At 37.5% G+C, this 72,089-nt stretch overlaps 5 protein-coding genes and 1 long non-coding RNA gene across 10 annotated transcripts; 2 read left to right on the top strand and 4 right to left on the bottom strand.

Annotated features, from left to right (window-relative positions):
• LOC109948751 lies at positions 26,506-28,959 on the top strand. Its single transcript, XM_020562460.1, has one exon. It carries the CDS (start codon positions 26,506-26,508, stop codon positions 28,957-28,959), a length of 2,454 nt encoding a protein of 817 aa, XP_020418049.1.
• Positions 34,934-35,693, bottom strand: LOC109948934. 2 transcript variants are annotated; one of them, XR_002271386.1, is made up of 3 exons: positions 35,662-35,693; positions 35,437-35,579; positions 34,934-35,009 (listed from the first exon to the last, which is right to left on the bottom strand). It is a non-coding gene; the product is annotated as an uncharacterized LOC109948934 (long non-coding RNA). The 2 variants fall into 2 exon arrangements; XR_002271387.1 differs by lacking the exon at positions 34,934-35,009 and adding an exon at positions 35,184-35,241.
• LOC109948750 lies at positions 36,072-37,364 on the bottom strand. The gene is made up of 4 exons (XM_020562459.1): positions 36,682-37,364; positions 36,434-36,518; positions 36,231-36,326; positions 36,072-36,110 (listed from the first exon to the last, which is right to left on the bottom strand). Exons 1-4 carry the CDS (start codon positions 37,362-37,364, stop codon positions 36,072-36,074), a joined length of 903 nt encoding a protein of 300 aa, XP_020418048.1.
• LOC109948749 lies at positions 37,453-39,107 on the bottom strand. The gene is made up of 4 exons (XM_020562458.1): positions 38,343-39,107; positions 38,118-38,267; positions 37,847-38,035; positions 37,453-37,728 (listed from the first exon to the last, which is right to left on the bottom strand). The coding sequence occupies exons 1-4, from the start codon at positions 39,105-39,107 to the stop codon at positions 37,453-37,455; spliced, it is 1,380 nt and encodes a 459-aa protein (XP_020418047.1).
• LOC18778138 (protein HESO1) lies at positions 40,793-52,465 on the top strand. Of its 3 annotated transcripts, none has more exons than XM_007214395.2 (10): positions 40,793-41,077; positions 41,217-41,291; positions 41,462-41,650; positions 42,956-43,132; positions 44,894-45,078; positions 47,118-47,213; positions 49,678-49,723; positions 50,817-50,923; positions 51,082-51,177; positions 51,262-52,465. In XM_007214395.2, exons 2-10 carry the CDS (start codon positions 41,273-41,275, stop codon positions 51,667-51,669), a joined length of 1,323 nt encoding a protein of 440 aa, XP_007214457.2. In that variant the 5' UTR covers positions 40,793-41,077; positions 41,217-41,272; the 3' UTR covers positions 51,670-52,465. The 3 variants fall into 3 exon arrangements, with proteins under 3 accessions (XP_007214457.2, XP_020417748.1, XP_020417749.1); XM_020562159.1 differs by having other exon boundaries at positions 40,794-41,077; positions 42,956-43,051; XM_020562160.1 differs by lacking the exon at positions 42,956-43,132 and having other exon boundaries at positions 40,794-41,077.
• On the bottom strand, positions 54,498-62,109 carry LOC18779593 (probable magnesium transporter NIPA6). 2 transcript variants are annotated; one of them, XM_007211464.2, is made up of 9 exons: positions 61,576-62,109; positions 61,343-61,399; positions 60,942-61,032; positions 60,667-60,827; positions 60,458-60,585; positions 60,211-60,348; positions 58,873-58,965; positions 58,681-58,798; positions 54,498-55,114 (listed from the first exon to the last, which is right to left on the bottom strand). In XM_007211464.2, the coding sequence occupies exons 1-9, from the start codon at positions 61,694-61,696 to the stop codon at positions 54,987-54,989; spliced, it is 1,035 nt and encodes a 344-aa protein (XP_007211526.1). In that variant the 5' UTR covers positions 61,697-62,109; the 3' UTR covers positions 54,498-54,986. The 2 variants fall into 2 exon arrangements, with proteins under 2 accessions (XP_007211526.1, XP_020418317.1); XM_020562728.1 differs by lacking the exon at positions 61,576-62,109 and having other exon boundaries at positions 60,942-61,085.

Raw genomic sequence — 72,089 nt, 5'->3', positions numbered from 1 at the left:
AATTTGCATAATATCAGGCTCCATAGACTGAATCAGCCATCCCTTCACAATTGCGTTTTCAGCATAACACTTATTGTAATTGGAGTATGCTAGAGCTGGTGCAACAGAAGCGCCTGTCAGATACCCATATTTTCCCTTCCCAGCAACATGTAGCTCAAGCAATTGGGACCATACTGAATAATTTGTTCCATTCAATTTGACAATTGTAGGAGAAGCGGAAGAATCATGATGAACATTGACAATTGACATAGGCTGACTAGAACCCCTTGAGGTAATTTGTGGTACCTCATTGGATTGGCCATCTTCATTAAACAAATCATGCATATCCCCCATGGAGCCAAAGAACACCGCAAGGAATTAAAACAAAATAATAGGCAAAAAAAGAAAAAATCTGCAGCAGTAAGGGGGGTCGGCTATTTTAGGGCAAATATAACCCAGTGCTCTGATACCAAGTCAAATATAAGGATATATGGTAAATTTCATAGATATATTTCTTCTCTCAAAGGAGGTGTATATATAGTGTACAATGCCTTTTTACCCAAGGAAAAGATAAAAACTAATCCTGACAGAAGGGGTAATACAATATTTACAAGAATCCTTATATTAATTTCCTACCTAAAATAAGACTCACGCCAACAAAGAGTCACATGATTAGATTAGAATATGTGCAAAATACATCTCTTCAGTTATACATTCAGGCTTTTCTTTTTAATTTAAAAAATAATCCACCTCCTAGTATAAAAATTATTACAAAAAGTTGTTCTCATTATTTACTTCAGTCCCGATCTCTTGGACTACAAGGGTTCAAGAGATTTGTGGTCACTCACTGTTGGATGTAAATTCAATGGTTCACTCACTCTTGCACTCCTTTTTAAAAACTTTTTTGAACATCCAACGGTGGGTGACCACAGTCTCTTGGATCCCTGTGGTCCAAGAGATCGGGGTTGTTATTTACTTAGCTAGTATTAACATGGTTGAATATAAAGAACTGCATTTAGAGTATAACTAAAAAACTATCACAAATACTAGAGCATTTTTAGGAGAGTATGGTTATTTAGGTTAACTTTATATTGAAAATAGTGATAATTTATATTCATTTTCCTCAAAATTAAAAGAAGTTATAAGTTTTTATATTCCTATATGGAAGAGCATAAAATTAGATTTCACTAGTATACTCCCCAGAGTGGTTTAAGGATAGTATTTACCTAGATAAAGCATAACATATGACAGGACCCGCTCCGAATTCCTCGGAATCCGTGACGGATCCTGTGATTTTTCTGACACCCAACCAATGTCTGGCCCACTTACTAATTACAAACATCCTCTTCCTCTACAACAAAGGAAAAGATGGCCGAGACTCCTACCGAAATTTCCGCAGAGTTTCCCTGAAAAACAAAGTTTACCAAAATTTTCAACATGTCAAAAACACAATTTAAAAAAAAATCACCAAACTTCAGCATGCACAAAGTACGTTACACACAACAAACAAACAGGCCTCCGGCCTTATAACCAAACATTTTCTAAAATGTTCTTGCTTTTGAACTCCTTTGTAAATCCATACACCAGTACCAATTATCGTAACAGCAATCAGAAAATACCTTTCTTATTCCAAAATTCATTTTCACATTTAGAATAATACAAACACAGCTCAAACAGTTTATTTTGAGGCTGCATCTAGGTTAAACCCCAAGTTACCTACGTACCCTTTTGTGAGGGATCAAGCCACACGTAGTTCTTATAACAAAAAGGATCACAATTCATAAACATACAGATATTGTCTAAGTAAAACCAACAATTAAATTTAGATTCATTCTTAACTTCAATTTCCACAAGGCATATAACTAAATATTTTATAAACTCCTTTTTTCTCATGATTCAAACTCAAAACTATTTCCCTGTAGAAACTCACATGTACTATGCATAACTCTTTTAAAACTAACAGTTTACTCAGAACTCAAATTACATTTCCAAATTAATTTCTTTCCTGCAACCACACCCTATCCAAGGCGTATATTGCAAAACAACACTGTTCAAGCATCATAACTAAAGACTATCACAAGGATTCCTTGGTGGGCATGCTGAAGCGTATTTTGCATACACGGGAGGACTTCTATTCTATTACCTTGGAGGATTCTAAACGTCTTCTATTTTCTTTCAAGAGTGATCTCGATCATAAAAGGGTGATGAGGGGATCACCATGGGCTTTTGATAAGGCTTTATTGTTATTGTTGGCAACTAATGGTAGCGTTGATCCCCATACTGTTCTGTTGGACTTACAAAATTTCTGGGTTAGGGTTAGGGGTATCCCACCTCTTTTCCTTACTCCAGCAATGGGAGAAAAACTTGGGAATTTTCTAGGGACCTTTGCTATGGTAGATAAGGGACTTAATGGTGATTGTTTGGGGAGTTTCCCGCATATCTGAGTGGGTTTAAAGGTGATGAAACCTTTGAAACGTTGTGTTACTCTGAGACTTGTAGCGGATGAACTTGCCAAACCCTATGAAATAGAATATGAAAGAATTCATTTTTTCTGTTTATTTTGTGGTAGGTTGGATCACGTTGGGTCTGGGTGTGAATTCAAAAATTTAGGTGTTATTGACGAAGAGCAATATTGGAGCGTCAATATTGGAGGTGGAAGACATCGATAAAGGACGTCTTTTGTATTTGAGTTCTAAATAGTTTGATAGGAAGAAGCTTGCGTCTATGTGAGGAGTTGCATAGTCAGGAGGTGGCTTCAGGGAGTCATGTTTCACCTGTAGAGACTGTTTGTTCGCACCATGTGGCCTTCTCTTCTTAGAAGGATATCCCATTGGGTTCAGATGATACCTTCCATAGAGTCTCTGAGGGGTCCCTCTCCAAGAAGAGAAGGTTGGCATCTGATTCTGTTAGGGAAGTACCTCATTATGGAGAATCTGATGTTACTGATGTGCTTTGTGATGTTCCTGTGACGATAAGTCTGGGATTGAGCCAAGGGAAGGAGATTCTAGGGGCCCAGACTAAAGAGGTGGTGCCGGATAACATGCCAGATGAATGTACTGGTACTACGCACAATGTGAACTCCCTTCCCCCTAGTTGTCATGAAGGTTCTTCTTCATCTAGAAAAAAATGGTTCAAGAGGAAAGGGGGTACATCCTGGAGGTTGTTCAAAAATGAACGGTGGGGGGCAACGAGGTAATTCTATTATGGACGCTACAATAGCTAGTATGGCTAGCAAATCTGCGTGGGTCCCAGGGAATGGGCCCATCACGAGAAATGATGATCCTCTGTTGGAATGTGTGTGGTTAGGGCAATCAACGTACATTCCGCGCTCTAAAGTTCTTTCTTAGAGCTAAACAACCCTGCGTTACTTTTCTAATGGAAACTAAGAAAACGACGCGTCAAATGGAGGTAGTACAAAGACAGTTAGGAATGAAAGGGTATTTCATTGTGGATCGTGTTGAATTCTCCCGTTCCAAGAAAGTTTTTATGTCTCAGAGAAAATACGCACTCCCTTCGATCCTACTCAAAAGGTCCTATCACTACTACAAAAAGTGAAAAAGACGACCAGAAAACAACGACGGTCTAAGTGAAAACCGTCGTGGTTTATAAAAAGACGACGGTTCTAAAAACACCGTCGTGTAATACAACCTTAGACAACTAAAAAATGGAGTTTCAAATGGCTGTTCAAAAACAACGACGTACATAATTAAACAACCGACGTCTATTTGAAACAGATTTCCGCAGTGTAAAATCAATGCCAACAAAGAACGGCAGAAGTTATGAATCGACCGACGTAGAAAGTAAAGACGACGATTTCAATAAAAACTGCCGTTTTTACTCATAAAATAAGACGACGAGGTTTTCGTATAAGACGCCGTATAATTACAAACAAATCCACGGCTTTAAAATACAAAATATCGCCGTATTAAATTAATTTACAACGACGGAAAATATAAATATATCGACGTCATTCTCGTATAGTTCTACTACGTTATCTTTAAATCGTACAATAAAATTTATCGTCGTATTTATTCATTTTATACGTCGTACCTTTAATTTTAACGGTCGTCTTAATAAGAATTTTTGTTAACAATTTTTTTCTTTGATTTTCTTATCCTACGTCGGTAGATCTACTTAATGACAAGAATTGAAATAACCACGACGGTTTATATAGAACACCGCCGACATAATCAGTTTTGTCTGAGATCCCAAGGGTTACGAAATCTTACCAGATGGAACTCTGTTCCACATCATAATCTTAACAGATGACACAGATTTGGAAATATTGCGTCGTGTTAGTTTACAAATTCTAGAACATTAATTTCCCTCATTTTAAATTTCCTCGGGAAAGAAAAATCTATTTATCACGCTTTGGAATTGAAAACTAAAACTGAAAGAATACGGGAAAAAAAACTCCATTTATAATTTAAAATTAAAATCCACGTCGGTTGTAGTACACTTAACGACGTTTAACAAAATAATCTACGTCGGTAATTATAAATCTACCGCCATCGTAACTTAATATAGACGACGAGAAAAGACGACGGTAGAACAGAAAACCGCCGTTGTTTCAGTTTCTTTAACATATCTTTCTGCAGGACTTGTGTAGTTCAAAGCATTGACAATGTCTTCATCATATCTCCCAGAAACTACTGATTCAATTGCTCATGCTTTAGAGGCCATCTGAAGCCATTTCTATTCTTTATCGCATTCTTGAAACCCATCTTCTTCTTCTGAAGCTCTACGGATAAAGGAAGAGGCTATCACAATAAATCCGACGGATCTTCTTAGGCAAGAAAATCAAGCAGAGGATCAGGCACATCTGATCTTCAGATTTCCCTGAGAAGCGAACTTTCCTTCGACAGCGAGTGGAGGCCAGGCTTGCATCTCTTTTGATGGAAAGCAAGGAGTATTCAGAAGCACTAAGTGTCCTATCAGGCTTGATCAAGGAAGTGAGAAGGCTAGTTGACAAGCTTCTTCTTGTGGACATATATTTGATGCGAGTAAGCTCAATTTCTCTTTGAGAAAACATCCAAATTATTATCTTTGAGACATGAGAGACTGAGAGAGGAAGAACTTGGAACCTTAAATGTAAACCGAAAATGAATGAAAGCGACAAATTTATAGAATAAATTTTTAAAACCAACGGCGGTCCTTACAAAAAAACCGCCGTTTAAATTGTAAAATCAACGTCGGTATGATCGACGTATATTACAGAAATCCACGTCGGTAAATTAATAAAAACGACGTGTTAAATAATATACCATGACGCGAGTTATTACTTATGTACTTTAATTTTTGAGTTTACTACGACGGTACCTACAAACTACTGTCGTATTTATTTACCACGTCCGAAGTTAAATGTACCGTCGTATTTTGTAATTTATACGTCGTAGTTATATGTAACCGCCATATTATTTTTTTGAATGGTTTTATATGTAAGCAACTTTTCGTCTACTTGACTTACACATTTGTTGTTTTTATATTCTTATTTTATTTAAATCTGTCATCCAAAAAAGAAACTTTACATATTGCAGAATATTAATTTCCTTCGTTTTAAATTTCCTCCGGAAAAAAAACTCTATTTATAACGCACTGTAATTGAAAAATAAACTGAAAGGTCACGGGAAAAAAAATTCTATTCATAATTTAAAAATTAAAATCCACGTCGGTTATATTAAACCTAACGACGTTAAATGAAATGATTCCACGTCGAATGAAAAATATTGCGTCGTTTTAGTTAAAAACGACGTAGTTAAATGTAACCGCCGTATTATTTTTTTGAAATGGTTTTATATGTAAGCAACTTTTCGACTTACACATGCACTGTTTCCAAACCCGATTAAAAATTTCAATCTCCCAGAGAAACCTTTTCGTCTTTTTTCCTTGTCAGAGCATTGTCAGAGTTTCTCATCGTCTTCCTCTCGTCTTCTTCGTCGTCTCTGAACTTAAACATCGATCATCTTCCTCTTGCTTTCATTGCACGCAAAAGGTAAGCTTTCATTTTCACTATTTTGGTTACTGTTTTGCATGCTCATACGTTTTTTGTTTGAAAAATCTTTTTACCTTTTTTCTGGCCAAAATCATTTTACTTCTTTCCAAGTTTGATAAAATATACAGACAAAGAGAGAAAGTTTTCAACTTTGAAGACAACTACATCAACTAAATAAGACGACGGTAGACCACGACGGTTCGTCAGTTGTTCTAGCGTCGTCTGAAAATTGACAAAGTTGTTTTTAAAATAATAGTCTTTTTTTATATGCTTGTTTAATTGCAGGTTTGATTTCGCTGAACAATGGTTTTTGTTTTTCCCTTATTTGATAAAATATAAAGAAAAAGAAACTAGGGTTGGTATCTAATATAGACGACAAAATATCTTATTGTTTTACGTCGTGTGAATGTTAATACCACGACGGTGTATTACTATTGACGTCGTATGAACATAAATACCACGACGTTATATAAATAATAGTTTACCACGACGGTGTATTACTATTGACGTCGTGTGAACATATATACCACGACGTTATATAAATAATGGTTTTAAACATTTATTACGTCTGAGATTATTTCATTGCGTCGTCTAAAATCATATCATACGTCGTATTTTTTTAATACCGTCGTTTGTGTTCTTAATGTTTTCCTGAAATATTTTCACTTGCAGTTTTGTCTGTTAAAATGGTTTCTCAACAACAAACTAAGGATTCTGGCTCCAAGAAGCTTGGAATGGTAGCTCCTCAAGATAAGTCTTCGAAGGAGATGAAGTCTTCGAAGAAGATGAAGTTTGCTTCATCATCTGCTGAGACAGAACAAACCAGCCAGACAACAATCTCAGATGATTCAAAGACTGGTCGAGGTATGAGCACAATGCCTCGTGTTGTGAAGAGAAAGCTTCAGAAACTGAGGCCAATTGTTGAGTACAATAAAAGGGGGAAAGGTGTTGGCCAAGCACATATTGAGATGCAGTCGTATATTGGTGTCTTGGCACGCTCCAGGATCCCACTTGTGGACAAGAAATGGTCCCAAATCCCAAAGGATATAAAGGAGCAGATTTGGGAAGCAGTTGACATGGCTTTTGTCGTAGGCCAAGGGGGCAAGACCTCTGTTTTATCTTCTGCTGCCAAAAAATGGAAGGATTTCAAGTCTACACTAACGAGGCATTATATCCTTCCATACACCAATGACAGGGAGAAATTAAGCCAACCCCCTGAAACATATAAATTCATAGAGAAAGCACAATGGGATGCCTTTGTAGCTTCAAGGCTATCCAAAGATTTTGAGTCTGTGCATTCTCAACATGCACAGATTAGGGAGAAACTCGAGTACAATCATCGATTGTCTCGAAAAGGATATGCTGGATTGGAGGATCAATTGGAGGAAACCATGCCTGGGGTAGAAATTGATCGATCTACCTTATGGAAGAGAGCTAGACAGGACAAACATGGTAACATCCCTGATCCAAAGGTGGCAGAGAAAGCAAAATTAATTGTAAGCCTACTCACTCTGTTTTAAATTTTTATTAAACTGTGAATTATTCTTATTACGTCGTATGTTATATTTTTCGTCGTGTGAATGATATTACCACGTCGAAAAGTTTTTAAAAACGTCGTTAAAGGTCTAAATAGGAATCACTACTATGTTTTCTGTAATTACAGCATAAGACGTCGGTGGTTCATTTTCGCGTCGTGTGAATGATATTACCACGTCGAAAATTTTTTAAAAACGTCGTTAACGGTCTAAATAGGAATCACTACTCTGTTATCATTAATTATAGCATAAGACGTCGGTTGTTTATTCATTTCGTCGTTTTAAATAAATAACCACGTCGGTATAACTACCGTCGTGATAAGTTATAATAACGTCGGTTTATACGTTATTGCGTCGTGTGAAATTATATAATACGTCGTTTGTACATAAATAACCGTCGTGTGTTTTTTTGTTTATCTTTTTTTAGGATGAATTGCAGAAACAAGTCTCGGAAGGCAAAGTCAGAGTAGATGGCAGCAATGATGTGATGACCATGGCTTTGGGCCCCGAGCATCCAGGCAGACTGAGGGGAGTTGGTGCTGGTGTTTCCCCAAGGCAATATTTCAATTTGCCCAAACCACAGAGGGTGAGCTTTGACGACCGTTTGAAGGACAGTTTAAGAGTTCTCCTTCAAGAAGAGACTAAAAAGATGGAGGCTAAGGCAAGGGAAGAGGCCTTAAGGATGGAGGCTAGGACAAAACAATTGGTAGAGGCTGAGAGGGAGCATTTCCTGAGTCAGCTTTCCCAATTAATTCCCAATTTTGATCCAAGCATGCTTAAACCAAGAATTAGCCAAAGCCCCAAAAATCCAATGTCTGACAAAGCTAGCTGCTCTGGAGGTGATGTGAGATCCCTACATTTGGAGGATGATACTGCCAAAATGGGGAAACATCAGCCAGATGAAGAGAAGGAAGAAGAAAAAAGAGATGAAGAGAAGGAAGAAGAAAAGGAGAAAGAAGATGAAGAAAAGCATGACGACAAGGTATGTTCACATAACTTTGCCTTTTTTATTTGTTTTTCAAAATTTCAGACGTCGATATTTTTATTTAATCCGTCGTTTGTTTAAAACTTAGACGGCGGAATTTTTTTAAGACGTAATAAAATATTTAAACGACGGTTTTTTCACCGTCGTTTAAATGGTTTCAGACGACGCTTTATTCATAAAACCGTCGTCTTTATTGAATTACCACGACAGTTTTTTCACCGTCGTTTAAATACTTTTAAGACGACGTTTTATTACTTAAACCGTCGTCTTTATTGAATTACCACGTCATTTTTTTTATTTCTTTAAACAGGTTATTGAAGTTGGTGCTTATTCAAAAATGGAGGCGCCATCTTCTTTAAAAACCCTTTGTCGTTTTGTGGAAACGACACTCCTGCCTGAGGATAAGACAGTCCAATTTACAATTGATAAGGAGGTGTTTGGTGGTGAGCGCGATACCTTCCTCCTGCCTGAAGATATTACACAATTTGCAGGCATGGAAGAAATTGGAGCTACTGTATTGGCTGTATATATGAGGTTTGTACTTCTAAAATAATAACTCGTTGGTTTATATATTGCGTCGTCTTAACTAACTAACCACGTCGTCTTAACTAACAACCGTCGTGATAAATATATTATAACGTCCTCATCTATTTCAGTACGTCGTGTGAAATATTATAATACGTCGTTTTTTTATACATAACCGTCGTGTTTTGTGTGCTGACTTGTTTATATTATTTTATTTGTTTAGGTACTTACACGATGTTTTGAAAAAAGCCAATATGTGCAGTATGGTTGGCTTTATCGACCCTGCTACAGTTAGTGCCAACTCTGGCACAATAACTGAAAGATCACGACTCGTAGCAGCTCGACTTCAGAAGACAGACGGTGAACAGATTTTCATGATGCCTTACAATCCAAGGTTAGTCTCCTTAGGATTTTGTTTTTAAGATTTTCAATAAATGACAGCTTATAAACTAACCACGTCGGTGTTTTATTTTATTTAGTCGTTTGAAACTACTAACCACGTCGGTATTTATTTATCGTCGTGATAAATATATAATGTCGTCGTTAGCTACTTTACTTCGTCGTGTGAAATACTATAATACGTCGTTTTTGTAAATAACCGTCGTTTTTATATTAATTTTGTGCAGCCGTCATTGGATTTTGCTGATTGTAAGAGCAAAGAGAGAAACCGTCTATTTTCTGGATCCTCTGCCAGGAAATCGTGTGGTCGATGAAGAGGCCAAAAACATCGTGAACAGTGCTTTAAAAATATATAATACCCACATAGCCCGAGCAGGACGTAAAAATGTAATTTGGAAAACTCTCTCAGGCACACCAAAGCAACCCAGCAATGTCGAATGCGGGTATTATGTAATGCGCTTCATGAGGGACATCATCATGGATCCTTCCTTGGGGTTTGAGAATAAGGTAAGAAGAAATTACCTTCATACATTTCACGTCGTTTTTTGTATTATCAACGACGGTCGTGTAAAATTAACGTCGTTGAATGGATATACTACGTCGGTTATGAAAAATATCGTCGTCTGTGATTGAATTTCTTTTTATTTATAAACCCTAATAGTCATTGTTTATGCAGTATGCCAAGGGAAACCAGGAAGCTTCATACCCCCAAGAAGCCATTGATGAAGTCCGGAATGAATGGGCAGAGTTTGTTTTCCAAATTATTAAACAGGGCAATTATTGAACACTTGATATTTATGTATAATGTACCAATTTTCTCTATAATATGTAATGTAAAAATTTGTTGAGGTTTTCTTAAATTAAAAAAAAAACAAACATACAAATTGCTTAACCGACGTGTAATACTTTTCCAACGACCTAATAAAGTCAATAACCGTCGTATTTTGTTGTTGCGTGTTTTAAACAAATACGACGTAAAAAAATAGTTAGACGACGTTCTTTGAACAATTGAGTCGTTAATGGTTTACAATATCTTCAATTTCTTAAGGGTTCAGGGTATAATCGACGACGTTTATGTAACGACTGCGGTTAAGTCGTAAAATATATATTTTACGTCGTATAGTTAAATAGCCGCCATGGTTTCTCATTTTAACGACTTAGTAGTCTATTACAATTTACAACGTCTACAATTTATTTAACACCGACGTGGTTTGTTGTATGGTAAGAATATTTTATTATTTTTATATCAAAATATTCAAAATAAATATAAAATAAATCAGAAAATTGAAAAGTCAACTCCTATGAAGTCATTGATATATTTTCTTCCACATAAACCTTGAAAAAATTCATTTTGAATAACAAAAATTTAAAATGACCATCCAAAACAAAATTGTTTTGATGAGTCATAAAATCACTTCTAGTTTTATGGTTTAGGGTTTAGAGTCTAGGGTTTAGAGATTAGGGTTGTTATTTATTGGGGTTTATTTTTAAAGTATAATTTTTGGGTAGTCTAGGGTATATGTTAGGCTTTAAAACCATAAAACCTTTTATAAACTTAATTTTTTAAATTGTATAATTTAATTTTATGGGTTTAGGGTATTAATTTTTAACGACGGTGGTTGGGTCGTGGAATACATATTTTACGTCGTACAGTAAAACATACGACATGGTTTACGCTTTAAACGACGTCATTTTAATATGTAAGTCGGTTTATATAATTTACAACGTTTTTAATTTCTTAACACCGACGTGGTTTCTCATTTTAACGACGTCATTTTAACGACTTAGTAGTCTATTACAATTTACAACGTCTACAATTTATTTAACACCGACGTGGTTTGTTGTATGGTAAGAATATTTTATTATTTTTATATCAAAATATTCAAAATAAATATAAAATAAATCAGAAAATTGAAAAGTCAACTCCTATGAAGTCATTGATATATTTTCTTCCACATAAACCTTGAAAAAATTCATTTTGAATAACAAAAATTTAAAATGACCATCCAAAACAAAATTGTTTTGATGAGTCATAAAATCACTTCTATTTTTATGGTTTAGGGTTTAGAGTCTAGGGTTTAGAGATTAGTGTTGTTATTTATTGGGGTTTATTTTTAAAGTATAATTTTTGGGTAGTCTATGTTATATGTTAGGCTTTAAAACCATAAAACCTTTTATAAACTTAATTTTTTAAATTGTATAATTTAATTTTATGGGTTTAGTGTATTAATTTTTAACGACGGTGGTTGGGTCGTGGAATACATATTTTACGTCGTACAGTAAAACATACGACATGGTTTACGCTTTAAACGACGTTATTTTAATATGTAAGTCGGTTTATATAATTTACAACGTCTTTAATTTCTTAACACCGACGTGGTTTTTCAGTCGTCGTTATATAAAAAATTCAAAATAAATTTAAAATTAATCCGAAAAATGAACGGCCTTACGTTCTTAATCCGAAAAATGAAGTTTCCGTCGTGGAATATTAAATTTACGTCGGTACTTGTAGAACTTTCGCCTTGGTTTTTCTTTCGACGTTTTATAACGCGCGCGCTCTAAAAATTTTCGCGCGACCTAAATTTTTTTAGATTTGGCTCTTAGTCTTATACTTCGATCCCTGAAACCTAAAATTTCAGATTTCACGCGACATAACATTTCGCTCTCTCACTTCTGCTCTAATTAAAAGTTGCACTCTCCAGGCTCGTCGAATCTGTGAGCTCGTCCAACCTGTAAGTACAAACCCTATCTTCCCCTTGTAAATTCATTGAATGATATTAGGTTGTTTTGTTAAAGGGTTTTAGGTATATGCTTTGCGATCTGTTAATAATGTGCTTATAGGTATGGGTTCATGGATTTTCTGTTTAATGGGTTCATGACAAGATCAAATAAAGGTGTACTTTTGCTGGAAATCAACACAAAAAGACACATCACCAACTTCCAAATGATTTCCAGCAAAAGGACACCTTTATTTGATCTTGTCATTTTCCGCTCTGGAGAAGGTGCAAAGTGCACCAATGCTTATAGGTATGGGTTCATGGATTTTCTGTTTAATGGGTTCATGGATTACATTATCTGTTATGTTGAATTGGGAATGGATTTAATTTTGTCGTATCTTTTAATCACCCTATGTTATGTTGAATTGGGAATGGATTTATTGTTTTCATGCTTGGTTTCATGTATATGTTGGTTTCTTGCTTGGTTTCATATATATGTTGTGTTCTTAATGGGTTTTGTGTTCTTGAAAATAAACTGAGACACGACGAATTTTAAGGCGTACGACGACGATTACACGACGGTGTTTTTAAACTACCGTCGTTGTATTACTTATACACGACGGTTTTTTCATAAACCGTCGTTTGTATTACGTATAATAGACGACGTCTGTTGAAAATCCGTCGTCTATATATGCCAAATACGTCTGTTTTTGATTAAAACCCGTCGTCTCTGTTGTTTATTACTTGCGATTAGATCATTGTATAATCTGCTATAGTGATGGTCATTGCCTGTATTTTCACTTTATTATAGATAATAGGTTATAGTGTCGGAGATGGATAAGTCATGGATGCACTCGGATAGAAGATCGAAGGCATATGAGTTTGGGGTGGAAGCATTTTTGAACTTTGCTGTAGAAAATCTTCTAACTACAACACATATCCGTTGTCCATGTGTTAAATGTGTTAATTTGAAGTTGTTTGGGGTTGGAATTATAAGGGATCACTTATACTTTAATGGAATTGACCAAAGCTATAAGAATTGGACATTTCACGGAGAACCTTGGGAAGCAACTACTAATGCTAGTAGAAATGTTGAAGAAGATGATGGCCATAGTAGGTACAGTTTTGTGTCTGAAGAAATTGATATGGATGATAATGATTTTGGTGATTTTGGTTCGGATCCGTATGAGTTTGCCAATGTGATTGGGGATGGAGATCAACCAGTGTACCCTGGTTGTAGAAAGTACACGAAGTTATCGGCATTAGTGAAGTTGTATAATTTGAAGGCAAAACATGGGATGAGTGATGTCTGTTTTACAGAATTATTGATACTTCAAGGCGATTTGCTTCCAGAAGGAAATACAATACCAACCTCCATGTATGAGGCTAAAAAGACTTTGTGTGCATTGGGGCTGAGTTATGAGAAAATGCACGCATGCCCCAATGATTGCATCTTGTATAGGAAGGAGTATGAGGATTCAACTAATTGTCCTACTTGTGGTATCTCAAGGTGGAAGGAAGGCAAAGATGCAATCTTGAAAGAGGGTGTGCCAGCGAAGGTGGTGTGGTATTTTCCCCCAATTCCAAGGTTTAAAAGGATGTTTCAATCACATGAGACAGCTAAGAGTTTGACTTGGTGGCATGTTGCTAGAAAATCAATTGACGGTCAGATGTCTCATCCGGCGGATTCCCCGTCTTGGAAACTTCTTGATGATAAATGGCCTGAGTTTGGTAATGAGCCGAGAAACTTGAGATTGGCTCTTTCATCTGATGGATTCAATCCCCACAGTTCTCTAAGTAGCAGATATAGTTGTTGGCCGGTTATCTTAGTTACATATAATCTCCCTCCATGGCTGTGCATGAAACGAAAGTTCATGATGTTAACCTTATTGATTTCCGGTCCTAAACAACCCGGAAATGATATAGACGTCTACTTGGAGCCTTTGATTGATGATTTAAAATCCTTGTGGGTTGGGATTAGAGGAGTGTATGATGCACATAATGGAGAATACTTTACACTCAGAGCTGCATTAATGTGGACAATTAATGATTTCCCCGCCTATGGAAACTTATCTGGTTGTGTTGTTAAAGGATATAAAGCTTGTCCAATATGCGGCGATGATACACCTAGTCACAGGTTGAAAAATGGCCACAAAATTTGTTACATTGGGCATAGAAAATGGTTACCAATCAATCATCCATATAGGAGGCAACGTGCAGCTTTTAATGGGAAACCTGAATATGGCATACCTCCAGAGCCATTAACCGGAGAAGAAGTGCTGCATATGGTTGAAAATGGTGACAGAGTTTGTTGGAAGAAGAAATCAATATTCTTTGATCTCGAGTATTGGAAATACCTTCCTGTGAGGCATGCCCTAGATGTTATGCACATTGAGAAGAATGTTTGCGATAGTATCATTGGTACATTGCTGGAGATCCCTGGAAAAAATAAAGATGGGATTGCTGCTCGATTAGATTTATTGAACATGGGGGTCAAAACTGATTTGCAACCCGAGTATGGAGAAAGACGTACTCGTTTGCCTCCTGGGCCTTGGAATTTGTCAAGAGCAGAGAAGAGAGAGGTTTGCAATTCTTTCTATGGTATGAAGGTCCCTGAAGGTTATTCTTCAAATATTAAAAATCTTGTATCTGTACAAGATTCAAGACTTCTTGGCCTTAAATCACATGATTGTCATACCTTAATGCAACAATTGCTCCCTGTGGCAATTCGTTCTGTTTTGGAGAAGCCTGCAAGGTATGCAATAACTCGTTTGTGCTTCTTCTTCAATGCTATATGTGCAAAGACTGTTGATGTTTCCAAGCTAGATAAGTTGGAAGAAGATGTAGTAGTTACTCTGTGTTTGCTTGAGAAGTACTTTCCCCCTTCATTCTTTGATATCATGGTTCATCTAGTAGTACATCTTGTCAGAGAAGTTCGTCTATGTGGGCCAGTATATTTTAGGTGGATGTATCCGTTTGAAAGATATATGAAAGTGCTGAAGGGGTATGTTCAGAATCGTACTCGTCCCGAAGGTTGCATTGCTGAGCGGTATATAGCTGAAGAAGCGGTAGAGTTTTGTACTCAGCATTTATCAGATGTTAGTACAGTTGGAGTGCCTTCAAGCCAAAAGATGGGAGTTTCAAAGCCATTATCAGGTTGCACAGTGAGCGTAGTTGATCAGGACCTGTTGAATCAAGCACATCTATATGTCTTGGAGAATACGGAGGAAGTCCTACCTTATATCGAGTACGTATGAGTTTTATTCTTTAAGTTTCCATTTAAAATTATTTCTTATGTTTATCTTATATATTTGGGACCGTAATGCTTGAATTTTTCGTGTCATGTAGGCAACATATGATCCACATCAAGACTGCTTATCCAAAATTTAGAAAGAGAACAAAGTGGCTGCAGGATAAGCACAATAGCACTTTCATTCAATGGCTACGCTTCAAGGTATATGTTGTTGAATAACGTATTTCTCTTTTAATTTTCTTCTTATTTATATGTTAGGATGAATTAAGATATGATTAATTTGCAGGTTCAAAGTGAACTTGAGGAAGACAATCATGGCGTATCAGAAAATTTAAGGTGGCTAGCAGCTGGTCCAAACATGTCAGTGCCATTATATAGGAGCTATCTTATTAAAGGTATTAAATTCAATATCAAGGCACAAGATGATGTGCGGACAACTCAAAATAGTGGAGTTTATTTACTTGCACATACCATGCAAGTTGCTAGTGCCAAGGATAAAAACCCAATTCTCTCAAATATGGGTTTCTATGGTGTCATTCAAGAAATTTGGGACCTTGACTACCAAAAGTTTACAATCCCAGTCTTTAGGTGTGATTGGATAGATAGTTCTGGTCTTGTAGTCGACGAACTTGGATTTACCCTTGTAGATTTGAGTAAAATTGGACATAGGAATGACCAATTTGTTTTGGCTTCTCAAGTCAAACAAATATTTTTTGTTGACGACCCGATGCATCGTGGTTGGTCGGTAGTGTTATCAATGCCTAGTAGAGAATATAATGATGTTATTGGTGATGAAGTATTAGGTGATGTGATAATTGAGTGTGAGCCATTTACTAGAGGGATGCCAAATGTTGACACATTTGATGAACTGGTAGGTGAGTTAGGCGGTCAAAATATTCGAGATGGGTGTGAAGATATATGGATTGAATGATGCTTATGTAATTGGCAGTGTATGACATTAATTTTGTAATATATTGTAATGTGATTTCTTCACTTTCTACGTTCAAATAAAACACGACGTTATTGTGAATCAGTTATTCAGCATATTTACCGACGTCTTAAAGCAACGTAACAATGAAGAACCACGACGCTATTGTGAAGCAATTATTCAGGATATCACGTCGGTGAAGGATAAAGAACCGCCATGTAATTCAAAATAACACGACTCCAATCCCATAATACCGACGTCTAAAAAACGAGATATGTAATCTGAACGTTAAAAAATACGACGTCATCATACATTTTCCACGTCGCAAGTTCTTTTATAAACGAAGAGGAACGAAATTAATTCCGACGGAAATTCATTATAACCGCCGTCTAATAACAATTAAACGACGTTATTTGTAATACGGCTCCCATCATAATCTACGCCGTCTATATGTTCTGTAATACGGCTCTCATTTATTTGGAACCGACGTTGTTTAGACGTTCAACGTCGTCTATATTATTAAGTGCGTCGTGAGTAATGAATACATATAAATACAACGTCGACTATATAAATGTATACGTCGTAAATAATGACACTGACAACTATTTCCACGTCATCTTTTTTAGAAAAATCGAAGTGGAAAATTTATTTCACGACGGTTTTTTGTAAATAAGAGACGTTGTAGAACTTTAGCAGACTAAACACGTCTGTTTTTATTGTTTTCCGACGTTGTTGTATTTAACAACGTCTAATATTTATGGTCGTTGTTTGTTTCTGAAAATAGGACGTATAAATTTTTTAATACGACTCTCATATATTTGTAACTGACGTTGTTTAGTTTTTCAACGTCTACTATAGAAACACATACGTCGTAAATAATGACACTGACAACTATTTCCACGTCATCTTTTATCGAAAAATCGAAGTGGAAAATTAATTGTACGACGGTTGTGTTTATATGTGCGACGTAGTAGGTATCAATAACGTCGTCTTCTAATGTATTTAAAGACGTCATATTTTTTATTGTCGTGAAAATTATATTTAACGTCGGCGTATTTTTATTGTCGTCGTTGTATGTCTATCTTGCGGCTTTGTTCTCTTAATATGTGTCATATTTTCCCTTTTTAACGACGGTGTTTTTAGAGAATTGGTCGTCTATTATCATCCTCGATTGCTTTTTTTAGATCTTTTTGCAGTACAAAGACGTCGTTTTGTATTTTTTGATGACGTTGTATTGTTTAACAACGACGGTTATTTAGCGTCGTGGTTTATGAGGGAAAAGATGACGGTGGATTCCACGACCATTGAAAAACCAAATACACGACGGTGATTTACCGTCGTCTTTTTGCTTTTTTGTAGTAGTGATATACTCTTCTTGCCACTTACGATCTCTAGTATAATCACCCCAAAGCTGAACACATCTGAAACAAATCTTCGAAAGCATTCTTGGGAGCTATTGTGCAGGTTGGGTGGAAATGGCAGTGGACCGTGGGTAATTGGTGGAGATTTTAATAAAATCCTATGGGCAAGCAAATATTGGGGAAGAAGGTTTAGACCTATGTCACAGATGCATGAGTTTGGCGAGGCTCTTAATGATTATGGCTTAATGGTGATGAATTATACAAGGTACAAGTTTACATGGAAAATAGATGGCAAGGTGAAGGGAATGTAAAGCTCCGGTTAGATAGGGTGATGGCTAATGATGAGATGTTGTTGGCCTTTCCAGATATGCGTACTCACATATTAATTCCTTTGTGTCTGACCATTTACCTATTTTACTTATATTTGGAGTGACTAATACAGGAAGGAGACATCGGCATTTTATGTTTGAAGAGATGTGGACTACTATTGATGGTTGTCAAGAAACAATAACCCAGGCTTGGGGAGGTGAGGGTGGCATAGTGGTTGACAAGATTATGTCATGTCAGACTTCTCTACTTTCTTGGAACATAAAAAAGGTTGGACTTCTTCCCAGGCAAATTCGGGGTGTGCAAGATAAGTTAAGCGCTATACAGGGTCGTGAATTGACCCCACATGCCACCCAATATCAACGTCAGTTGACTAATGAGCTGGATGTTTTGCTAGAGCAAGAGGAAACTTTATGGTGGCAATGGTCTCGTAGCGTGGTTAAAATCTGGTGACAAGAATACCAAGTTTTCCCATGCTCATGGAAAACTCAGAGGGCGCAAGAATTTTTTTAGAGTGTTTGATTCAGACTATGTTTGGGTTTCTTCTAAAAATGCAGTGGGCTCAGTTTTTTGTAACTATTTTCAATAGCTTTTCTCTTCACTTGGTGCCCAGAATGTCGACGGAATACTAGATGTCGTGAGACCAGTGATTACTCCGGAGCAAAATGGTTGATTGTATTTGCCTTTTCCCTAGTATGGATAGTTTACCAGCTATTTTTTATTAAAAATATTGGGATGTTGTCAGTAATTACGTGGTGGGATTTTATCTACAAGTGCTTAATGGTGGGGGAAGTGTGAAAGAAATCAACCATACTCTCATCACTCTCATTCCGAAAGTGGATAATTTGACACAAGTTACCTAGTTTCGTCCTATTAGTTTGTGCTCGATTGTCTACAAAATTATCTCTAAGGTGTTAGTAGTTCGCTTGAAGAAAATTATGCCTCATGTGATTTCTGAATTTCAAAGTACTTTTGTTCCACCAAGACTAATTACTGACAATATCATTGCTGCATTTGAGAGTATACATGCCATTAAACGAAGGGCGAATAAGAAGTTAAAGAAGATGGTTCTTAAGTTGGACATGTCTAAAGCTTATGATCGGGTTGAGTGGCCTTTCTTAAAGGGTATGCTTCAAAGAGTGGGCTTCAATAGTCGTTGGGTGAGCTTGATTATGGATTCTGTGACAACTGTTTTGTATTTGGTTCAAGTCATGGGGCAACCTACTGGCATGATTGTTCCTACAAGAGGTTTAAGGCGAGGGGATCCACCATCGCCGTACCTCTTCCTGTTTTGTGCAGAAGGGTTATCAGCACATTTAACAAAGGCTCAATTAGATAAACGTATTCACGGGGTCTCGGTGGCGCATGGAGCTCCTACTTTGTCTCACCTCTTTTTTGCTGATGATAGTTTATTATTTTGCAATGCCCATTTATCAGATTGTTCCCAATTGCTAAATATTCTGAGAAGTTATGAGCAGACATCAAGTCAGAAAATAAATTTTGAGAAGTCGGAGGCTTGTTTTAGCCCAAAAACTGATCCTATTATGAAGAGACTAATTTCGTCATTGATGGGAGTAAAGTTGGTGGAGTGCCATGAAAAGTATTTAGGTTTGCCTACTTTAGCAATGCGTAGCAAGATTAACATGTTTCAATTTGTGCGAGACTGTTTGTGGAAAAAGCTCCATGGCTGGAATTCAAAATTACTCTCTGTGGCAGGGAAAGAAGTGCTTATCAAAGCAGTTGCACAGGCACTTCCTCCTCTATGTAGTGAATTATCGTTAATGATGGCTCGGTATTGATGGGGAAAAGCTGGTAAATAAAGTATTCATTGGATGAATTGGAACAAACTATGTCAGCCAAAATGCTTCGATGGCCTTGGCTTTAAATTTTTTGAAGCTTTTAATAAAACGATGGTGGCCAAGCAAGCATGGAGGCTTATTGAAAACCCTTCTTCTTTGGTGGCAAGGATTCTACATGCAAGATATTATCCCGATGGGGATTTTATGAGTGCGGAGGTTGGTACCATCCCCTCTCTTATTTGGCGCTCCATTCTCTGGGGAAGACAAGTGATTGATGCAGGGTTGATTTGGTGAATTAGTAATGAGACTTCTGTGCAGGTTTTCCAAGATCGTTGGATCCCAAGGCCCTTCACCTTTATATCTCTTCTTAATTTGGGATTGTCGCCACAGGCAAGAGTGGCTGATTTGTTAACATCTTTTGGTGCTTGGAACATGCCTTTGCTAAGTCAATATTTTACTCAAGAGGACTGTGAGGCAATTATGAGTATTCCTTTGGGCTTGGTGATACGTTTAGATGATCGTAAATATTGGTTCTTTGCTAATGATGGAAAATATTCTATAAAATCTGGTTATCGGGTTGCCTTAAGTCAATGCATGGGGGCAGTTCTGGATTAAAATGTCACACCATTCACTAGTTCTTAATTGTGACGGTGCAGTGGTGACTGGGAGTACTGTGCGTGGATTGGGGGTTCGTTTGGCAATCAAGATGGTGAGTTTCTTTGCGGTTTTACTTGTGATGGATCGGCTGGACTTGATGTTCTGGGAATTGAACTCGGGCGATGTAGGAAGGGTTGTTCATGGCTTTATGGAGAGGTTACTGGAATTTTCATATGGCTTTTGATTCTCGAATTCTCAAGAGGTTGTGACGCTTGTTACGGGTTCTGGCGAATGTTTGAGTAATCTAGGCAATCTAGTTAAGGATGTGAGGAATCTATTGGTGCATTTACAAGTACAAGAAGTGTTTTATTAGCCTTGCCAAGGAGATACAACGGCGCACCTTTTGGCTCAATTTGGCTTACAGCAACGGCGATTGTTTTGGGCTGGGTTGGCTCCACATTGATTATGGCCTACATTTTCAGTGACTAGAGAAGAAATTTAGTCTTTTGCAGTAAGTGTGTGGTACTCTTTTTCCTTGACTAGTTCATGGCAAGGTTTTTCTGGGTGTCCTTTTGTATGTCATGTTGACTGTTACTGAAAGTAAAGAAGATTTTTCCTTTGATAAAAATAAAAAAAAGATACATCAAGCATTCTATCAATCTAATAGACAAAACTATAACCTCAATCTATTTAATCAATTGATAACGAACTTAGAACAATTGTGACAATTTATTAAATAGGTATAAGAGAATTAGGCCAAAACACCCGAGCTTTAATAGAATCAAATCAAGGGGTGTTGATTATGTTGCTACAATTTTAGAAAATGGTAGGTGTTAGTATAAACAAATGAGAAAATTTTAGTGAAGACAACCGCTATTACTGTAGAATTAAGGCAAAAAAATGAATCGCACAAACCACAATTTAAATACAGCAAGCATTCTACGAATCTGGTGGACAAAAGTATAATCTCAGTCATTGCCACAAATTATTAAAGGAGAACTTATGATTCAGCCCAAAATGGATGAAGTATTTATAAAGGACAAAATTAAAGTGTTTGGACAATAATGCCCTTATTCATTTTTATATTGCCTAAGGAGTCTTTCTATTTTTTCTTTTCAGATGATTTTGTATAGAGCCAAAAAGGTTTCTTCTTTTTAGATGATGTCATATGGAGCCAAAAAGGTTGGAAATTATTCTTCATCTGCTGGGATGATACTTCCCATGAAAGGATGAGGTCTCCACGTGGAACTATGCTTCCTTCATGTTGTCTATTTTGTGTAGCTCTTCTTCTCATGAGCTATTCCAATATGAGTTGTCGTTGTCTTCGACTTCAATTTGTTCTGCTATTTGGTTATAGATTTCATCAAAAACTTTTGCTCCTGTTGTGCTTATCCTGAATTTATATGTGTCATCTGGTCTCCCGGATGTAGTCTCTAAATAAATCTTGATAAAGTTGGATTGGTGAAGGAGGTTCAAACGATCATCGTTGAACAATTGTTGCTCCTCTATATTTTTAAATGTCCTGCTTAGTAGAGATCTTTGTCTTTACTGATTCTGCTGGACTAAGCCGTTCATTATGAGAAATAATAATACTATGTTGTAACATCCTTGACCCAATTTAATCGATCTAATCCAATTTAATTCTTTTGTGAAATTACAATTTTGCCCTATAAGAGTAGGGTACTTTGGTTACTTTTTAATCCAGAAGGACTTTGGGGAAATGAGTGGCACCGTTGTGTAGAGCTCGCTCTCACGAGTTCGTAGACACATAGTGGGCCCAAATTAGAATTTAAACAAAGAAGTTGTGGTTAATGGAACTGCAGTCGCACAATTATAAATTTTTCAAAGTTGGATTTTAAAAACAGATCAACTCTCTCTCTTTCTCTCTATCTCTCTCTCTCTCTCTCTCTCTCTCTCTCTCTCTCTCTCTCTCTCTCTCTCTCTCTCTCTCTCTCTCTCTCTCTCTCTTAGTTAGTCTAAATCTATTGGTATAGGTATTGTAGGGTGTTATAAGAATTTTCTGGTCACCAGAATTTTCTCAAGACACCTACACGGTGCCCGCGGCGCGTGGGCCACTGGGTGGCAACCCATTGTGTTCTAAAATGTTCTCTTTGTCCTCCCAAGCTCGACGGTGTGCTCGGATTTGAATTTAGTTATCGTATGACAGTCGAACAGATATTACGCCTAATAGGCGATATCTAGGTTCAATAGGTTCGGACCGTTAGATTGGTTCCAACTTCAAATATGTTGTTCTCTGTACCTTAGGATTGTGTAGGAACTTGCGGATTGAGAATCGGAGTTCCGGATACTCTGAATCAATGATTCCAGTGTTAGGCGAATCGATTGCTGTCTGATTGCGCGATTGGCTTAGATCCGACCACTCGGTTGAAACCAAACTTACAGGACGTGTTAACTAGGCTTTGTTGAACTCGTAGGAACTTTCGGGTCGAAAATCAGAGGTCGTGGCCCTACGGGCCCTGTTAACCAATATGGGAAGTTTGACCCCTCGGTTGACCGGGAGACTTCCAAAGTATTTTCACCCTTCGAAAAGTACTAAGATGACCTTGAACGAGTCTTGTTTGTTATTTGAGTTATTTTGACTATGTTGGGATTATGAGATTATATTATTGATACTAGAAGTTTGTGGAATATTTGAAGTTATGGAATATATGATTATGGGATACTTGATTGATTGGTTGTGAAAGTGAGTCTTGGGACTTGGCTAGAATTATTAGGAAGTGAGTGGACATTGTTTTAATTGAGCGTTACTTTTCCAATATAGAATTGCATGCATAAATGAGATTTGATTTAGAACTTGGCTTATTTGGTTTATTGATGTTTTATATATGTTTTGACTATGATTTTATCGGAATGTGATATGGTTTTTCCAGGGATTATTATTTTTATCATGGTTATTATTAAAATATATGGATTGGGTGATATGGGGTTTGATCATGAAAGTGTTTTATGGATTGTCTTGCATACTTATATGCTTTGGATAATTTTGATTATTGAGACTATGAATATTTTGGGTCTTTATGGAATTTATGCTTGTGAGAGTTTATTTTTTATACTATGAATAAACATTTGGGTACAATGGAATATTGAGATTTTGGGAAAAATAAATTAAGGGAGGGTATATTATTTCTATATTATATATATATGGGTTGTGAATCTCACCATCATATATACCTTCCCTGATTACTGTGCCCACACTTGGCTTTGGATTTTCCGGCTTGTGGGCTCCCTTGGATATTGGTTACTTTATTACACGTGGTGTTGGATTTTTCGGTGTGTGGTAAAGGTCCGGGGACCTTTGCTCGGGTATGCCGTAGGCCCTTGGCAAGGCAGTCCGCGCGCGTAGGACATGCTTTGGTTTAGCTACACGTATTGTTGGATTTTTCCGGCGTGTGGGCTCATTTAGTTACTATCACTTTACCGCACGTGGCGTTGGATTTTTCGGAGTGTGGTAAAGGTCCGAGCACCTTTGGTCGGGTGTGCTGTAGGCCCTTGGCGGGGCAGTCTACAAGGACTTAGATTGGCCACAAGTGGTGTTGAATTTTCCAGCATGTGGTAGAGATCCGTGCATCTTTGGTCGGATGTGCTATAGGCCTTGACGGGGCCACACGTAGCGTTGGATTCTTCCAGCGTGTGTGCTATAGAGCAGCAGTTCCCCTATTGGACGGCTGGTTAGGCCATCGAGATCATCAAGACCAACAACTTTGTCAGCCTCCGCCTCTGAAATCGCAAGAGATCTAGTAAGCCCCTGTGTAATCCCATTGATGGGATCCATTAGCCTTAGAAAAAGCAGCACGTAGCCAAGACTTTGAGAAGAAACTCAAATCTAGGTGACCAAACCAAACCCTGAGACAAAAACTCAAACCCTGTCAACCAAAACAGAACCAACACCACCACCTAATGATGGGAAACCCTGCAGATGATAAGAAACCCAACTCCAACACACCACTCAGATGATGAGAAACCCCGACGGCCAAACTAGCGCCAACTCCACACAGAAGATTGTGACAGCAGACCAAAACCCTATTTTCCTAAATGCTAGATGTATCTAAACTGTGGTTTGTCCTATTGGATTTTTGAACTTTATTATGTCATAATAGTTATTGCTTTCACTCAAAATTTTCCATTTATCTACACTAACACCTGCCATTTTCCAAATTTGTACCAACAGAGTTAAAATCCTTGCAGAGGACAAGAAAGAACATAAGCCACCTCTACAACATAGCCAGCAAGAGAAAGATCCCCTTCCAACAAACATCAAGGCAAAAAAACCTCCTTCCACCACCCAATAGCATATATATAAAGACCTGTCCAAACTCTTTTGAACAATGAGAAACTCAAAACTGCTAATATTTTAATATTTTGATTGCCGTTTGGTTTATTAAAATATGGTCAATATTTTAACATGACAAGTAGCATATAAAACATGTTATTAGTCTATTTTTTGTAACTTAAGCTTGCTAAACAAAGCATGATGTCACTATTTAGATCTCCATGTTTATATAAATAGTACCATTTTCCCTATATATTTTCACGATTTTGTACACATTTCACACAGTTTTAAAACTTGCAGCATTGTGCGAGTGCCATTGCTAGTTATGTTCTATAACATAACACTCTTGTTCTTTAATTTAACCATTATCATGAACTCAAATATATGGAATCATGATTTTAGATCTTCATAATCGAAGATAATGTCATAAAGAGTTTATAGCAATTTTCGATATATTTTTCTGATTTTTAATTTTTTAAAAATGAAGTGTTTAAGGTTTAGAGCGTAGGGTTTAGGGAGCTTGCAATTGCATATTAACATTACAGTTTGGGCCTATGCGGAAACTAATTGGTAGTGTTAAAATGCAATTGATTTTAAGAAACAAATTTGGTGTCCACACGTGGCCTAACAGAAAGAAATATGGGAAATATGCTGATATAATCACTTTTCACAAGTGGTATTCTGAAATAATCAGGTTACAAATTGTGTTCTGATATAATCACTTTTGAACGTGAAATGACCAAACTGCCCTCCATATAAAAGCACATGTAGCAACCCGTTGCCACCCCTTTTCTGAAAGGGAACTTGTCTGAACTCAGCTCAACTCTCTCTCCTCTGTGTTGGAAGGTTGGCAAAAATTGGGGGAACTCCAGGTTGCGAGACATGTTCCCACTGAGCAATCCAGTTCGCAACCCATCCATCGTCATAACCCAGATGTCCTCAAATTTGGGACCCTAGTTTGGGCGCAGCGAAGCCGGAAGGCACGGCCTCCATTGTTGACCTCCAGATCGAGCTAACTGCTGCGATTCCACAGAGAAGGGAAAGTGGCGACTTCCGGTGTCGTTGTGAACGGATGTGAGTTGTGATATTGGTTTGGTAGTGTATGTGTATTATGAAATCGTTCATCCCTTTTTTAGCACAGAGGGCATAAAAGCTTAAATTTTCAGTTTGCACTTGTTGTGATATGTTGAAATTCATAGTTTGTGATATTATCTGCAGTGGGAGCTGTCTGGTTAACTTGAATTTTGTTTAACATTGACCGAATGCGTGTATAATGTAGTGCAATGTGTTTGATAATGGTGAAAATAACAGCACACAGAAAAATCATATGTTAACTTTGTCTGGCCTAAAAATTTGTAAATACGGCTAGTGTTAGGCTTAATTTAGATGCTAATGTGGGGAATTTATTGGCATTCTGGGTTTGTTTTGGTAAGAAGTATAGTTTGTGTGTTTTGGTTTCGAATTTGGTAATTGAGCTTGTACTACATTATACGCTTTCTATCACAACCTGATCCTTTTGTTGAAGGCGTTTACATTTGTGCAAAAGACTTGGAGGGTTAGAGGGTTCATATTTCTGCCATTGTATGTGTATGTTAGTTTGTTAATAACTTGGAACCCACAGATATGTACAAAATCAGAAAAAAAACAAAAAGGAATAAAAGTTAATTGTTGAAGCAGCTACAATTTGAGTTTGAAGATTTGAGGATTTAGAAGATGATATGTGTAGTGGAATGATTGTTGTGCATGTTTTTATTCATCTATTTTGTATTTTTTAGTGTTATGAATCGGTGTAGTAATTATTTATGTTTTTTGCAGAAATGGATACAGTTGGAATTTTGGTATGCTACAATGGAAGTTGGGTTAAGAAGGATAACATTGAGAGTTATGAAGGTGGGGTGGCTAAAGGCATAATAGTGTCACGGAACGTAACGTTTTCCGAACTTGTTGAACGCATTTATAAGATCATGGATGCAGAGCCCACGAAATATAGTGTCACATTGAAGTATTCAGTTCCTGTATCCGCATCTGTCAGTAAGCAGATAAGGGTTGAAAACAATGATGATGTTCAATATTTTCTCAAGTACAACACAGATGTTATGGCCTCTAAAGTAACCCCTTTAGTAGCAAGCTTGAAAAATATCGAAGGTCATGGTATTGAAGGGTGCAATGGCATTGTAAGCGTTGAGAGTAGCAATGCTCCTGCTACCTTTGTTGTGGAACGAAGAAATGTGGCAATTGCGCACAATGAAACTGAAAATGGTGGGAATGGTTTTAATTGGAGTGATTGGGTTGAAGAAGTTCATTTTGAAAGCGGTGAAAACATAGTTGCTGATTTGTATCAACCTAGCAATGAAGAGGAACCGTACTCTGCACCAATTGTGCATCCTCATGAGGACAGCAGTGCGGAACCCTCCACTGTGCAGTGTAGACAGGTGCAATCTGAACCTCCCCGGCAATCAAGTTCGAGTGAAATGCATACAATTCGGGTTGATTCGAAGCATGGTGAGAGTGTGGAATATATTGGTTATGGTGGAAGCCTTTCGTGCATAAATTGGGAAGCAAATTTGAAGGTTGGCCGAGTTTATCCAAATAAGATTGCCCTTTTAAAAACCATCAGTTTAGCAGCAATTAGAGGCCACTTTCGGTTCAGAACAGTCCAATCTGGGAAGCGTCGGTTTTGTGTTCGCTGTTGGCAGGTGCCTTGCCCTTGGAAACTTCGGGCATATAAGGTTGGATTACATGAGTTTAAAGTTGTTAAATACGATCCACTTCATGAATGTGATCTGAGGTTTGTAAGTAGTCACCATCCTCAAGCTACGGCCGAATTGGTGTCTGACTGTGTTAAATGGAGATTTCAGGATTCGCGCAGCATTTATACTGCAGCTGATATAAAGACAGATGTGAAAAAAAAAATTGGTGTCAGCATAAGCTACTCTACAGCTTGGAGAAGCCGAGAGTTAGCTTTCAAAACAATGAGAGGGTCTGCAGAAGAGTCGTATTCCCTTCTCCCTTCCTATTGTTATGAGTTGGAGCGTACAAATCCGGGAACTTTGACATACATTCAGACTGATGCAGCCGACCACTTCTTATATTTTTTTATGTCAATTGGTGCATGCATACGAGGATTTAAGTCGTCAATGCGGCCCATGATTGCTGTTGATGCTACCCATTTGAAGTGCAAGTATAAAGGTGTTTTGTTTGTTGCGACCGCATTTGACGGAAATCGCAACATATATCCTGTTGCCTTTGGGATTGGAGATTTGGAGACCGATGCAGCATGGGAGTGGTTTTTGAGAAAATTACATTGTGCAATTAGTGATTGCTCGAATCTTGTTGTCATATCTGATCGCAATGTTAGCATACAACATGGGTTGCGTAGAGTTTTTCCTGGGGCAAGCCATGGTATTTGCTTTTATCACTTGAAGGGCAATATGAAAGCCTCATTTCACTTGAAGCAACGGGATCCGATATTGGGGTATTTTATAAGGGCAGCGAAGTCTTATCGTCTAGCGGAGTTCAATCGTCACTTCTCGATGATAAACAATGAGCGAGTGCGAACTTATCTACTACGTGCAGGCGTTCATAAGTGGTCTCGGGCCCACTGTGATGGACGACACTATAATGTGATGACAACGAATATTGTGGAGTCCATTAATTCAGTTCTTCGTTTTGCAAGGATGCTTCCGGTCCTACACTTGATCGATGAAATCACAAATTTACTTCTCACTTGGTTTAGTCAACGTCGAGATTTAGCAATGAAATGTCATTCTACATTGTGCCCTGATTTGGGTGAACAGAAGTTAAGGAAGAGGTTAGACGCTGCATCAAGGATGAATGTGGTCAAAATCAATGATGTTGAGTATAATGTTCTGGATGGTGATTTGAACGGTCTGGTGCACTTGGCAAACCGTAGTTGTACGTGCAGGAAATTTGACTTGGAGCAACTCCCGTGCAAGCATGCTATTGCGGTATGTCGGCACTTGAATTTGAACCCCTACTCCTTTGCCTCTTCTTATTATACACGAGCTACATGGGCAGCGGCATATGCTGAATCTATTTATCCTGTACCACCTAAAGGCACATGGGTTATTCCCGAACATTTGAACAATGTCAAAATCCTTCCTCCTGTTTGTAAGGTTATGCCGGGCCGTCGCAAAATGCAAAGACTACCTTCAAAAGGAGAGGACTCCCGGCAAAAAAAATACTCAAGGTGTGGTGTGAAGGGCCACTACCGAAATACATGCAAACAATCTGTCCCTCTCAAGAACTGAAGTGTCTAATTGCGCATATTGTACAGTTGTTCAGTTTGTACCTCAGTTGTCATCAACTGTGATATTCATGAATAGGTTCGGTGATGCTGCATACATGGAAGTCCGTCAATTAAACGGTCATGTGAAGCATATGGAACAAGGTAACAAGTTCCTTGCAATGAGAGCCTATTATTAGTAGCAATTTGTGAACATACAGTTCCACCTGTTTTATGGAAACCAGCTGTTATTTAACAGTGTTCCTCTGGCCAATGTGTCTTACAGATTAGCATTTCTATTCGTTTGTGATGTGCCTTTTATTTTCATTTAAATTGTATTCGATTTGCTGTTGTGAAATGTGATTGTAGTCACGTTCGCATCACTTGGTTTCCTTTCCTACACAACGTTATGTCCTGTCTTTATATGCACCGTATTGGTATTGTATTGTACCTTTGTTGCCATCGTATTGGTATTGTATTGTACCTTTGTTGCCATCGTATTGGTATTGTATTGTACCTTTGTTGCACGGCTATTGGTAGTGTAATGAAAACGGTTTCTGTCCCAAATGAAAGGGCCTAGAAGGCTAACTAACATGTAATTATTTGGGAAACTATCCATGCAGCTACACATGGTGAACACATCACTACTATCGTTATATGGACTTTCAAATAGTTAATTATTCACTTCATGTCACACACACAGAGGAACAAACCCTTCCCCATTTGTGTGTGATTAGTGCCTATGGACTCTCTACCTATAACTTTTCCAATCCAACCTGTTTTGCAAAATAACAAAGTCAGTTATTAGTGTTCTATATTGTTGGTCACAGTGTCCGTGGTTTGTATCCAATTGCCTTAAGGTATCAATACATGTCCCATATTTCCATGGATATTCCGCGCGTCATAACCATCGATCTGTCCGAAACCCTCCATATACACGACCATTGCTAGAGTCACTGTTTATAATTACTCAGATGTAGAGGCTATAATATGAGGTGTATATCCATAAAGCACCAATAAAACCGTACTATAAGCACAATACGATTACAATATGTGTTAATAATTATACAATACAACCACAATATACATCCTTAATGCTTGTAATATGAGGCCAATAAACGTTTAATAAGCACACCTCCACGTTACAGTACTTCATATTTATACAAACTAAGTAATTTCCCACTCAACGGTGAGAATAAGAGGAAGGCGTAAACAAGGCACCACATTCAAACAAAAGCCACCAAATACATACAAAATGATTCCACCCGTACTTACCCTGACCCAGCTACAGAAACCCTTCCACAAAATCACCATGTTTACAGGTCCATGAATAGATCCAATTCTTTGGTCTTCTTCCTCGCTGCATGCACAAGGCTATGATCAGCCATTCCCTGGCCACCCTTATTCAGCACCTGCCAGACACCACCAACATCTATTTCGCTCCAATTGTAGTCTGGTGACACGACGGAAGCATAATCCCGGAACATCTCGAACCCATTGTTAAAACATTCAACCAGTTCATGGTTAAATTCTTCAGAGTCAGTGAATTTTTGGACAGCATCTTTCTTTGTTTCTTCCAATTGTAACGTCAAGGAGGCTAACTTCGCGCTTCGACTTTGGGCTTTCATTGTTTGCTTAACTTCTCTAGCAAATGCTTTGTTCAGCTTGTTCGTCAAGTTGCCCATCACCTGGCCATGAATATCGCATTTGGTTTCCCACCAATCCGTTGCCGTACACAAATATTGGAGGTGATGCTTCACTTCAGCTATTTTCTTTAGCGGATCAATGTTGTCTGCCTCACTTCCGGATGACGTGGGATCGTTATTTGGAGTCCCAGGTGGAGATGGGAAAGGGACATGCCATGGCTGGTCTCCTGGGTAACTAACAACCTCGTTTGGAGGGATTACGTCTGACATCTTCAACTTCAAATGGGGATAATGCACACATGCACCCTGAAAAACAGTTAACGTTACAAAATCAATCTGGACCTTCCTTTTCGTTACCAACAATAGGGTGAGCTTTAGTACAGCTTTCGTGTCTGATATATATGGAATTGAATGAGTAGGTTAGACCCTCTTATATAGACGAAGTTGTCTGTTTTATATTGCTTTCAATGACTACATTACAAAATCAGTCTTCAGTCATTACTCCTGTCTGTCACTGACAGCATTGTAGACTTGCCCATTACAGTCGGACCAAATACGAAAATACACACCTGTCAACGTTGGAATAATCGGCCGTACCAATATACACACCTGAACAACAGTGACTACACAAATTACACACAATCTTCATCACAATTCTATACTATATTAATATTGAAGGTGCTGCCATATGAATAACTCCCTTAGTAGCAAGTTCCCCATTAACTCATTTTACTAACTGTACAGACTTGTTCATAAATTACAAAGTATCCCCTACAAATGACGACAATAGGCAAGTCCATCTAAAAACAAAATAATACCACCAAATCAGTCATATACAGTCCCATCTTCCAAAATTTAAAGGCGAATAAAACGTCTGGTGGGATGAATACACCTACAAATATTTTCACATGGTACAAAATAAGAGTTAGGAATTCACCGTTATATACAAAAATGGAACTCATATCAAGGAAAACATGCACCCTGAAACAGGAAATTGGAAACACAAATACTTTCATGGTCCATTTTTGTAATTGGCCAATTCATTGTCAATTTACCGTACTCATATATTTGGGACAATTTGTAGTTTTGGTACATGAGGGAAATTGGGGAAAGAGGACAAAAAGAATAAATTGCAAATTCAACAAGGGTCCCATACAACAACCACCAACCAATGGTAAACAATAGTTATATACAGCTGTTATTATGCACAGCCCAAGTCAAATGTGTTGCTCAACAACTCCCGCCAATAACTCCTGCCTAAAATTGGACCCAACAACTCCCGCCAATAACTCCCGCCTCTTCAGCACAGTGATTTACTCCTAGTCATTAATACCTCCCACTATTTAATTGTAACCCAGCTGCATCCACCCAACATTTCCATCACACTTACTCCGTCAAACCCCCCTGCCTGCGCAGCTATTTCACCTACATCACAATGAATGGCAGTTTGGTCAAACTAATGGCCACACCAACCCACAGTAAATACCCAACACCCATGGACCCCAACCCCACACCAAACCCAACCCTTGCCATTACTGAAGGAGGGGACACTGAAACACCTGGCAAAGCAGCAACAGAAGACACTGAAGACTGGGTCCATGGACTGCAGCAATGTCGAGCCAATACCATGTTCTGGAAAAATCTCCATGCAGACATAGTTAGCAAAATTAAAGTGGGCCAAGCTAGGTGGGGTGTCATAAAAAAGCGCACAATTCGGGCGCGTTATCAAGCCCGGATGCATCTCCTACATATGAAGGCTGTCAGAGCTAGACTTGAAAATGCCCCTGCCAGTGCAGTTATTGCATTCAAAGAATCAGACGAAATGGCTCAGCTGAAGCGACAACAACTGGAATCCGGCTTCGAATTATTTAGGAAGTTTGCACAAATTGTGGATGCAGAAGGAAAGTGGGACATCACTGTGGGAGGGGTCATGAACTTAATGGGTCGCGGTCGCCGCATTTGACGGGTATGCAACTCGAAATTCGGCCACAGCCAGAGGGTTTGCCTTGTAATATTACCATAGCTACTATTGGGGACAAACCCAGTACAGTGGAATTTTTGACGTGCCCTGTTTTTGTAATAAATACGTATGAGGTGCCCTTTTTTTTTATTTCGTTTGTTTTCTGTTGGGGAAAGGGGGCCTCGTTGGTACATATGTATAATGTAAGCTGCAGGTGCCGTCTTTGTTAAGATTGTATTCTGTAAGTTTGAGGTCACATCTTTGTAAATTTTGTCTTGTGTAAGTTTCACCTGGATTGTTATTTTATTTTGTATGCTGCCAGGTTGAGGTGGCCTTCGTATTATATGTACGTTTCAGGTGCCTTTCTTTTGTGTTGTATGCAGGAACTTTGATAACTGCAATTGATGTAGTTTGGCTGCATTCATTTCATATTCGATATAACGTAATTACCTTCCACATAGTTCAGATTTGTAGACTTGTTCAATGACATTGCAAAACCAATACGCAAGACAGTATAAAAAATGTTATAATAGCTGTACCAATTTCAAATAATGCTGAGGTTACATTGGAATGCCAATATAACACCAATATTGGGCATTATAAAACCAATACAAATTAATAGCGATACAATAAAGTTACAATACGAGACCAATATAGTGCCACTGTCCTACCAATACGTCATTCATCAACCAATATACAGACAACTAAGAATGGCATGTACTGTATATGCAAGTGTATACCATGCCGTATCTGTCATAAACTAAGGCTATGAATAACATTGGGCCCAATCTATACTTACTGTTGGCAATGGTAAATATTGGAAATTTTTTTTTTCCTTTTTAAAAACACCCCATTAACTCCAGGTATCATGTTTGTGCACTCACACCATGTTCCTGAAACATTGTGCACATGCAAGTGTAACCCTTTGAATTTGGGATGACCCTCTTCAGCACCCTAAATATCGCACAACGTGAACAACAATTCATACCCTCAAAAACAAGAAGATGAGTAGGAGGAGCCTCCGTCCCGGTGAGGGTGAGTCAGTGACGTCTCGGTTGCGCGGTCAAGACGCGACTTCAAGATCTCGCTGGGAAATGGAAGCTGCGAGTTCAGTGTGTTCACGGCTGTGCTACTGTGGGAACGTTGTCAAAACGCATACATCGTGGACGGTTTCTCATCCTGGAAGGAGGTTTCAAGTATGTGCAAGGGTAAGTTTAATAAACGTGTAAGTTTTAGCTGACATTTGGGAATTGTCTGTATTCCAAATCTGATGCTGGCTGTCTTTGTTTGAAAACATTGCTTCCGTTTGTGCAGAGGAATGGATGTACATTTTGGGAATGGGCTGACCCAGAGATGTGTGACAGATCGAAGCACATCATTCCAGGCTTGCTTAGGAAAATAAACCGCTTGGAAGAAGAACAAAACGCTGGAAAAGGAAAGATGAAAAACCCATGGTTTTGGGTCTCTGTTTTCTTGGTTGGAATGGTCATGTATTTGTTGTTTTCCAAATGTAATAGGACTCCTGGTCATCTACAGTTGGCAGGTTAAAGTTGGTTAGGTTATGGATGTAATGGAACAGGTTTTATTTAATATAAATTAGTGATGGCAGAGATGGTCGTTTTCTATTGGTTTCATCTTGGTTTGAAAAGGCAAACACAAAAGGCATAGCCAATAACCCCAGGCTCAGGTATTTTGGTATCAACTCTTATGCAGCCTCAATCGTCACACCAATTATTCCACGTAAACATGAGAAATAACTAAATATTTGACGGTGAGGGACCTCCCAAAACTACAACTCAATGACGTCAAACAATAGAATATTTGAGCTTGTAATTGGCCCAGCCGAGCGTTAATGATAATGTTTGTGCTAACGAACCCCGACATTTCCGTCCGGATCGGATTTCAAAAATGCATATACAAAACAAAGTATTCAACCTAACTAAACTAAACTAAACAGTCGACAATGCACTGTCGTCTCATGTTTACAGGTCCATGACATAGCCACCCAATTTATACTTTCAACTGTCACGAAAATGAACACCCTAATATATTGCCAAATGAGAGTCGAATATTTCGCTATAGTGGCGATAAAATAATGGAAAAAGCTACAATGTGGGTGGCCACAAAAAATTGCATTTCGCTGCAACTTGTGCCAAATTATGGATTTACAGGAATTTGTTAAGCACAGAATGTCAACAATTAGTTCTAACAAAGGAAAGTGAATACAGCCCTTCTACCATGGAAGACAAGTAGAGTTGAATTCCGTTACATAAATGAACACCCTGCAACCTACTACAAAATCACCCCACTTTATCGCGTGGTGAGCAACATGTCAAAAAATGTGCCATGTTACGCAAAAACTGATACTAAGTTTCAAGATTCACAATATGACAAAACATCCTGCAACTTCTTTCACATACATGTACATAATCTGAGATGTCAATATGGGTATGAAGCTGGAAGGACCACCTGCAGAAGGACGACATATGTGCCACTTCAGCATTCATATAAAGGGAAAATGAGATGTCATAACACATGTTCAATTTGAAGAAGTAATTGTTTGAACCTTTCATAAAGAACATGAAACAAGTGTTGGATTACACACAGTCGGAGTTCAGAACATATGACATACGTGAATCAGATGCCAGTTGCGAAACATTGACATTACCATCTATAGTGTTCAAATCCCCAATACCCTAAACTTTGATGAACAAAAGTAGCCATTTTTAGTAATCACAGTTGGACAAGTTCCCAACATAATGTAAGACATTTTTAAATGAACACTGACATCACAGGTGAGTACGTACGACGTAACTACAATGAAGTAAATAACAATGCAATTCCAAAGGCAGTAGTTAACAATAAAGCAGCAATGAGGTCAGATTAGGACTTTTACCTCATACATAGGCCTCCCCCCTGAAAGCCTCGATTGCAAGCTTCAATCGGTAGTAGCCAAACTTGGATGGGTCAATGGTATGTAAAGGAATGCCGGCACTAAGGTACTCGATATATTTGACTGTCATAATGCCACATGAAGTACTGTCCACCCAAGCAGTAGACAAGTTAGAAGTGCACCTATTGATAACATCCGAGTATAGTGATTTAAAAGAACACAGCTTACCCATCACTTTGTTGAGGAACATCGGAAATTCTACAAATTGTGAATGGGTTAAAGTTTGACATGTCAGTCCCCTTTCTCTTCACCGCTTCAACCTCCGATTTCTCATAAAACCTCATTTCATGCAGCACCTTTGCAAGCGTATGGGTAATAGGCTCCATGAATCGGACAAGCATACTGTTGGAGGTAAAATCAGAATACGAGTCATAGACAGTGACAGTATGTCGCACAAAGTCGACTTCTACTGCCACCCAATGGGACTGTCGAACATTATACGGGAGATAGACCTTGCGCACTTTCGTCCATGCTTGCGCATACCCATGTTGCCATGACCCATTGACAAAGTGGTGTACATTTTTGAGGTAGTTAGGGGGAGGGTCAACGGTCCTTGCAGCATATTGTTTCCTCGTGACTCATTTCCCACTTGGCATTGCAAACGGCTGTAAAAATTGCTGCAACCAAGTGTGAAAGACACGTTACATAAACCCAAACCAAAGCACCAAAAGGAGAGACCTACATGACTCCTACCAATGCAAGAACTGCAGTGACACATAGTATGGATACAAAAATACCTGCAGACAAAACTCGGCGGTTGTCCACTCCCTTCCAAATAGTTGCGGATGAGAGAGTTGTCTTTTGCGTATTAGAAACATGGCCATGTCAAGGTGCTGCTATTTCAGAACACAACAACCGCGTCAATATCACAACAAATGACACATAGTCAATGTCATCAAATAAGAGATTGCTCGAAATAAAGCCGGGTTCAAATTGTTACCCTCGAGCTCATCCATGCAGTTTCATCTAACAGTTTGTAAAAAAAATCTGCCCCAACTTCAAATGGTTCGAGCTCCAGCTCCGCACTACAAAAACAACACTTGCAAAGGTAAATTGAAATATAATAGACAAGTGGAACACCTTGTATAATATGACAATGACACACACATGTATAGTATAGCTGCATATAAATTGTTTGCATACATCAAAAAACAAGTATATTGGTTTTGCCAAGATACAAATCCTAACCTGATGTCAGTTTTCCAAGCCCTGCAAAGTTGTATGATAGCCTTCACATCGTCCATGGCCACGGGTTTTGTTGGATCAAAACGGGGCTGAGGTGTCTGTGCATGCAAATCAGTAACCTTCCTCTTTTTCCTGGAGGGATCGGTGAATGGACTCAACAATGGTGTCGCAGCCCGCTTAAGTCTGCACCCTTTACCTTCAGCATCTGGTTTCTGAACCGTGGCAGTAGCCTCGTTGTCCCCTTCATCACCAACCAGACTTATGTTACATTTCATGGGAGGCCTGACCTTGCATCCTACCCCCTCAATTTCTGTCTTCTTCCAATCCTCTAACAAATGTAACATCGTTTTACAAATAACTCTATACCCATTCCCATCTTCCGGAGTAGGAAGGAGGGCATCTTCAACACTAGGAAGCTTCACATCTTCAGAGGTAGGAACCTTGTGAGGTTGTTGGTCCACTTGCCTCTCACGAACTGAAGTTTCAATTTCAGTGTCTATGACTTCCATGGCTGGGAAGGGTTCCACTCCATCAGCAGGGACTTCTGCTTCCCTTGCAGCCCCTTCTTGATCTGAGGCTGGAAAGCCTTCCACTCCATCACCACAGACTGCTGCTTCCATTTCACCCCGTTCTGTATGCATGCCTGGGAAGGCTTCTACTCCATCAGCTGGAACTTGAGTGTCCATTTTAGTGCTGCTGTAGTCGGACTAGTAGTTCATTTAAGGTGACAATTCATTCTACCCTCCTTCATTCATCTGAGCAGTACAGACTTCCTCATGACGTTCTCCACCATAATTTTTTTTTTAACTCCTCCATCTCCAACTTCAAATAATGTTCGACTTCAGCAATTTTTAGGGTCAAATCCCGAATAGCCTTTTTATTTCTGTCACACTCGTTCTCATGCTTCAAACAGTTCTTCTGTACAATAGCTTCCAAGTCACGAACTCTGTTCCTAAGCCCCCGATTTGAACTACGTAGCTTAGCCAACTGATCCTTAGTGCTGCGTAATTGATGCTTCAAACTGCGAACATCAGTAACAGACCCTTTGCCCTGCATACATTCATGAATGCAACAGTTAGAAAGCTTACAAAAAACCAGGAAACTATTTCCACTTCAATCCTATCGTATTCGCTATATTTTCACAACATTGGAAAAAGGTCATGCTCACCTTAGAAGAGGAGGGAAGGGTGGCTGTTTCCTCAACATCCACGTTTTTTTCTTCACTAGAAGTGCCGATTTTTTCTTCGGCCTCATCCCCAAATAATTCAACCATTTCTTCTTCGTTGTCATCATCACCCCAACTCCAGTAAGGTTGTTGCTTCTCAATATCTGTTGGCCGGAGAAGTTGCACATCAACCTCCGATTGAAACACATAAAAAAAATCAGTGAACTTTGTAATTTTTCCTAATCATAACATCACTAATACAAACAGATCTAACCTCAAAGTTTTCAAAAACCTGACTCATAACCTCCCGAAAACGGGCCACCGTGTTGCTCCTCCAATGTAATATTCGAGGGATGTGCCTATTGTCTTCATGGACCGTGAAATGCAATGCTTCCAATGCTGGGAACACTTCAAAAGCCCAAATCTGTTCACAACAATGAAACATCAATATCTGTAAATGTATTTACATCAAATAGTTAATTGCTGGATATGTGTTCACCTGAATAGCGAAGCCAAACCCCCTTATGATGTACTCTCTTGGTCTACCACTTCGCATTCTTCTCTGCGCTCTCTTTCCACTTTGTTTGGGCATTTTTCTTTTTTGGGGCACTTTGACTCGTTGGTATTCAGCACAAACTGCCCTCAACAGTGAAGCATTTGTCATTGCATATGACATTGCGCCCCATGGATACTTGTCAAACTCCTCTAGGTCTTCAGCCAACTTCAAATAGTGCATGTCAATAAGCACATGCTTTTCAGTACCCAATAGAACAAAATTGGCAAAATAGACCATTCCAAGCTTTAACGCATCCTCATCATCTGTGCACTCGATGAAGGTGGTGTGTAGGTCCGAAAGGGTGGCAGGTTTATTGCTGCTAAAGTATTTTCGCTTCAACGAGCAATTTTCATTTGTCGCCTTCGGAATGAAAGGGAGCTTTCCGAACCTTAGCCCCGTGATGAGGCAAAATTGTTGGGCTGTGAATTGTATCAACTTGTTACCCACAATGAATTTTATCCCGTTCACCTGTGTAACTGTCTTAGGATCAGCCTTCCTCATCAACAGGCCGTGGACAATTTGTGAATTCCACTTCAGGTCCTCTATCAGTAATAGATGACCAAAACAACTTCCCTCGAACCTCTGTAACTGCTGTGTATTGAACTTCGCCTTTATTGTTGTAATGGCGGTCCTTGTGTGTGAAAGGGCAAATGGCTTTCCTTCGTACTTCTCATCCTCAGGAATCATAAGCTTTGCTTTACAAGCCATTCTCAAGTTCCCTGCACAACAACATCATACATATGGATTATTGGTTACCCATATTTCATACGTACATTACTCAAACTAATACTTTCAACCCATTTTGATATATGTATATACATATGACAAAACCATAAATGTTTTTAAGCCTCTTTTCTACTCTCCAACTCTCTCCACACTCTCCTCTTATCTACATTCCCTTCTGCCAAATGTACATCCCATTCCATCAAAAAACCAAATACCACCCAAGTCTGAAAACAATTTCATCAACCACGGATCCACTTCATACAGGGTTTGGGCGAAATGGCTACAAGAATTACTCCAAATGCATCAATGCCTACTAAAATCTACTCATATGCAATACAGTACCACACATGGAACATCAGTATTCACAGTTATGGACTCTGTGTGTAAACTAGACACGTCAAAATGTTACTGCAACTGCAACTGCTAAACCTAGATGGATGAACATGCAATTTCTAAACAGATACTGAAGCCCCATAAAATACCATTTTCAGACATATATCACAAGCTGCAAGCAAGGAATAACAACACAATTTAGCAGGTTTTATACCACAGGGAACATAAAATTTCCACGCCAACTAACTTTAGTATTTCAAAATCACATAATTAACCATTAACACTAGAAGGGTGCAAAATATGCTACTACGTGCTGAAACACCAATGATACCAACAAATTTACTCGTGCATTATTACTCAACACCTAATTCAGGGCCTACTGAGGTAATGGTGTGTTATAATGGAATAGCCCTTGCCACCAGAATAATTTCCCACACTAAATATGACTCATAAAATGGAAGTGAAAACAAGCATCACAAACGAACGAATCCTATATGACAAATAGCAATTTGAGGCACTGCATCATCCATAGAGCAAAATCAATACACCAATACAAGTTTCATCCCAGCATGATCTACTTCACAGTTAAATTACATTATTATTGCAATCTCTCTAATTACTAAACTTCACAAATTCAGTCAGAGGTTAGTGAAATTATCCTTCTCAAATGATAACCATACAAAAACACAAACTAGTCAATAACAAATACAAAACCCACCTTAGAATCACTCCTTCTCTGCACAGAACCGAATTCGAAATCCCAGCAACACCTACAGCAAATCGCGACTTTTGTCCTAACCGACTCTCACAGGATTGAGAAGGAGGAGGACGTTTGTGAACAAAGTCCTAACCGAAACCAAAATTTAGGGTTTTTTTAGGCCCTGAAGGAGCAGAGAAGAAGAGAACGATGTCGATTCAAGACTCGAACTTAGAGGGAACTGAGACATCGTTTAAGGGAGAGAGCATTTAACGATTAAACCCTCTCTCTCACCGTCAAGAGCCCCCTCACCAAACCCTAACATTGACTGCAGAGAGAGAACGACAGAGTGCTGCTTAGGTTTTCGTGACAGAGGGAGAAATAGAGTGGTGGTGGTCGATGGACACAGAAACCGCCGAGAGAGGAAGAGAACCGTGACTGAGCGCTGAGAAAGGGAGAGAAGCCAGGTGCGTTAGGTCGCCAATCAAAGGCCAATAACTCCCCAATACATGTGCTTTTATATGGAGGGCAGTTTGGTCATTTCACGTTCAAAAGTGATTATATCAGAACACAATTTGTAACCTGATTATTTCAGAATACCACTTGTGAAAAGTGATTATATCAATATATTTCCCAAGAAATATAGAGGGCTAGCAAGCAAGGAGCAGAGGGAAAAGCAAAAAACAAAAATCCCCAAAACCAAAAGCAGTGGAGAGGAGATAAAAATCCGCTTATTCGCTGTTGGCGCTGGCTGGCCCTGGACTGGAGCCGTAAACACTAACCAATCTCAAGCGGAGGACTCTCTCTCTCTCTCTCTCTCTCTCTCTCTCTCTCTCTCTTTTTGCCTCTGCGTACTCAAGAGGCATGAATGAACAACCATCTACAAGCTTTCCAGTTCTGAGTTGAACAATTCCAAATCAAGGTTTTTATCCATTTCTTGTTCCTCCGTAATTGCACAACCCTTTTTTTTTTTTGGGTTTTTCCGTACAATTACATTTACACATGCAGTATTCATAATCTTTTAACTTTTCTTATTTATGTTTGATTTTGGGCTTTGGCAGAGTTGAATTAGATCGATAATCAGCTAGTCGTTTACTGCAGAAGGAAGTCAGGAACCATGGCATTAAGCCAAACAGGTGAGTGCAGTATTTCACTTTTTCAAGGGACGCAGAGTTTTATGAAAATGCACATTTTGTTTCTCTATTTTATAGGATAGTTGGTGCATGCTTGCCGCTGAAGAAGATTATTATTATTATTTTGTGTGGGAATTAGTGACTCATTCAAGTACTTTGAATTTTGATTCCAGAGCTGCTAAATGAAGCAAAGAAGCTCGAGTTACAAGGATTAAAAAAATACCCCATTTCGCCTGTATTTATATCTAAGCTTGATACACTACTTAATGATGCGTATGCCATTCGCCGTCCAAAGCCGATTGATTATCATAATCGAAGAGATTTGATTCGTATTTTGAATGCAATCACAAAAGAATTATACGGTAACTTTTCTTTCTTATCTTTGTTCATGCCACTCTCTTCCCACAAGCTTAAGTTCATTATAGTTATTATTTTTCAATTGTTCAAGTCCCTGGATTGGTCTTCTTCTTGTACTTTTTCCTTTTTGTTGTGACCCTAATGCAAATTCGTTGGGATAGATACATTTTCGTTGTCTTAAACTTTGGGGTACTTATTTACCCTATACCAATTTGTTGGACTGCCACATTAGGATTGAATGGCTGGACAATCCAAAATATCTACACTTTGGTGCCAGATATCTATATATTCACCGACGATAGGCATGCTGATTCTGCAATACCCCAGATTGTTGCACGTTGCCTTTTGTATAGTATATGTAAACTCTGGAAGTGGGTTTGAAGTATCATGCTTGATTGCCACCACTTGCTTGCTTTAGTGGCAGCATATCAAAAGTTTTTGTGACACAACTTGCTTTAGTAATTGACATACAACTTGGCTGGCGTTTCACGCTAAATTTGTCAGATTTGAGAGGCTTAAGTGGAAACTTGAAACATTTATTTTCATGCTCTAAGTTGCCCAGCTTGTCACCTATTATCTCCATGTGTCAATTCCAGACACTTAAGTTTTCCCCTCATAAAGTGTTGCACCAAAATTGTCCCAACACCAATATAATTTTAGGCTGACAAATCTTAATTGAAAGGTTAGACATAGGAGCACATTCTTATTATATATAAGATTCTGCAAGTATAGAAATTATTACATGTTTACTGTTCTTTTTATTTTATTTTATAAGAGACGGGAATGTATAAAAGAAAGAAAAAGAGAGTACAAACAAGATGGGAGAGATTAAGACAAAACCGAATATCAAGAACAGCAAAGAAAAAACAACAAAACCCCAGACCTGATCAAGACAATCAACCCAAGGGGCCATCCTTACAATAATGAGGTATGGAAGGCCAAAGTGAAGGAAAACATCCTATTTTATCCCAAATGAAGTCATATCCTCTTCTCTCTCATAGTTGTTTAGTCTATTTGTTTCCCACCACAGTACCCAAAAAGAGGTCTAGGTAGCACAATTCCACAATAGATTGGAATTAAAAAGCACTCTGACTATTCTTCTTGAGCTGTTTAGTCTCACTGAATAAATTTCCACTCTAATCATCCCGATTTATGCTCCATTATACATGTCAGCCTGCGTTTGTTATTTCTGTTAAGGGGCTTTCTAACTTTTTCTTGGTCCATGTCGTATTCCATCTCAGCTTTATTCTTAATTGTATTCCCTTTCATGTACCTTTGGTTATTCAGCACTTTTTGCCTTTTTCTTTCAGGAAATTCTGGCAATTCTCCTGTTGTGGAGGGATTTGGCTCTTTTGTAATGGATATGTTCAGTATTGGAAGTGACCTAGACCTATCTGTTAATTTCGGTAACATTGTAGGCACTTTTCCTCGAGATATGAAGATCAAAACCCTACGGAAGTTTGCTAAAAAGTTTTACTCTCTTCAAAGTAATTTTTGAACGTTTAAAAATTTCTACTACTTTCTGTCTCATGATTAGACACCTTGAATGTAGAATCACATAAAGTTGTAGTTCTTACACTTTCCTTTTGGTGCTGTTTCCACTCGAACTACACTCCAGTATTCTTGAATCAACACACACACACACAGAGTTTTACCTGGGTCTGCTCTATGCCAGCATCCTACTTATTTTATTTGTGAGTGAGGCCATGCCAATGGGTGTGTAAGATCTCTTTCTAATTGTTATTAAAACACTGATAGAGTGTGTGTTTTAACATTAGCCAAATTGGACATGGTTTAGCCGTTGATTAACATCATTACCATTTCAATGGTATGGTAAACACTATGTTCAACTTTTTTAGTTGATCATAATTAGCTCGTCAAGCGAATTCCAATTTGGCTTTTTTTTCTTTTTTGTTTTTTTGTCTTTGTTTTTGTTGCAAAGGAGATCCATTTATGAGAAACTCAATTAGGAATTGTCCGAATCTTCCACCCCACAATTTTTTTAGGTGCCTCTTCTAGTATCATCCTAGAAAAAGATCAGCCAAACTGAAAATTGTTTGGCCATTTTGATGTAGGACACGGGTGAATTGTAGATTTAGGTAGTTTAGCGGAAGTGAAAACAATGGAAAACATAAAATAGAACAAATAAAGATAGGTCTGGAATCACTCCAGGGTTTTTGGCTTCACACCAAGGAGTCTCCAATCTCTGGAAAATAAACTTTTCTCAATATCTCAATAACTCAACTTTCATCATGAATTACATAGAAGGGGTATTTATAATAATATTACCCTAGAGTGAAAAGGCAAATTAAACATATTCTAGGAAGCAAATCCTAATCCAAATAAAATAGGAAACTTGGAAATGTGGAAAAACTAGAAATCCTAATGAAATCTGGAAAACTTAGAGAACCTAGAAAACTAACAAATAAATTAGGAAACTAATTAATAATTTCCTCTTCCATCTCTTTCGTTTGTAAACCCTAACAAGCTTGACAAAGATGTCCTCATCACATTTGATTGCCACTATGATAATTTCAGTGTTTATTGGAACGCTGTACTCGTGTATACATTTGATCACAACCGAGTAACTTAATGGTTTCCAATTGGTTAGTTTTGGCAGAGATGTTGCTTTAACCAGAAGTTGTAAAATGGAAGTTTAGATGATGAGACCACTTCGACCAAAAAAGATGATGAGACCACATTGCAGGGTGTGCCCGCATGTGGCCCTCAATTTAAGTCCTTAACTTAGGTTTTCACTAGCTTTCCTCCTTGTATCACACACACAGACACCCTATTGCATGTATGTGTTTATACTCCATGAGTCGTTTTATTTGTGGTGGTGTGATATATCCTATAAGAATTTTCAAATGCATTTTATGTTTGAATTACTATAAGTTTGACGTTTTGCAATATCAACAATTGAAAATGATTTCTAAAGCTAAATTGATTAGTAGATGTTTGCCTTTAGTAAATTACATGTCTATATGATTGTTGATAGTGTTGTAAACGTAATGTTTCTAACTTTTCAAGAGTTATTACTTATCTTAGTATTTTTCTTTTCTTCTTTAGAGGGTATTTGAGATGTTTCTGTTTGTATAAATATTTGGCTGACTGCTACAGTTATATGAACCTTAGGGTAAACACGTTTTGTAATATCAGAAGTGTAAGTGACTTTTGAGTTTTGATGTCTTAAGTATGCTAATTATCACATTCTATTCCCATGTCATTTATGTGTTTTTATGCTGTAGGGGAAGGGCATGTCATTGGTGTGCAAGCAATTATGACTGCTAGGGTGCCAATTATCAAATTTATTGATTGTGGAACTGGGATCGAATGTGATTTATCAGTTGAGAACAGGGATGGCATTCAAAAATCCCAGATCCTCCACCTAGTTTCTGGAATTGATGAAAGGTTTCAGAAACTGAGCTTTCTGGTAATTGAAAATATAAGTACATATCTGATGCCTTGTTAGAAAAGTAGCACATTTCCCCTTACTGTTAACCTTGCCAAATTAACAACATTTGCATTTATTATTATTTTTTTATATTTTGCATCTAATATAAATTGACCCAACTTTTATTTTCTCCTTGAAATTCAATTTTACCCTCCCACTAAAATTTTAAACTAGAAACTTCAAATTTAAAAAAGAAAAAAAAGGAAAAACCAACCCCAAATCTGGTACCCCTTCTCCCCTTCCCTTCAACTGCCTGCCTCCTCCGCCTACTCTCTTATCCTATCTTCTCCTCTCTCTCTCTCTCTCTCTCTGACCAGTGCCTCTATGGTGGCCAGGGATCTGGAGGTCAACCTAGAGGCAGGTGAGAGAGAAAGAGAGAGAGAGAGAGAGAGAGAGAGAGAGAGAGAGAGAGAGAGAGAGAGAGAGAGAGTGGTTGTGTTGGGGAGGCCACAGTGAACCGGGGAGGTGCTCCCGGGGAGTTTGGGTTTTTGTTTTTGTTTTTTATTTTTTTAATGTCGAATTTTGTTTTTCTTTCTTATTTTGTAATCGTATTGGATGGCAAGAAATTGGATATCAAGGTGTAAGAAGTCCCTGAGCCAATTTTTATTTTTTCTGGGTCTATTAGAACACCTCTTTCTTGTACTTGTTTTCAGAACTTCTTTTAAGGTTTTTGTTTGGGTGCATTTTGCTGCTTTAAAACATTCTTACATTTGCGGCATGACATTTTGATGATATTTGCCGTTTGAATTGCACTATATATATATATTAGGTTGAGGCTAATGTGATTTCACAATTGGACGAGGATAATCTTGCTCTAGAAGGACCTTGAGTTTTTGAGGGAATAAAAGATTATTTTGATATCTGAAAAATGTTATTAAGTATGAAATTCTGAATGCTCATAGGTTTAAACTTTACTAAAAATATCTGGGAGTCCACAGCCCAAGAAGTTGCTTGAATGTGCTTTAGTGAATGTCAAGTCTAAATACTTAAAACTCTGGAAAAGAAGCAAAACCCCCCTTTTCCTTGACAGGAAATAGCTTCTTCTGTCTAAAAGCTCTTCGTATCCCACCTGAACCTACTGTACCCTAGCCCTGGTTCAAATCCATTTCTTCATGCAATTGCCATAGCTTAGGTTGGGGCTCTTCACGCTTCTTTCCCCGTGTTGTTATGTCTTCCCATCAAAATAATCCAAAGATATGCTGAAAAAACACATCAGGGTGGGCAGGGTTTCACTCTAAACAAGTAAACTAGCTTTATCTAACTGCGTTATCTGCTGTGTGATATCTAAAGCGTTATCGCCTTATTAGCCAAAACCCCCAAATAATCAAATAAGTATCCAAGAATATTAACTTCTTGGCCAAACACACGCCATCCGAACATTTAATATGACTTAGATTCCTAGCCTCAGCTCTCAGAATAGCAGGTGGACGAAAAGTTGTAAAGTGAAAGGACAACGAAATCAAATGTGATTGTTGTGAAAATCTCACATTAAAATTTTAAAGCCTTGCAGAGCAATATGTAAAATCTTGAGCCTCTCCACCCATTACAATTGGTTTTGAGTTGGACAATCTAATCTTAACAACGACCAATGCTCTCAACCTCAAATTTGCACAAAATACGCGCTTGCCTCATCTTTCAAATCTTGTATGTCTTGAAAATGTGTCAGCTTCCTTCTAACATAGAATCATTTAAAAAAAAAAAAAAAAAAACTCTATACAAGTGAAAATCCCAAAACAATGAATTGATATGAAAGTCCTCTATCATTCAAGTTGTGGCAAAGATTACATCCTTGAGAAAAATGATTTGAAAAATCATAAAGGTTCTTGCAATAATTTGTAGTGGGCTTAATGTTGATGAGGGATAGTCTTATCATCTTATTTATTTCTTTATTTTATTTATTTTTCACTGTTTGAGGTGAAAGGAACTCTAGTAATCTTATTATTTTGTCCAGGTTATTAATAATATTTAGCATCTTACAGGCATGAAACATACCATAACATCTTTTTCTCCCTTTTCAGATGAAAGCCTGGGCAAAAGCCCATAATATCAATAGTCCCAAAGATAGAACTCTGAGTTCCTTAAGCATAATACAATTGGTTGCTTTTCATCTGCAGGTAAACCAACTTGCCCATATTTCTATGGTAACATGCTCTGTAGTGGTTATTGTCAATTGCTTGTGCTGGGGCTTTCACTGTTGAAAGATTTTATATGTTGACTGGTTATCAAAGACAGAATAATATTGAAAACAAAGGGCCTGAAGTAGTTTTGGAATAAGGTATGAGAGAAAAGGGGTTTGCTCCCGTTTCGGGGTTCTCTTGTGGACTGGCTGTTGACAAGATACATCCACAGAACAAAATACTAAATAATTCTTTTTTGTTGCACCATATACTTATGTGGGACATACTGGTTAGGGTTGCGGAATATGTCCAAAGTGAGCTTTCAGGTTTAATAAACATAAAGGGGCAGAATGGTGTGGAGTGGTGGATCTCAGGGTATACGGCCCTAGTAGGCCATGGGAGGGGGGTAATTTGAGGAAAGAGCTTACTGATCTTTATGGGCTTTGTAGTCAAAGGTGGTGGATGGGGGGAGAATTTAATGTAACAAGATTTGTCTCAAAGTATGAAAATGAGGGAAGAGTGACGGAGTATGAAGGATTTTAGTAAGTTTATACAAGAAACTATTTTGTGTGATCCGAATTTGGATAACGCTGCATTTATGTGGGAAGAGATTCTCCTTTAAGATCCCCAAAAATGTTGATACAAGGGCAGCACTCGAAAACTGCTCTTCTTATTAACTACATTATAGGCTTCCAATCCAAACCCTCCAAACTCAGCCTTAAACCATTTTCTTTTGAATAATATTTTTGAAAAGACAATTAGTTTTTCCTCAATCCTTCCATCATCCTCTATTATGGTCCCATCACCCAATCCCAATCTCTCTATCATTTTTCTCTTCTTCCTCTCATTTACCAACTTGTGAAACATCCTTGTATTTCCGTCTTCCTCTTTTCCTAACTCCAGTTTTGCCATTTGCCTCCACACGATATTTTCCATATTAAAATCCCTCTTCATGATCTCTTCCTTGATCTCGCTCTCTCACTCTGGCCTTCCTCTGACAATCTCCCTCCTTCATTCAATCCAACAAATCTTATTCTTTTATTCTGTCCTCAACTTTCCTGTTCTCTTTTTTGTATCTCCAAAAGCTTCCAAATTCCATGCCTTGATTATTTCTTTTAGAAAATTCAATTTTGATGTAGGATACGGGTGAATTTTAGATTTAGGTAGTTTAGCGGAAGCGAAAACAATGGAAAACAGAAAATAGAACAAAAGAGAGAGGTCTGAAATCACTCCAGGGGTTTGGCTTCACACCAAGTAGTCTCCAATCTCTGGAAAATAAACTTTTCTTTATATCTCAACAACTCAACTCTATAATGAATTACATAGACGGGGTATTTATAATAATCTAACCCTAGAGTGAAAAGGAAAATTAAACTTATTCTAGGAAAGAAATCCTAATCCAATTAAAATAGGAAACTTAGAAATCCTACTGAAATCTGGAAAAACTAAACTTAGAGAACCTAGGAACTAACAAATAAATTAGGAAACTAATTAAGAATTCCCTCTTTCATCTCTTTCGTTTGTAAACCCTAATGGGTTTGACAAAGATGTCCTCATCAAATTTGCTCAGAAGTTTATATGTTGTAACCTTCCCAATCTTGTGTCTACTCGCCCTCCGCCATTCCTTAAGGCATTGTCTAGAAATATGATGTTCCTCACTTTCATTTCCTCCTAAGGTGTGGATGTTAGTTTGGATTATTGTTCATGGAAAGGTTAATACGTGTGATATGCTTGACTGGAGAAGACTTGTTTTTCTTTCCCCTACATGGTGTGTGATTTGCAAAGGAGGGGTTGAGAGTTTGAATCATATGTCTGCATTGTGCAATAGCATTAGCTCTTTGGCTATGGCTGTTTTGGGAGAAAGCTGTGTGGGGTCCTTCTAGGTGAATGTGTGGCATTGTTGCATGAGAAGCACAATTTGGAGGGTGGAAAAGAGGCCTTGCGGTAGGGAGGTGTGTAATGTTGGCTATCTTTTGGGTAATTTGAATGGAGGGAAACAAAAGGAATTTTTTAGGGTTTGAGGGGTGAGGAGCTGGACCACTTGTTGCGGAGAGTTTGCTTTTGGGAATCATTATGGGCATAAGTTTCTTCAGAGGTTGGGGTAGTCCTTTTTTAAAAAGTATTGTCTGATTGGAATGGTGCTGTTCTTTATTTTTATTGTACTGTTATATTGGATGTTCAATATTTATTGTTGTATGTGGTAGTGTTAATGGCATAAGCCGGTTTTTAGATATTTAGTCTCACTGGATATCTTGTCCACCATATTGTAATTATTTTTCCATTTAATGAAATTTCGTTTCCTGTCTAAATAAATTCCTTCGCTGTCCTACGTCTCACCCTTTTTCTTGGCACTTTTTATCATATTCAGTATCTAGGGATTCCTTTCTGAAGGGATGATTCATAAGATGTCCATGTATATATCATTTCTAGTTAATGTTTATTTTCTTTAAACTTCCTGCAGACTCGAGATCCGCCAATAATACCTCCATTTTGTACTTTGTTTGAAGGTGATAACTCTGGGGAGCCTCTGTAAAAGCTAGATAATGATAGAACTTGGTAATCAAGTGATTTGGTCCAAATCTTAGACTGATATTTTTTCAAAGGAAGATATTTTAACTTCCACTACTAGAATTTATATGGTCTCGTTTGACATAATCTTTCCGTAATTTATATAACAAAGAGCTGGAATTTTTCTGAAAATTAATTGGGTTTTGCCTACTAATTCATTGCTAAGTAGCTTGTACGTGTAGTAGTCACAACCTCCTTCATTTGGCTGACAAAGTTGGCTGTAAATTCTAAATGACACAGTGATGTGGCAACAAGGATTTGTTCTTCTTTTATAAGAATGAAGAACTGAAAGTAGTGGATTTGAAGGTACAGAACTTACAATGAAATAGTTATCATTTTTATCATCAGGGTTCATGATGATAATGTTTTGACTCTCTCCATTACTTTTTATATGAACAAGTAAAAGGAGATATAAGAAGAGAAAAAAGAAGAAAATTTTAGTGGATTAGTAACACAAGATGGCATAAGTAACTTAAAAGCAAAGAGACTTTGGCATAAAAGTTCATGTCTTTGGTTTTATCAGGGAAAAAAGGGAAGGCAAATGCTTGGTTAAAATTTTGAGTGTTAAATGTTGTCTTAGAATATAAAATAATTGTTGGCCCGCATCTTAACAGCGTTAAGTGTGAATCACTACAATTGCAACACCAAATATTAAATTGAATTCCGCAGGTTCAGCTCTAGGAGTAGCAAGAGACCCACACGTTAGGGGTTAGATGTACAATAATTGTTGGCCCACATCTTAACAATATGAGGTTTTGGGAATAATGGAAAGGTAAATATGATGAAGCCAAACTAAAGCACATGAAGCCAACAACCGTTGTCAAATGAATTCAACACATATCCAAAGGATTCATTAGTAAGTTGATCATGTTTTTATTGTTTTTGGGGACCCGAACATAAAGTAGTTCTTCCCCATTTGCTTGTTTCAACATTCAGTTATAGTATGGCCCTTCTGGTTTCGAAGTTGTTAATTAGAAACAGTGGTAGGCATCACTTCATTTTTTACAGTTTAGTTGCCTTGGCATGTTGCAGATGGAACAGATCCTGTAATTGTGGTGAAGAGAGTGAAGAATTATTCGGAGTACGGAAAAGGCAATAAAGAATCCCTGGCAGATCTTTTCATTACCCTGTTAGTCAAGGTAACTGCACTTTTCATCTGTGGAAAACTTGAAATTTAGAAAAATGATGGATATTTTAATGTGACAATTTGATTGTCAAAGGGAAGATATGATGATCATACAATTAAGCTGATTTGTTCTCTGAACTGAAGTTTATGATATTGCTTGCTGCTCTGCAGGTGGCATCGGTTGAAAATCTTTGGCAGAAAGGTCTATGTGCAAGCCTGTATCAAGGATCTTGGACATCAAAATTATGGGATACTCCATATATAAGTGTAATTTCCTTGGAAACCAAATCTAAATCTAGGTTATGTTGTTGCACATTGTGTTGAATGTGTATTAACTACATCTTCCAACAGGTTGAGGATTTCACAGACCTGTCTCAAAATGTAGCAAGGGCAGTAGGAAGAGAACAGTTTAAAGAGATTTATGGATGTATTCATTCTTCTCTTTGTCACCTTTTATCCTTTTCTGATGGCCATATTCAGGGACACCAGTTAGTTGATCTTTTGTTTGGGTCGGATTCAGTATCTATTGTTCCGAGGCAAATTGATACCGAAAGTAACGATGAAAGTAAAGCTAATCTTCCTGTTCCCCTCAACGGTCACCAGACCAAGAGGATGCGGGTAAGTAAAGGATTGAAAGAAAAACAGCAAGGGGAAGGTTGGAGAGGAGGACAGCAAACTCAAGGTTGGAAACAGCACGGAAACTGGAAGAAGGGAAAGGAAGAGAACAAGCCAATGGCTGGGGTGGAAGAGCACAACTAGTTGGTTTGGGAGGAAATGGTGAAGTAACAGGGAATTGAAATGCTCCTCTAGTTGCGGGTCAAATTCCCATGGTTGCTCCCATGGGCAGCACGATAGTAGACGCCTTGTGCAATGTAATTGCCCAGCATACTCCACTAGTTTCTTATCAAACTCCCATGGTTCCTTCAAGTTCAGGTAATAATAATGTTCTTTACGGCTCAGCTGACCTCACTGCCATTCCAACCAAAAATACGATTGGTTGCGAAAGTTCTGTCACATATCTCCCACTCCCACTATCTGCTTTTGTTTCCCAACAAAGTTTCCTAGGTTTTGATGGATTGCACAGAGGCTAGATTCAATCTGTTTTAATGCCTCATCCTGGACCACCTATGCGCAACATGCTCAAAGTAGCAAATCGGTAGACAGGGAATAGGGTTTAGCTGTTCATGTCCTCAGAACCAATTAAGGCATATATGGTATGTCAAATTGGACTCTACTGTTTTAATCAGATTATACCGTATCATATGGAATTGTACTAGTATTGTTTTGTGTACAATTGTGTCCTTTGGTGTTGTATCATATTTCTTATTAGAAGCTCGAATGAGTTGTACCATGTGTCTAGTGCAGGACTGGATTGTACTATTTTAATAAATGAAATTTTACGTATTTGTTATTTTCTAAATATACTTCTTTTTTTTTGTAGTATGTTTGGAGTGAAACCACCAAAATGACTTTTAAAAAGAAAGAAATTTAAAAAATATAACAAAATAATAACATCAGTCAGATGTATAATCAAGAAACCTAACCCTTTTACCCCAAAAAAAAAAAAAAAAAATTCAAGAAACCTAACCCAATTCAACACAGTTTCTAAGGCACAAGCGTTTTTTAAATCTCTTGTTTTTCTTGTGGTCTTATGGCAAGATGTATTGAACTTGTGGCTCTACAGAATGTGACATAATTAATGCGACGTGCTTTCACTTGTGCGACTTAGAATTCTCATTCTCATCGTTATAAAAAAGAAAAAGAAAAAAAGACTTCTCATCATACTAGATCTTTGCTACTCTATGCATGAAAAGTTATTATTTCAATAACACATTTTGCTTTGCACATTATAAAATAATATTTTTAATCTTGTATCTGCACCGAGTAAAGTTGTATTTTGGGGACCCACTCACTTCTTTAGAGGTTAACCATTCACTTTAAGTTATAACTTGTATTTTTGGGGCTTAGTATGTATCATGTATGTATATGGGAGAATATTTTATTTTATTTTATAGGATTATTCATACCACATGATATTAGACTTGTTCGAATTCGATGCGTAACGGATATGGATTGATAGGTTCAATTCGATAATTTGATTATAAATGAATACATATTTGGATTGAGGTATATCTGATCCGAATCCGATCCGTTTACAGTTCTACATGATAGTAATGTTGAGTGGTGAAACAATCTAGTTATAAAAGAAAAGGCATGTGTTTATAAGAAATAAAAATTAGTCATTAATATGAATATATGTCATCTTTAAATTGATTAATATGGTACTTAATACTGTCACGTGACATGAACAACCCCACGTAAGTTTTTCTCTGCACATGGAAAGGAGGGAGTGGAGTATGAAAATCATTACTACATAATATGTTTACATTACATAAATTTGGTAACTGCTGTTGCATGGGTTGTACAACTAAGTCATGCTGGGTTTGGTGGTGACCAAGGGAAGGGAAGGGTACCTATATGGGGCTTCTTTTTTTTTTGTTGGGGTGGGGTTTTTGTGCTCGGAAAGACTACTTTGGGTTCAAATTTCTCTCAATATATTAACTCCGTTCTGAATCTAAATACTATGGGCGTAAAATAGAGATGACTAATCCATAAAACGCTCTAAATTCGTGATCTTTGGATGATATTTGATTTGATGGATGAGAATTGAAATCGTTGTATAAAACTCTCTCTCCAATACCAATGTTTGTAGAGAAATTCTTTATCCAATACCAATAGAGGGATGGGCGGGCACACTCCCTTAACCAACTAGCCTAACTTACATTTGCCCAAACAATACTTAACCAAATGAATTTTATGTTGACTCTCACTGCTTCCCCAAAAGAAATTCATGTTAACCTTATCAAGCTCCTCACACATATAGCCTTACCACAAGGAAGCTTAGCAATAAGCATATTATATATAATGTAGTAAAGGAAAGGATGAAGTGACAGATTGGATTAAAGGTAAGCTTTTCTGCTCAGAAGCCTCACTAAAAAGAATCAAATCATCTGTAAAGAACAAATGGGAGAAGATAAGAGGTCTGAGTCTTCTGAGCAGAAATCATTGTTGTTAAAGGAGTCTTATGAATATCTGTAAAGAATAAAATCATTGTTATCTAGCAGCTATGACAGCTTTCGACTAATGTCACCTTGCCTAACACTTTGAGGCTGAAAACCATCAGTAACCTCCCCTTTCACAATGATTTTACGAGCAACATTCTTCACACAACGCGTTTGCCCAATGAAAGATCATTCTAGTCTGTCATAGGCCTTGGACAGATCAATTTTCCCAGCAACATATCCAGTTTTGGCTTTTGCTATTTGAAATCTGTGAAACACTTCTTGAGCAATTAAAATGTTGTCAAATATTTGTCTTACCGGGCACAAAAATAACCTGGTTTAGGCTAACCTACTTGCACATCAAAGGTCTGAGTCTTCCCACAATGATTTTAGAAATAACCTTTATCTAAGGTATTGCAAACACTGATTGGTCTCAAGTGAAGAACTTAACCCCCTTCATCCACCTTTGACTATGCCAGTACCCTGTTCTTGAAAGATCTCCACAATAATATGCCAAACTTGTATGTATCTGAATAGCAAGATTAGTAAGGTCAAAGATGTTACAAATTTTCAAATCCGCTTTTGCTTTCCACCCTTGGTGTTAAGGGTGAATGATCATTTAAAAAGAACATCTAGTTGCTGCCTCAACTATAAATGCTAAGCAAATCGATTGAATTAAATTACATAAACCAATTAAATCAAATTACAAAGCTATAAGCCGGATATGGATCATCTAAAGATGGATCCTTGTCTACAAAAATGAAAAATGAAGAACTCACTCCCTATAACTATTGCTATTTGACAATTGCACAATACGTCACTCAAAATTTGAATAGTACGGCAGAAAAAATATCGGCAGAATGGCATTGCTTGATTTTTGCATTCGTGAGAAATTTCAGAGTCCGAAGCATCCCTCTTGTTTTCAAGCTGTAAAAATGTGATGAAATTTGGGTGACCTTTGGACACTGAAATCATGAGCTGCCACCAAGAAGTTAGTGTCTCAAGCATATTCCATTACTTGAAGTAGTCTGGCCGAAGAATTGTGATGAAATTAGGCGTTGAACCATCCTCATCCTTCTGCTTCCATTCCCCATTACTTTGGATGTACCATGATACCTTCGGAGACAATGGTGTGTACAAATCTGCATGTTCCAATTCAAGACAAATGTAAAAATAATTTACAGGATTAAAGACAGAAGTACCGCAAATATAATTGAGGCCTACATAATTTCATCTCAAGCATAAATCCTTATAAAAAAATCTAGCCAGCCATCAGGTAAAAAATTAATTTTGAAGAATGATGAACACCTGATCAACATATAGTATGAAGATATCATTAGAAGTATAGTATGAAGATACCTCGAAAAATCTAGTTTTATCAAAAGTCCAATAGTATTAGGAGTCTTTATCCCATCTTATTAAATACTGTCTTTTTCTATAAGGTTTGTTAGTGAACCTCAAGTTAGGTAATGGGTGCTAGGAAATAAGCCATGAAATTAGATGGCTCTACTATTTCGGAAATAAGGATGTCAAAGAAGATGGTTCTACTGTTTTATCAGTATATGTGAACAGAACAAGTTTGAAGCCACAAGACATGGTGGTAAACAGAGTACAGAAAATATGGCAAACTGACAGACCACCCAGAAACTCCAAACCTAAGAAGACAACGGCAGAAAACAAAATGCCAGATAATCTGAAGAAGAAATCTAAAATTCTAAAAAGATCATCCCCTGATATAAGTAATAGAAGAGGATCTGCAGGAAGCAGATATGCAGAGGTGCCTCAGAGAGTTTGTGGCTTGCCCTTTACCCCGAGCGTATGCCTTCTTGAATAACACTACAGCCCTTTTGGCAAATTCTTAAACACCCTAATACCTCAGGCAATAGGGTCTCGCCTCACTTTGAGGTGCACTCAAGTCATGCCTGGGAAACGCCTTTGAAAACATTGCTCCTGATTGGTGAGGAGGTGTCCTCACCATTAACCTGGCACATAAATTGATGAAAGTGCGGGGCATCATATTACTGATAAAAGTAATTTGATGAGGTGGGCCTCAGCACTTTCACCAATTTATTCCAATCAATATATGCCACATTAACTATACAGAGGAAGTTCCTCCTTACTGGTCAGGACCCAGCATTGGCCAATTATTTTCTCACTTGTTAGGTAGGAAACTACTTGGATTCAAAAGAGATGCCCAAGAACTGAATCTTGTTTTAGAAGCAAACTTTGTACATTTCATGTTTTGGGGTTCCACTAAAGTTTTGTTGGTTAAGTAACTGATACGGTAAATGGTGTTTGAAGAAAGGGCAGAGCGCCCTTTTTTTTTTTTTTTTTTTTTTGGGGTGCAAGAGCAGGAGTGATGTTATGTTCAACTAAATAATATCTCCACTCTCGAAGAAACTCTTCATCCTCTCCCTCATTACTTTCTTTTGCATCTGGCTCTTCAACCAGTTGATAACACCACCAAAACCTTAGACCTGCCAACAACACAACAAAGCTCCTTAGATCTGCCAAAAGTTCCCTATAGCCACTGAGTTGCTGCCAAAACTGCCTCCAAGACAGAGGGTTGTTCAGGGCTAAGGGTTCCAGAGGTGTTATTTTAGTTTAGATTCAGAATTGCTTTAGCGTTTATCGGGAGGGATGAAGAGGATATAAAGGGTCTTCCCAAGAGGAATCAGCCTCTTGCCCTATCGTGAAGAAGGCGGCACCCTTCAGGAGAAAGGCTTACGACTTTGGAGCATTTCGTCGAAGAGTGGACAACCTGAGGCATTTTGCCTCTGCCATGCCTTGAAAAGTACCTTGAGGCGCGCCAACAATCCCCAGCATTAGAAAATCCAACTATAATTGAAACTGAAAAATCTCAGAACACCAATCCTTGAAAGCTAGACCTCCAGATGCACTGATCCTTTTACCAATTCCAATTTCCCTCTGTTTATTGCAAGATAACTACGCGTGAACCCATTTTTATGAAAATCTCCATAATTGCATCCTTTTCATACCACTACCCAGATCCTGACTAATCATACTCACGACAAATTGATTCCTTCGTCCCTCTCCCCTTCACACTGCTCATCCCATTGGAACTCCAGAATGCAAATTCTTTAGGCTCTATAACTGTTTCCTACCCTTCTTCCTTTTCCCACTGTTCACTCTCTTCCATTTCTTTTAATGAGAAATCAACTCTTGATCAAACATCCTATCCACTTCCTGGGTAGCGTCCAACTCCCCATCTTTCTTACCTTTTTTCCCCATTCAACTTCTTAGAAATTTTATTTTCTTCCAACACACCATCAGCCCTCTCTAAAGCCAAAGTTTTGTTTGGAGTAGAATCCTTGACAAATCTGTCTGTGTTTATCCACAGACCATGGCCTAATAACTTTACACAAATGCATTTGCTGTTGTGGTGAGCAAGATCCATTCAATTTCCTTTCAGACTAACACTTCACAGGGACATACTGGGACATTTTGGCGTAGAAAAAAATTTGCCCACACCCTCCACTCCCCCCACTCTTAAGTTTAAGAGATCCACTCGCAAGGAAGAGGAAGGCAGATAGGAATTGGATAAATGTTTAAGGTTGGGGGCATACCATCTAATCTTTTCTTTGACAGGCCGTGATTCTGTGAAGATCCTGTCCAGTCAAAAAATCTTCTAAACTAGCTTCCTGCAACCATTAAGGCCACTGGAACGAGCTTTGCTACCTTCAGATTCCAAAGAGTTCTCACCCTCCGAGCTTTCAAATGCCTCTCGATCCCAATCTAGACTGCTGTCCCAACCATCCAGGACAGAATCACTAGCTTCAAACTCAGTTGCACAACTTCCCTTTCAACATCCAACTCCCCAACCCCGCACCAGCTTCCAACTTCCTTGATACCAGACTATCTCATTATCGGACTCGATGGAGGAATCTCCTAGTTTTGATCTCTTTTGTTTGAAATCCCCACGATTCCCTCAGACTCCAAATTGGAACCTCTCAGTATTTACTTCTTGGATAATTTTTTCTGTAATCCTTTCATCCACAGGTTCTTTACTGTGCTGTGTAGATTTTGGGTTTAAAAAAATATAGGTTAAGCCCTTAGGCAATGCACATCTTCATTTTAATAATTTTCCAATGGGCCTCTCCATATAATATTTATTGTTAATCAAATTTCAAGAAAAATACTTCAGAACATAATCCCCCGCCATCTTTTAATATTCAACTATGCATTCATTGTCCTTTAATAATAGCTAACTATTAGTAAATATTAACTGTATTGTTGAGTCAATAGCCCTATGGACTAGTGGTATAGTCCTGCAAACGTAATGAAGTCTCTCAAGTCTGAAATACTGTGTTATATGAAATACAGCCTTATTGAGCACTAGCCCCAAATTGATGGGCTAAGCGTCTAACAAAGCTATATATACCCTATTGAGTCTCTCCACTTAACAGCTTAAGCTTTTATGTTGAATACTTCAATTGTTTTTTAGCTAATTGGCTTATGATTTCAAGATTCAAACCCGTACAATGGGAAAAGGTTTCAAAGGGGGTACAGAAATCCCTGTTATGAAGGCCTTTGGACCAACAAACAGAAGTCAATAAGGCTTATGCATCATATATCAAGCAACAGCCATTTTAACACACATAATCTTTAAAAAGACATGCAGGCCACTGCCATTTTAACACACATAAATCTTCAAAAAGACATGCAGTCTGATGCACAACATACAAACCTGTAATTAAAGGTGGATCTGGCTCTCGTGTACTATGCAATATAGCAGTCCCAGATAACACAGTGATGAACCCGCAAAGTTCTGACGCTATGCTGGTCACGCTTTGACCAGAATAATCCTACCAAAAGATTACATACATTAGATTTATAACAAACACTCACACACAAACACAACATGTTCACGTGATGATACCTTAAACATTATTGCACTGGCAAATATTGTAAAAGAGGTGAACATAGCATAATAGATAGGAGAAACAATTGCTGTGTTGAAAGTATCCAATGCCTGCAACCACACCAGAGTGAGAAACCAGCTAAAAAGTTCACACATTTCTGACCAAAACAGAAAATATAATTAAGGTATTTATACGGGTATTGAATGCAGCACTTCATACATGCACATGCTCACAAAATATAAAATATTAGAAAATGTTCATCTAATTGGACGTAGGACAGATTGCTTTAATTACCAATCTGATGGAGAATATTTTCTGCTTAGACTACTGTTCTTTCATGAGAAACAAGATTTTATTAATTAATATGTAAAAGTGCAATGCAGCTGACAAGTTGCCCACTGTATACAGAGCCTAAATTATAAAACTATTATAGAGAAATCACATTACCATAATATAACTTCCCTTTAATAAAAGCAGCCCTCCATCCATACTGCCATAACGGATGTCCAAAAACTAAATTATCCCACAACATCTCCCCCTCCTCTCCCCTAAAGCTATCAAATATCCTCCTATTATTTTCCAATCAAACTACCCAAAACACAGCCATTACACGACACCTCTCTAAACTTCCCCATTCTTCCCTCAACAAACAAAACTTGTGCCTTTCACAAAATAAAACAATAAAATCGCGCTGGAATAAACAAGCTCATATTAGCTTTCCTAAACAACCTTTGTTACTTAAAATTGTATTTATAATTTGAAGGTTAAGGTTGAAGAGAACAGCCAAGGGGACTTATTTTAAAGGTTATCGCTAAAATAAAGCAGGACCTTATTAACAGTAACTCGGTTTTTTCAGGGGATATCTGGGTAAATTTTTGTTAGTGTGTACAGCTGTAACTAGGCTGTAATTAGTGGTAACAGTTGACTTTGTGATAACTTCCCTTCCTTGTTTTTCCTAGCCTTGTTAGAAACACTTGTAAATCAGTTTTAACAGCTCTATGAGAGAAGAATAAAATAATTCCATTTTCACCAAACTCTACAATTCCAACAAAAATTAGATTAAAAGTATGGTGGAAGAGGGATTTGAAGCAGAACTTTGGCTTCTACATAGATTTTTGAAGAAGTAAACATTTGGTAATAATCTGAACAACATTCAACAGTCTTCTAATATTTCATGTTCAAATATTACCCTCTCAGATTTTTATTTTTATTTTTTATAAACAGAATCCAAAATTCAAAATTAAGAGAAAACGACAGATGGATAATTATCGAGGAAACAAGTACTAAAGAAATAGAAACGAAAATTACACAAAGCTCTCCTGTTGCATTAGAATAGTGCATAACAAGATACCAACCATGTTTAGATAATTCAATTGAGTGATGATGCAGGTAACTGCAACCATTCCAAAAATCCATGTTTGGAAGTATTTTAGCTGGTTTGTACCCTCTAATGTGAGTTTTATAGCAATGCCAATTGCTTTTACACTCATGACCTGCAATATGGAAATACTAATCACAAATGAGAACGCCACAAAATGTCAATTCAAAAGTGATGTATGGTAGTTCATGCACATTGCAGAAACAAACAGTAGAACAACTTACTGTCAATGATCCTATCATAGAGCAGATTCCTATATAAATCAGTATATTGGTTTGTCCATAGCGGGGAGAACAATACAATATCAGGACTAACGTTACAGCTACCACCGAGGCTGTATACAAAAGAAATGCTGGAGGCGAGAAAGCGAAAAAATTAGTAGGAAGGACGGAGAGAGGAGCATCCATTACTTATTAGCCTTTAAGCAGCATACCAGGTTGTATTGCTAACTCCCAGATTTCTTCGACAGAACTGAGAGAACGCTCTTTGGGTGAATGGAGTACAATCACAGTCGAACCCACTATGCATAAAAGGCACCCCAACATTCCCATTTTCTGGAGTTTCTCCTTTAACAAGAAATGCGCTAAAACAGCACTACGCATATTCATAGGCAGTTCAACTTGTCAGAAATAAGATTTGATGATTGATATGTAAACATGTATGTATATATATTATAGATATGCAATAGAATTGGGAAATCAAGCGCACCTAACAATGATACTCAATGCACCAAGCGGCGTCACAAGCCCAGCAGGGGCGTAAATGTATGCTACAAAATTGGCTATCTCTCCAACAACCACTGTGAATTGTCCAAAATTACGATTATGATCAACATTCAACATTCAAGTCCGTCTAGCAGAGGAAAAGGGTAATGAATAAAGGAATGGCAAATTCCAATTTCCTACTGAAATGAAATGGCTGAAGTAAACTAAACCCCTATGAAAATAAAATTTTCAATAACTTAGCATAGCTGGGGGCAAGTTGGGGAAAGTGAAAAATGGCATAACAATCTTGAATCTCTTCAAATTACAAACAGAGCCTAAAACTAAATGAACCAGAAGAACAAATGGGGTAAATAAAATGAATAGCAGAAGAGAAAAGTCACTTACTTGTTATCATTCCTATCCACCATAGGGGCTCCAACAGATACCCATATCCTCCGACACCTTTTTATGCATTTACCATGAAACCGAAACGAAAACAAAATGAAGAAAATTCACAAATTAAAAATCAGTAATTAATCAAATAATCAAATCATAATTAGAAAAAGAAAGAAAAGAATTGATATATAGATATATAAAAAAATTGATCAAATAAAAGGGAAACGAGCGAGGAAACTTACTTGCACGAGGACCATTGACGCCGGCACGCCTGAGACCCTTCTTCTTGATGATGAAGCTGGAGCCGATGAAGGCGCTTGAGACCACAGCCAGTATGAAGCCTTTCAAATTGCTCGAGTACATTTGCTATAATTTTTTTAATTTTTTATATTTTTTATATTTTTGAATTTACAGTTTACAGTGGAAGAAGGAAGAGTAGTAGGCCGCCGAAGCCAAAATTGCCAAGTGGTTGGGGCTGGGAGTGGAAGAGGGAGCTAGAGCCGGAGCGACGCTCATTCTACAATTTCGATTTCAAAGCCATAAAAATATTATTAGAGCACAAATGTGGCCAATTGCAGCAGCAATTGCAAACCCTCGAATCGATTTTTTCTGAAGAAGAACGCACGCTAAAGTGTAATTTTTATTTATTTATTATAATGTATTTATATTTTTATTTTATGAGGTTGGGTTGGGCTTCTTCACAGACAGACACTTTTTTTGTTACTTGTGTGTTTTGAGCAGTTGGATTGGATCGGATTTCATTTGTACTTTGTGAAATCAGGAGAGAGATGGCGAAAAGCAGTTTCTCTTTCTCACCTGCCAGTCAGCCTCAGCCAGCCAGCCCCACCTTTTCTTCCTTTCAATGTCGTTGTCAACTACTGATACAGACAAACTTTTTTTTTTTCTCCCCAAGACAAAAAAATCCACACTAACGCAGTTTGGTGTACGTTGGACAAGCATGACAAAAAAAAAAAACTCAAATCAATCCAGCATTTTTGGCAATTTGGATTATTATCTAAAATTCTTAATTCGAACTAGAGTTTGGGAAAATATGGGTTGAGAAATTTCCAAGTCGAGCAACCTAAAGGAAACTTATATGTAGCCTTTGGACATTTCTTTTTGGATTTTCAGCTGTTAACTATGATCCTTGTAGAAATTAACTCCCTCAATTGAAAAGAGTGTTGCTAAACGAACCCTAAAATTAACCGAGTACATCCTATTATTTAAGTTAACCTTAATATTTTAATCAAAATGTAAAATTAACTAAGTACACCCCATTTAACTTCCAAAAATAGCCATAGTACAACACTCTAATACCAATCCTAAACCAGGTTTCTCTTTTTACATGAATTTGTGCCATCTTTTCAAATTTTGGGTTTCATCAAAATCTTTAATTTCGTAATACCAATTCTAAACTAGTACTCACTGTGTTATTCGTGAGCACCAAGCAATATAAAGACTTTTCTACGTCTGATAAGGGTTGAATATAGTGAGTAAGGTGTACTTATTAAAATTTTATTTGTTTCATAATTCAATATATCCTTTTTGATCATTTTATATTAGGGTAAATTAGTAATTCAATAAATAGTTTGGTAGTAGGGTGTACTCAGTTAATTTTAGGGTTCGTTTAGCAGCACTCATTAAAAAAAGAAAAACTACATAAAACTCCCCAAACTATAGAGCCATTTTTAAGTTTATACCTTTTTATAGATATTTACGAGTACATACTCAAACTCCCACTACTACAAAAAAGCAAAAAGACGACGGTAAATCACCGTCGTGTATTGGATTTTTCAATGGTCGTGGAATCCACCGTCATCTTTTTCCTCATAAACCACGACGCTAAATAACCGTCGTTGTTAAAATATACAACGTCATCAACAAATACAAAACGACGTCTTTGTACTGCAAAAAGATCTAAAAAAAGCAATCGAGGATGATAATAGACGATCAACTCTCTAAAAAAACCGTCGTTAAAAAGGAAAAATATGACACAGAACAAGGCCGCAAGATAGACATACAACGACGAAAATACAAATACGACGACGTTAAATATAATTTTCACGACAATAAAAAATATGACGTCTTTAAATACATTAGAAGACGACGTTATTGATACCTACTACGTCGCATATATAAAAACAACTGTCGTAAAATTAATTTTCCACTTCGATTTTTAGATAAAAGATGACGTGGAAATAGTTGTCAGTGTCATTATTTACGACGTATATGTTAATAGAGTAGACGTTGAAAAACTAAACAACGTCGGTAACAAATATATGAGAGTCGTATTACAAAATTTATACGTCCTATTTTCAGAAACAAACAACGACGATAAATATTAGACGTTGTTAAATAAAACAACGTCGGAAAAAAATAAAAACAGACGTGTTTAGTCTGCTAAAGTTCTAGAAAATAGTCGAGGATGAGAATAGACGACCAACTCAAAAAAATCACCGTCGTTAAAAAGGAAAAATATGACACATATTAAAAGAACAAGGCCGCAAGATATACATACAACGACGACAACTAAAATACTACGCCGTTAAATATAATTTACCCGACAAGAAAAAATATGACGTCTTTAAATACATGAGAAGACGACGTTATTGAAATCTACTACGTCTCTTATTTACAAAAAACCGTCGTGAAATAAATTTTCCACTTCGATTTTTCTAAAAAGGATGACGTGGAAATAGTTGTCAGTGTCATTATTTACGACGTATACATTTATATAGTCGACGTTGTATTTATATGTATTCATTACTCACGACACACTTAATAATATAGACGACGTTGAACTTCTAAACAACGTCGGTTCCAAATAAATGAGAGCCGTATTACAGAACATATAGACGGCGTAGATTATGATGAAAGCCGTATTACAAATAACGTCGTTTAATTGTTATTAAACGGCGGTTATAATGAACTTCCGTCGGAATTCATTTCGTTCCTCTTCGTTTATAAAAGAACTTACGACGTGGAAAATGTATGATGACGTCGTATTTTTTAACGTTCAGATTATATATCTCGTTTTTTAGACGTCGGTATTATGGGATTGGAGTTGTGTTATTCTGAATTACATGGCGGTTCTTAATCCTTCACCGACGTGATATCCTGAATAATTGCTTCACAATAGCGTCGTGGTTCTTCATTGTTACGTTGCTTTAAGACGTCGGTAAATATGCTGAATAACTGATTCACAATAACGTCGTGTTTTATTTGAACGTAGAAAGTGAAGAAATCGCATTACAATATATTACAAAATTAATGTCATACACTGCCAATTACATAAGCATCATTCAATCCATATATCTTCACACCCATCTCGAATATTTTGACCGCCTAACTCACCTACCAGTTCATCAAATGTGTCAACATTTGGCATCCCTCTAGTAAATGGCTCACACTCAATTATCACATCACCTAAGACTTCATCACCAATAACATCATTATATTCTCTATTAGGCATTGATAACACTACCGACCAACCACGATGCATCGGGTCGTCAACAAAAAATATTTGTTTGACTTGAGAAGCCAAAACAAATTGGTCATTCCTATGTCCAATTTTACTCAAATCTACAAGGGTAAATCCAAGTTCGTCGACTACAAGACCAGAACTATCTATCCAATCACACCTAAAGACTGGGATTGTAAACTTTTGGTAGTCAAGGTCCCAAATTTCTTGAATGACACCATAGAAACCCATATTTGAGAGAATTGGGTTTTTATCCTTGGCACTAGCAACTTGCATGGTATGTGCAAGTAAATAAACTCCACTATTTTGAGTTGTCCGCACATCATCTTGTGCCTTGATATTGAATTTAATACCTTTAATAAGATAGCTCCTATATAATGGCACTGACATGTTTGGACCAGCTGCTAGCCACCTTAAATTTTCTGATACGCCATGATTGTCTTCCTCAAGTTCACTTTGAACCTGCAAATTAATCATATCTTAATTCAATCTAACATATAAATAAGAAGAAAATTAAAAGAGAAATATGTTATTCAACAATATATACCTTGAAGCGTAGCCATTGAATGAAAGTGCTATTGTGCTTATCCTACAGCCACTTTGTTCTCTTTCTAAATTTTGGATAAGCAGTCTTGATGTGAATCATATGTTGCCTACATGACACGAAAAATTCAAGCATTACGGTCCTAAATATAGAAGATAAACATAAGAAATAATTTAAAATGGAAACTTAAAGAATAAAGCTCATACGTACTCGATATAAGGTAGGACTTCCTCCGTATTCTCCAAGACATATAGATGTGCTTGATTCAACAGGTCCTGATCAACTACGCTCACTGTGCAACCTGATAATGGCTTTGAAAGTCCCATCTTTTGGCTTGAAGGCACTCCAACTGTACTAACATCAGATAAATGCTGAGTACAACACTCTACCGCTTCTTCAGCTATATACCGCTCAGCAATGCAACCTTCGGGACGAGTACGATTCTGAACATACCCCTTCAGCACTTTCATATATCTTTCAAACGGATACATCCACCTAAAATATACTGGCCCACATAGACGAACTTCTCTGACAAGATGTACTACTAGATGAACCATGATATCAAAGAATGAAGGGGGAAAGTACTTCTCAAGCAAACACAGAGTAACTACTACATCTTCTTCCAACTTATCTAGCTTGGAAACATCAACAGTCTTTGCACATATAGCATTGAAGAAGAAGCACAAACGAGTTATTGCATACCTTGCAGGCTTCTCCAAAACAGAACGAATTGCCACAGGGAGCAATTGTTGCATTAAGGTATGACAATCATGTGATTTAAGGCCAAGAAGTCTTGAATCTTGTAAAGATACAAGATTTTTAATATTTGAAGAATAACCTTCAGGGACCTTCATACCATAGAAAGAATTGCAAACCTCTCTCTTCTCTGCTCTTGACAAATTCCAAGGCCCAGGAGGCAAACGAGTACGTCTTTCTCCATACTCGGGTTGCAAATCAGTTTTGACCCCCATGTTCAATAAATCTAATCGAGCAGCAATCCCATCTTTATTTTTTCCAGGGATCTCCAGCAATGTACCAATAATACTATCGCAAACATTCTTCTCAATGTGCATAACATCTAGGGCATGCCTCACAGGAAGGTATTTCCAATACTCGAGATCAAAGAATATTGATTTCTTCTTCCAACAAACTCTGTCACCATTTTCAACCATATGCAGCACTTCTTCTCCGGTTAATGGCTCGGGAGGTATGCCATATTCAGGTTTCCCATTAAAAGCTGCACGTTGCCTCCTATATGGATGATTGATTGGTAACCATTTTCTATGCCCAATGTAACAAATTTTGTGGCCATTTTTCAACCTGTGACTAGGTGTATCATCGCCGCATATTGGACAAGCTTTATATCCTTTAACAACACAACCAGATAAGTTTCCATAGGCGGGAAAATCATTAATTGTCCACATTAATGCAGCTCTGAGTGTAAAGTATTCTCCATTATGTGCATCATACACTCCTCTAATCCCATCCCACAAAGATTTTAAATCATCAATCAAAGGCTCCAAGTAGACGTCTATATCATTTCCGGGTTGTTTAGGACCGGAAATCAATAAGGTTAACATCATGAACTTTCGTTTCATGCACAGCCATGGAGGGAGATTATATGTAACTAAGATAACCGGCCAACAACTATATCTGCTACTTAGAGAACTGTGGGGATTGAATCCATCAGATGAAAGAGCCAATCTCAAGTTTCTCGGCTTATTACCAAACTCAGGCCATTTATCATCAAGAAGTTTCCAAGACGGGGAATCCGCCGGATGAGACATCTGACCGTCAATTGATTTTCTAGCAGCATGCCAAGTCAAACTCTTAGTTGTCTCATGTGATTGAAACATCCTTTTAAACCTTGGAATTGGAGGAAAATACCACACCACCTTCGCTGGCACACCCTCTTTCAAAATTGAATCTTTGCCTTCCTTCCACCTTGAGATACCACAAGTAGGACAATTAGTTGAATTGTCATACTCCTTCCTATACAAGATGCAATCATTGGGGCATGCGTGCATTTTCTCATAACTCAGCCCCAATGCACACAAAGTCTTTTTAGCCTCATACATAGAGGTTGGTATTGTATTTCCTTCTGGAAGCAAATCGCCTTGAAGTATCAATAATTCTGTAAAACAGACATCACTCATCCCATGTTTTGCCTTCAAATTTTACAACTTCACTAATGCCGATAACTTCGTGTACTTTCTACAACCAGGGTACACTGGTTGATCTCCATCCCCAATCACATTGGCAAACTCATACGGATCGGAACCAAAATCATTATCATCCATATCAATTTCTTCAGACACAAAACTGTACCTACTATGGCCATCATCTTCTTCAACATTTCTACTAGCATTAGTAGTTGCTTCCCAAGGTTCTCCGTGAAATGTCCAATTCTTATAGCTTTGGTCAATTCCATTAAAGTATAAGTGATCCCTTATAATTCCAACCCCAAACAACTTCAAATTAACACATTTAACACATGGACAACGGATATGTGTTGTAGTTAGAAGATTTTCTACAGCAAAGTTCAAAAATGCTTCCACCCCAAACTCATATGCCTTCGATCTTCTATCCGAGTGCATCCATGACTTATCCATCTCCGACACTATAACCTATTATCTATAATAAAGTGAAAATACAGGCAATGACCATCACTATAGCAGATTATACAAAGATCTAATAGCAAGTAATACACAACAGAGACGACGGGTTTTAAACAAAAACAGACGTATTTGGCATATATAGACGACGGATTTTCAACAGACGTCGTCTAATATAAGTAATACAAACGACGGTTTATGAAAACACCGTCGTGTATAATTAATACAACGACGGTTTTTTCATAAACCGTCGTGTAATCGTCGTCGTATGCCTAAAAAGGCGTCGTGTCTCAGTTTATTTTCAAGAACCCAAAACCCATTAAGAACACAACATATATATGAAACCAAGCAAGAAAACAACATATACATGAAACCAAGCATGAAAACAATAAATCCATTCCCAATTCAACATAACATAGGGTGATTAAAAGATCCGACAAAATTAAATCCATTCCCAATTCAACATAACAGATAATGTAATCCATGAACCCATTAAACAGAAAATCCATGAACCCATACTTATAAGCACATTATTAACAGATCGCAAAGCATATACCTAAAACCCTTTAACAAAACAACCTAATATCATTCAATGAATTTACAAGGGGAAGATAGGGTTTGTACTTACAGGTTGGACGAGCTCACAGATTCGACGGAGCAGAAGTGACAGAGCAACTTTTAATTAGAGCAACTTTTAATTAGAGCAGAAGTGAGAGAGCGAAATGTTATGTTGCACGAAATCTGAAAATTTTAGGGTTCAGGGTTAGAAGAATAAGAATAAGAGCCAAATATAAAAAAATTTAGGACGCGCGAAAATTTTTAGAGCGCGCGCTCTTTAAAACGTCGAAAGAAAAACCATGGCGAAAGTTCTACAAGAACTGACGTAAATGTAATATTCCACGACGGAAACACTGAACGTAACGCCGTTTATTTTGACCCTTCATTTTTCGGATTAATTTTAAATTTATTTTCAATATTTTGATATAAAGACGACTGAAAAACCACGTCGGGGTTAAGAAATTGAAAACGTTGTAAATAATAATACACGACTTACATATTAAAATGACGTCGTTTAACGCAGAAACCATGTCGGATAATTTACTGGACGACGTAACATATGTATTCCACGACTCAACCACCGTCGTTGACAATTAATACCCTAAACCCTTAAAACTAAATTATATAATTTTAAAAATTAAGTTTATAAAAGGGTTTATGGTTTTACAGCCTAATATATACCCTAGACTACCCAAAAATTATACTTTAAAAATAAACCCCAATAAATAACAACCCTAATCTCTAAACCCTAGACTCTAAACCCTAAACCATAAAACTAGAAGTGATTTTATGACTCATCAAAACAATTTTGTTTTGGATGTTCATTTTAAATTTTTGTTATTCAAAATGAATTTTTTCAAGCTTTAGGGGGAAGAAAATATATCAATGACTTCATAGGAGTTGACTTTGCATTTTTCTGATTTATTTTAAATTTATTTTGAATATTTTGATATAAAAATAATAAAATATTCTTATCACAACAACAAACCACGTCGGTGTTAATAAATTGTAGACGTTGTAAATTGTAAGAGACGACTAAGTTGTTAAAATGACGTCGTTTAAATGAGAAACGATGGCGGATATTTAACTATCCGACGTAAAATATATATTCCTCGACTTAACCGCTGTCGTTACAAAGTACTACCCTGAACCCATAAGAAATTGAAGACGTTGTAAACCATAAACGACTCCATTGTTCAAAGAACGTCGTCTAAATATCCTTTTACGTCGGATTTGTTTAAAACGAAACCACAAAAAACGACGGCTTTTGACTTTATTACGTCGTTGGAAAATTATTACACGTCGGTAACGCATTTTGTATGTTTGTTTTTGTTTTTACTTTAAGAAAACCTCAACAAATTTTTACATTATATATTATAGACAAAATTTGTACATTATACATAAATATCAAGTGTTCAATAATTCCCCTATTTAAGTTGAAGGCAAACAAACTCTGCCCATTCATTCCGGACTTCATCAATTGCTTCTTGGGGGTATGGCTCTTCCTGTTTTCCCTTCGCATACTGCATAAAAACAATGACTATTAGGGTTTATAAATAAAAGGAAATTCAATCACAGACGACCATAACTGACGTAGTATATCTATTCAACGACGGTAATTTTACATGACCGTCGTTGATAATACAAAAAACGACGTAAAATATTTGAAGGTTATTTCTTCTTACCTTCTTCTCAAACCCCAAGGAAGGATCCATGATGATGTCCTTCATGAAGCGCATCACGTAATACCCGCATTCGACATTGCTGGGTTGCTTTGGTGTGCCTGACAGAGTTTTCCAAATGACTGCCTTACAGCCTGATCTGGCTATGTGGGAATTATAAATTTTTATGGCACTGTTCACGATGTTTTTGGCCTCTTCATCGACCACACGATATCCTGGCAGAGGATCCAGAAAATAGACTGTTTCCCTCTTTGCTCTTACAATCAGCAAGATCCAATGACGGCTGCACAAAATTAATATAAAAACTACGGTTATTTACAAAAACGACGTATTATAATATTTCACACGACGAAATAAAGTAGCAATCGACGACATTATATATTTATCACGACGATAAATAACTACCGACGTGGTTAGTCGTTTCAAACGACTCAATAAAATAAAACACCGACGTGGTTAGTTTATACGCTGTCATTTATTGAAAATCATAAAAACAAAATCCTGTTAAGGAGACTAACCCTGGATTGTAAGGCATCAGGAAAATCTGTTCACCGTCAGTCTTCTGAAGTCGTGATGCTACCATTCGTGATCTGTCAGCTATTGTGCCAGAGCTGGCACTAACTATAGCAGGGTCGATAAAGCCAACCATTGTGCACATATTTGCTTGTTTTAAAACATCGTGTAAGTACCTAAATATATAAAATAATATAAACAAGTCAGTGCAAAAAAAACACACGACGGTTATGTATAACAAAACGACGTATTATAAGGTTTCACACGACGTACTGAAATAGACAACGACGTTATAATAAATTTATCACGACGGTACATACTAACGACGTGGTTAGATAGTTAAGACGACGCAATGAATAAACCAACGACGTATTATTTTAGAATGACAAACCTCATATATACAGCAATGACTGTAGCTCCTATTTCCTCCATGCCTGCAAATTGTGTAATATCTTCAGGCAGGAGGAAGGTATCGCGCTCTAGACCAAAGACCTCCTTATCAATTGTAAAGTGCAGGGTCTTATCCTGAGGCACGAGTGTCGTTTCCACATAACGACAAAGGGTTTGTAAAGAAGATGGCGCCTCCATATTTGAATAATCAACAACTTTAGTAACCTGTTTAAAGAAATAAAAAAAATGACGTGGTAATTCAATAAAAACGACGGTTTAAGGAATAAAACGTCGTCTGAAAACAATTTAAACGACGGTGAAACAACCGTCGTGGTGAATTATTTATTACGTCTTAGAAAACAATTCCGCCGTCTAAGTTGTAAACAAACGACGGTTTAAAGAAAAATATCGACGTCTGGAATTTTAAAAAACAAATAAAAAAGACAAAGTTATGTGAACATACCTGGTCGTCATCTTCTTTCTGCTTTTCATCTTGTTTTTCTTCTTTATTCTCTTCATCTATGACGTCGGGAATGATTAACTCCGTCGTCTAAAAACCACAAAGTTTTAAAAATAACGACGTTTAATGGCGTGTAAAACAAGTAAACTAAATACGACGTGGTATTGAAATACAAACGACGGTTTATTTTTAAAATCGTCGTGGTATGTATTTCAAACGACGGTTTTATTAATAATAATGACGTCTAATGGTTTTTAAAAAAACAGACAATTCAAAGTTCAGATATGTTACCTTTTCTTCCTGATGTTTCTCATTTTTGGCAGTATCATCCTCAAAATGCTGGGATCTCACATCACCTCCAGAGCAGCTTGCTTTGTCAGACATTGGATTTTTGGGACTTTGGCTAATTCTGGGTTTAAGCATGCTTGGATCAAAATTGGGAATTAATTGGGAAAGCTGACTCAGGAAATGCTCCCTCTCAGCCTCTACCAATTGTTTCGTTCTAGCCTCCAT

Source organism: Prunus persica, chromosome G4 (genome assembly GCF_000346465.2).
Source record: "Prunus persica cultivar Lovell chromosome G4, Prunus_persica_NCBIv2, whole genome shotgun sequence".
NCBI lineage: Eukaryota > Viridiplantae > Streptophyta > Magnoliopsida > Rosales > Rosaceae > Prunus > Prunus persica.
Note: the sequence above shows the minus strand (reverse complement) of the source record. Positions and strands in the feature narration are given on the sequence as shown.

Coding starts and splice junctions, on each gene's coding strand:
- LOC109948751 (XM_020562460.1), top strand. CDS start 26,506: ATGGATACAGTTGGAATTTTGGTATGCTACAATGGAAGTTGGGTTAAG.
- LOC109948750 (XM_020562459.1), bottom strand. CDS start 37,364: ATGGACACTCAAGTTCCAGCTGATGGAGTAGAAGCCTTCCCAGGCATG. Junction 36,327..36,433: donor CTGCATGGATGAGCTCGAGG/GTAACAATTTGA, acceptor CTGAAATAGCAG/CACCTTGACATGGCCATGTT. Junction 36,111..36,230: donor CCGCCGAGTTTTGTCTGCAG/GTATTTTTGTAT, acceptor ACTTGGTTGCAG/CAATTTTTACAGCCGTTTGC.
- LOC109948749 (XM_020562458.1), bottom strand. CDS start 39,107: ATGGCTTGTAAAGCAAAGCTTATGATTCCTGAGGATGAGAAGTACGAA. Junction 38,036..38,117: donor AGGTTTTTGAAAACTTTGAG/GTTAGATCTGTT, acceptor TTTCAATCGGAG/GTTGATGTGCAACTTCTCCG. Junction 37,729..37,846: donor CCCTTCCCTCCTCTTCTAAG/GTGAGCATGACC, acceptor GAATGTATGCAG/GGCAAAGGGTCTGTTACTGA.
- LOC18778138 (XM_007214395.2), top strand. Junction 47,214..49,677: donor TGGTTGCTTTTCATCTGCAG/GTAAACCAACTT, acceptor AACTTCCTGCAG/ACTCGAGATCCGCCAATAAT. Junction 50,924..51,081: donor TCATTACCCTGTTAGTCAAG/GTAACTGCACTT, acceptor GCTGCTCTGCAG/GTGGCATCGGTTGAAAATCT.
- LOC18779593 (XM_007211464.2), bottom strand. CDS start 61,696: ATGTACTCGAGCAATTTGAAAGGCTTCATACTGGCTGTGGTCTCAAGC. Junction 61,033..61,342: donor GTGGATAGGAATGATAACAA/GTAAGTGACTTT, acceptor GACAATTCACAG/TGGTTGTTGGAGAGATAGCC. Junction 58,799..58,872: donor CCAGTGCAATAATGTTTAAG/GTATCATCACGT, acceptor ATCTTTTGGTAG/GATTATTCTGGTCAAAGCGT.